Here is a 72,089-nt window from a genome sequence, read left to right on the forward strand (position 1 = left end):
TGCAGCTGAGTTGGAACCTTTACTCATAATCTTCCAAGGATTCATCATGTCCCAAGGTCATTCTAAAGATTTCTTCTTTTGTGTCCTTGGACCTACAGTAGTCCCTATACTTTTCATTGAAGGATTGTTGCATCTGAGCCCAGGTAGTGATGTTGTCCCTAGGTAAACCCATGAACCATCACAGGGTTGCATCCTTAAGGATGGATGGGAACAATTTCAGCTTCTAGTCATCCGACATATAGTCATAGGTTCAGCAGATGACAAGAAACTCAAACAAAAAGGTATCAGGGTCTTCTCAGGTTAAGCCATGGAAGTGAGGAAGAGTAGAGGGAAAGTGAAATAGACTGGAGTTAGAGGGAAAAATATCTACAAACTTGAGGAGGAAGCAGAAAATGTGCAGATTCGAGATGTTGGAGAACTCTGGCATAGGTGCAAGGGACACTTACACCATGGGGCCTTAAAAATCATGCAACAGATTACCATCGGTCTCCCGAAGTGCACCCTTGACCAGCATGATGTCTATAAGGGATGCACATTGGGGAAATAATTCAAATCCACCTTCCAGGGCCAAGATATCAGAGCTAGAGCAATCTTGGAGCGAATCCACTCTGATGTATGTGGGTCATTTTCTACAGCCTCTACAACAAAACACAAGTATTATGTGATTTTTGTTGATGACTTTTCTAGAAAATGTTGGATCTTCTTCATGCGAAAGAAGGATTAAGTTTTCTCAAAATTTGTAGAATTCAAACCACTGGTTGAGAAGAAGACTAACCATAAATTGAAATCCCTTAGAAGTGATAATGGAGTATAATTTGTTTCTAACACCTTCAAGGACTTGTGTGCCAAAGAGGGTATTAGAAGAGAACTGATAGCACTCCATAACCCACTACAAAATGGGGTGGCTAAGAGGAAGAGTAGAATCATAGTGGGAACAACAAGAGCCATGTTGCATGATCAAGGGTTGTCATTACACCTATGGGCAGAAGCATGCAAGATCACAGTTTATTTGCAGAATAGGAGCTCTCATATAACACTTTCCATGTTCACACCCGAAGAATCTTTCTCTAGGAGGAAGCTTGTTATGCTTTTGACCTGCGAGAAATTCCAGAATACCAAATATGCAAAGAAATACAACCCAGAACACATAATAAAATGAGAAAAATAGCAAGTATTTTATTATTCAAAGATAAAATCAATGTTCACATGCCTCTTTGAGGGGGCAACCTCCAATAGAGTAGAGCTCGATTACAAATAAGACTCAATGACCTTTCCCTTCTAACTACGACTATTTATAGCTAAAGGACCTTCAACAACCTAACGACTAGTGGTCCTTTGCATAACATGGGTTAACCATTTTATTTATTAATTATGGCCCATTTGCAACTAACTGTGGTCCCTTTCTTAAATGTGGGTCAACCACATACAATTATTAATATGACCTTTATTGACTCTTTAACTAACTATGACTATGGATCGACCCTATTGGGTTTATTACATAAATAAAGGGGTTAGGGTTGGACCCTAACATGCCCTCCCCCATCAAAAGCAAACTTATCCTCAAGGCTGAAGCTGTAGAAACTGCTGAAGAATAGTGGATGGTTCCCAAGTCGCATCTTCTGGAGAGGTGTCTTTCCACTTGAAGAGGACTTCCTTGATCATGCAGCCGTGCAGATGTCTTTCATGAGTATCGAGGACCTGTTCAAGTTGGAGCTAGAGTGAACCTTATTCATCTAATTCGAGTAGACTGGTTTGAATTCTGCAATTGTTCCCCACCACTTTCTTGAGGCATGATACATGGAAGACTGGATGGATTTTTGAATTTGGTGGCAAGGCCAGCTTGTAGGCTACTGCTCCAATGCGCTGAAGTATTTGATAAGGTCCATAGAATTTTGCAACTAGTTTCTGGCAACCCTTTTCTTTTAGCTATCTTTGGTTATATGGTTACTGCCGCAGGAATACCTGATCCCCTTCTTGAAAATGTGTGCTCTGAACGATGTTGGTTTGCATTCGATTCTGAGCTTAATGGAGATTATCTTTGAGACAGGCTAGCATGGCGACACAATTCTGTAGGAGTTGATCAACTGCTTGCACCTTAGAGCATCCAGGGATATAAGAAATAGGTGAAGGTGGGAGTTGGCCATACACTGCTTCGTATGGATTCATCTTGGTGGCTTCATGATAGTTAGTATTATACCATCATTCAGCTAAAGGTAGCCACTGTGCCCATTGATGTTGCTTTTCTAAAGTGAAGCACCTTAGGTATGTCTCCAAACATTTGTTGACTGCTTCAGTTTGACCATTAGTTTGGGGATGATATGAAGTACTCAGTTGGAGTTGGGTGCCTTGTAGCTTGAAAATTTCTTGCCAAAAGTTGTTAGTGAAAGTTGGGTCACAATCAGACACAATGGAAGTTGGCATGCCATGCAGTTTGAAGATCTGGTCCATGAAAGCTTGAGGCAGCAAAGTGGTGGTAAATGAGTGGGTTAGAGCGCAAAAATGAGCATATTTAGAAAGTTTGTCCACAACCACCATGATGACAGATTTGTTGCCCGACTTTGGGAGACCAGTAATGAAATCCATAGAAACATCCATCCAGATGGAGGTAGGGATTGGCAATGGTTGTAAGGTTCCTGGTAACTTGATTGTTTCCCCTTTGTGGAGTTGACACACATCACATTCAGCTACAAGAGTAAGAATATCAGTTTTCATGCCCATCCAAAATAAAGAAAAAGGAGTGCGAGCATAAGTCTTTTGAAAGCATGCATGCCCTGCAGTGGGAGAGGAGTGCAACTCTACCAAAATGTGAGTTTTGAGGGTGGATTTTGGTGATATAGCTACTCGATCCTTGTAGCGAAGAATCTCATCCTTCCAAGAGTATCCAACTAAGGAATTAGGATTTGATCTCAAGTTATTAATGAGTTGGGAGAGTGAGGGGTGTGAAAACCATTCCTTGCGGGCTTCTTCAATCCAATCTGGTATGGGAAGAGAGATTGATAGCAGGGTGCTTTCATCCTCAAATTGGCATGATAAAGCATCTGCTACTACATTGTCACACCCTTTCTTGTAAATTATCTCATAATCATATCCCAACATTTTGGCCAGCCATTTATTTTGTTATGGTGAGGATATACGTTGCTCCAAAAAATATTTGAGGCTTTGATGGTCTGTACAAATTTGGAAACGCCACCCCAATAAGTATGGTCGCCAGGTATCTATTGCATGTAAGATGGCCATCATCTCTTTCTCATAGGTAGATTGTCTCAAATGTTTCCCACTCAGTCGTTGGTTGGTGAAAGCCAAGGGTCGACCTTCCTGCATTAAGACAACACCAATACTAGTACTTGAAGCATCACATTCAATCACAAAATATTTTGTGAAGTCGGGTAGTGCCAATACTGAAGTGGAACACATGGCATGTTTGAGAGCCATAAATGCCTATTGTGTTGCATCAGTCCATAGGAATGAATTTTTCTTGAGAAGGTAAGTGAGGGGTCTAGCAATGTGACCATAGTTGCAGACAAATTTGTGATAGTAATCAGTGAGACCCAATAATCCCCTCAAACTCTTCAAGGTTTTTGATTGGGGACATTCTTACATTACCTATATCTTTTTAGGATCAACCCTGACACCTTCACGACCCACAATGTGTCCCAAATACTTGAATTCTTCCACTCCAAAAGAGCACTTGAACAATTTGACAAATAATTTGTGATTCTGGAGCAATTGCAAGATAAGGTCTACATGTTGAAGATGTTTTTCCTAGGTGAGGTTGTAGATGAGAATGTCATCAAAGAAAATGAGGACTATTTTTCGAAGATATGGTTTCAGTAGGTGATTCATGAGGCTTTGAAAAGTAGATGGGGCATTACAGAGACCAAATGGCATGACCAAGAATTCATACTGACCTTCATGAGTTTGGAAAGAAGTCTTGGGAATGTATACTTCTTTCATGCTATTTGGTGATAGCCAGAGCAAAGATCTAGCTTAGTAAAGAATTGAGCACCATGTAGTTCATCAAGATCATCAACAACCGGAATAGGGATTTTTGTCTTTGGTAGTGAGCTTGTTGAGGGCCCGAAAGTCTGGACACATGCACCATTCCCATATTTCTTGAGCACCATGACCACTGGTGATGAATAAGGACTGATGCTAGGATGAATAACACTGGCTTCAAGGAGTTCCTTGATGATTTTTTCAATTTCATTCTTTTGGGCAAAAGGATAACTATATGGGCACACATTCAGCGGTTGTGCCCCAAGGACCAAAGGGATGTTATGATCATGTTCCCCTCTAGAGGGTGGAATCTCTTTAGGTTTGTCAAATACCTGCTAGTGGCAGTTTAAGACCTATTGCATCTTAGGATGAATATGAAGAGTAGTGGATTCTATGGCCTGGATGGCATTAAACTGTGTAATGACTCCATGATGGCCCTTTTTCAGCAACTTTTCCATTCGATGTGAGCTGAGATAGAAGGATCACCTGCCTGGAGTCCACGGAATGTATAAATGTGGTCATTCTACTTAAATTTCATATATAACTCCTGGAAATCCATTGTGATTGGTCCTAGTGTGCGAAGCCATTCAACACCCAAGACAATGTCACAACCACCCATGTTAATCGCAAACATGTGGGTCTTTAGGTGGTAGTCTCCCATTTGAAGTTTAATATTTTCACAACGGCCTTCACATTTCATTGTCCCCCCATCAGCAATAAGGACTTGGAAATTAGAGACTGCCCTTACAAAACAATGAACAACTTCGACGACTCACTTATGGATAAAGTTATGAGTGTTGCCACTATCAATCAATACTACTACAGGGCGATGTTTAAGAAAACCTCTGATTTTTTAGAGTTTGGGGCGCAAAAATGCATGCCAAAGCATGTAGTGAGATAACTGGTTCATCTCGCATAGTTGTGAGATCATTGTCCTGATGGGTTTCCTCAACTTCATCCTCTGGCCCCCCAAGGGGTGCGGCTTCCTTCGATGACCTGTGATCAGTAAGATCAATTTGAAAGAATTTTGGTTCCTTGCATTTATGCCCCGGGGAGTGTTTGTCATCATAGTAGTAGCACAATCCTTGTTTTCTTCATTCAGCCATTTTTGCTGGAGACACCTTTTGAACCTTAAGTGTTTGGGTAGGGCCCTGAGCATATATGGAACTAGCCTTGGCTATGAAATTTGGATGAGTAGACTGGGCAGCTAAAACACGTTCCACTTCGACAACCTTTGTGAAACCGTTTATCCATGTAGGTGGGTGGTGCATCCAGACATGTGCTTGGATGGCTTCTTTGAGACCACATATGAAATATTCCAAGTAGAATTCATCTCCTAGACCTTCTATTCGAATGGCCAATGTCTCAAAGGCTGCAATGTAGTCTTTTACTATGCATGTCTATCGGAGCTTAGTAAGACGACCCAAAAAATTAGATTCTCTATCAAAGTGGTCACAAAGGGATTTTGAGAACACCTGCCAAGTTATGTTCCCAGGATAGCATTTCACATGCCACTACCACCATTGCCATCTCTCTTGGTCCAAGTAAAGGGCTCTCACATGTAGTTTAGTTGGATCATCACGGATATCATTTAGAATGAAATATTGTTCCATTTGTGCCACCCAAACTGCTGGATTAGAGCCATCAAATTTATACATGTCTAGCTTGGGTGGCCGAGGGTGGGAATGTTGATGATTTCCATGGAAGTGAATGTGATGGCTAGGTTCTCCTTTAAGGTGTTCATCAATACTATGTGCCTCCTGATGCAACCCCAGCGTGCTCTCAGTGACGTGTTAAATGAATTGTGTAATTTTTTGTAGTTCTTCCTAGAAAGTATCCAACCTTGTTTCAAGGCGCTCGATCTTCTCATTGGCCATGAATTGAGCTCTGGTTTCTACCATACACAGATCGCGGTCACTTGATGTCACCTCGAAAAAATTTGGGACCACCATAAAATTGAAGCTAACAAGTGAATGGTACCACTGCGATCAGCTCGTCATCCTGAATCTTATGGGCTAAGTCTCTTGTAAGCGTCTGAATGTATTTTTACTCCCCGCTGATCTATACTACAGTGGCAAAATTCCTAAAAACTTGATCCTGCGCAATGTCCTGTGAAAATCAAGCCTAGACTATAGCAGCAACAAGCATCACTGTGCAGAGGGTCAGATCTGCCTGCGAAACCCCAATGGTTGAATGTGAATTGGACTGCGGTGGCAGAACCCCAACTGGTATACTGGATTGGTGCGGCGGCGACAGAACCCCAATTTCTAGATCTAAAATTGTACTGCGGTGGTTGAACCCCAACTGGTGGATCTAATTGTTGCAGCGACAACAAAACCCCAACTACTAGATCTGAATCGTACTGCGGCGGTAGAACCCCAACTAGTGGATCTAATATGGAAAATAAGATAATGGGTGATCTTCATAGAGTCGAGGGAACTATGGTCACAAAGGAGTTTTAGGTGCTACAAATTGCAATATACATAAGGGTTCAACAATAGTACTCGACCCAATCTTTCAGGGCACTAACTAAGGAGGATCAACCATACCCTTAGCTGTACTACCCGAATACCCTATCATAAACGTGATTTATCTCCCTGAGTGCTATTCTCAGTGTACTATAGTAGCAAGACGGACAACGGCTTATCTAAGACAAGGTTTCAAGTGAGCCTAGGGGGCTTCTGATATACCCAGAGGGTACGTGGAAGTGTAGTCCATGTGCAGTTCTGTTTAATGTGCTACTACTCGAAGGGGTACGCATAGGGGTTAGGAGGGAATCCAACAAGCGTGACCCCTCTTGTATTTCCTGCGTGCATGCCTCCCCAAATCCGCAGGTTTATGCGCTTTACAACGGATCTTGTGGTTTAAAGACGTCGGAACACGTCTCTAGCCTAAATTTTTTTTTGCCAAAAATGGAGGTACCACCGGCCCTGGAAAGTGCTCTGACACCACTTGTTATGCTCTTGACCTGCGAGAAATTCCAGAATACTAAATATGCGAAGAAATACAACCTAGAACACAGAATAAAATGAGAAAAACGACAAGTATTTTATTATTCATAGATAAAAGAAATGTTCACTTGTATCTTTGAGGGGGCAACCTCCAGTAGAGCAGAGCTCGATTACAGATAAGACTCGATGATCTTTCCCTTCTAACTATGACTATTTATAGCCAAATGACCTTCAACAACTTAATGACTAGTGGTCCTTTGCATAACATGGGTTAACAACTTTATTTATTAATTATGGCTCATTTTCAACTAGCTGTGGTCCCTTTCTTAAATCCGGATCAACCACTTACAATTATTAATACGAGATTTATTGACTCTTTAACTAACTATGACTATGACTCGACCCTATTGGGTTTGTTACATAAATAAAGGGGTTAGAGTTGGACCCTAACAAAAGCAGATGTATCTCATTTTCGAATTTTTGGAGTTATTGTGTATTGTCATGTCTCCAAGGATAGACAAAATAAACTTGAGCCTACAGTTGAGATGGGAGTCATTGTAGGATACACAGAGACACCACATAACTATAGGGTGTATTTTCCCTCACTCAGGGTGATAGTAGTGAGGAGAGATGTCAAATTTGATGAGGATAAGGCTATGAGATGCTCTCTAGAGTGAGAGCTAAGTATCCCACTAGAGGAGGAGCTTCTAGTTCCTAAGGAGGAGCCTCAGACAAAACTTCAGGATGTTTTGGAGAAACCACAAATGGAGGAGAAGAAAGGAGGTTGAGTGGAGGAACCCACTCAACCAAAATCTTCCATAGAGGGGATGAAGAGTACCATAGAAGATGACAGATTGGTGCAAGATGCACGGGAGCATGTGGGAGCTCCTACATCTCAGCGTAGGAAAAGGAGGTCACCATATAGGTACACTAGTTATATGGCTCTCATGACATAACTCATTGAGACAAAGCCTTCTTCATTTGAGGAAGTAGTTTATCAACTAGTGTGGGTTTATGCCATGGTGGAGGAGTATGACTTCGTTATGAAGAAATGTGTATGGGAGGTAGTGCTGAGACCAGAGAACAAGTCAATGGCTGGTTCCAGATGGATCTACAAAGTGAAGCATGCAACTGACGAGAGCATCGATAAGTACAAGGCCAAATTTGTGGCCAAAGGCTTCTCTCAAGTAGAGGGAGTGGAGTATGAGGAAATTTTTCCCCGGTGCCAAGATATTCCTTGATCATAACCATTCTAACATTAGTTGCATAAATGGTGTGGAAGATCCATCAAATGGATATGAAGACCGCCTTCCTTAATGGTGTTGTTGAGGAATAAATTTACATAGATAAGCTAGAGGGATTTGAGACTTATGATAGGAATACACGTGTGTAGACTCAAGAGATCCCTATATGGTCTCAAGTAGGCACCCCAAGCATGGTACACTTAGATTGACACATATATTAGTGGATTGGGCTTCACTAAAAGTGAATTAGATTCCACTCTCCATCACATTGTGGTATATGGAAAGTTTCTTATCTTGGTATTGTATGTTGATGACTTGATACTTACAGGGGATGGTAATTTGATAAACTCTTGCAAAGAGGACCTTGCAAGAGACTTTGAGATGAAATACATGAGCTTGATGCATTACTTCCTTGGGCTGGAAGTATGGTAGGGTGATTCAGGGGAAGTATTCCTCTGAAATACTTAAGAGATTTCATATGGAGAATTGCAAACCTATGGACACACCTCTAGCTACCAACTGGAGGAAGGAGAATGCTTCTTCTGGAGAGGAAGTAGATACCAACATCTACAGACAGCTTATGGGATCCTTGATGTATCTGGTGAACACAAGGGCGGACATATGCTATGCAGTTAATCAATTGATTCAAGCCATGGTGAATCCTACCAAGTTGTATTGGAAGGCAACAAAGCATGTGTTAATATACCTCAGAGAAAAAACCAAGTATGGGTTATGGTACAGGAGGACAAAGGGAGTGAAGCTCCAAGGCTTTAATGATGTAGATTGGGCAGGGAGTCCATTAGAGGTGAAAATTACTTCAAGATCTTTAGTGTTGGGTCTGCAACTATTTCCTGGTATAGCAAGAAACAAAGGTATGTGGCACTCAACTCAGCAGATGCTAAATACATGGTTTCAAGTCAAGCAGAATGTGAGACCATATAAATGGGGAAAATACTTGTGGGTCTTTTCAGTCAGGATATGGATCCGATAGTGATTTATTGTGATAACCAAAGTTGTATTAAACTCTTTGAGAATCCAATATTTAGTGACATGTCCAAGCACATTGATATCAAGTACCATTGATATGCAAATGAGAATTATGATGCTACAATACATTCCAGCTGAGGAGCAGGATGAAAATATCTTGACAAAGGCATTATCAAGAGGAAAATTTGAATTCCACAAGTGTTGGATAGGGGTGGTGCAAAATCCCTTTCTTGCTAAGAGGTTATGTTAGAAATTGTAGTAAGAAAGGCTCAATTTGACTTGTGCCTTAGTCAAATTGAGTAATTTGATTTTCCACATCAACATGATGACTTGGATTCCAGTTAGCTAGAGTGACATGTCCTTGTATATTAAACTCAATAAATTCGAGTTATAGGCTTGGAGTAGAGTTGTGTATGTAGTGATTGCTAAAATTTAGTAATCTAGTTCATTTATTTTCAATTAAACTGAGTTAACTGAGTTCAAATCATTAATTAAGTCAGTTGAAGGTGAGTTGAGTAGTTTAATTTTTGTTAACTCAGTGATCTCTCAGTTAAAAATAGCCCAGACATGCATGGAATTCAAATTGCGTAGCTGGAGTGGAGGGAAAGGCACATTGTAATTATTAATTGTATATTAGTTGAGTGTGCAAGCTTGGTATTGATGCAGGTGATAAATTCCTTGGGATTTTCCCAAGGAAATAGGGTATTCCCATATTATTTAGGACCCTAATTTATCCTAAATTGAGAAAGGAAATAGGAGGAAGTTGGGGCCTTGAATTAGCTAAGTATTGGCCAGAGCATGACAATCAGTAGGAGAACAAGTTTACAGTGTAGGGTGTGCTTTAGGATCGAAGCAAGACATTGTAATAGTTTCTCATTCTCATATGATTAATGAAAAGTAGCGGAGGGGTTTTTCCTAGTTGGGTTCCCCTGTAAAATCATTATGGTATTGTGGCTTTGATGGTTGCATGTCATTTAATGTGTTTCTAAATTGTGATTTCCATTCTGAATAATTGTAGAGGAAATTTGTAATCTCTTGTTTTCAATTCGAATTCATCAGTAGTAGAAAATTTCCATTAATTTCTATAAAATATTTCAAAATTTAATTCTTCATCATAGCATGGAGCGTTAAATCACAAGAAATGAAAAAACATTTGATAACAAAGACACTCTTCCATTCAAACGTGCATCCCAAAATCTAAATATCATAAATATTTTCCCTCAGTTCTCATCTATCCTTTACTATGATTGGATTTCTAACTTGATTATTAACACCTAGACCTGTTAATCCTTTTTTGATGGAGCATCCCAAGGATATCTACTTAAGGAGAAGGAAAGGGAATAATCTTCCTCTCTCAAAATCATATTCTTAGGTTCAAAAATGGAATTAATTAATCGTAAAACAATTAAAGTGAGATTATAGACCTAAAATTGGTCTTATTACTTGATACGAATAAGGAATCATTCATCTCCAAGTCCTATGAGATTTTTTCTTTGTGATCCAATGGGTGCGTAGATGCCAAAATGAGAAGTTTATTCTTACAACGCATATATTGAGAAGTCAAACATCTACATTATTCCTTCCCTCACATCACTTTTTATCATGTTTGTGGGGAAAGTAACAAGGAATTTGATATGCTTTCTAAAGATTTCCTTCGTGTATAGGAAGGGAATTATGAGATCGAAGAGTCCCAATAGAGACATACTTTAGTTTGGTTAAATAAGGTATTCCATATAATAAAAATTCCTTCAATAACCACTCAAAAAACCATATGAAGATCACAACACCAATATTTTTACATGGTTAAAACCCTTTGAGAGGGAAACAATCCATAGCCCTAGCCAACAAAAACACTTTAGGCAATTTTATTAATGAACAATAAAATATTACATGAGAGGGTTCTCACAATCAATCATCGGCCATGACCCTCCATGTCCTTTAAATAGAGATCATGGACCAATTGGGTGTGAAGCCACAGTGCAATAGTCATTAGTATTGAGAAGTATATGAGTTGATAGATCACTCTATGTCTAAAACATATTGTGGCCATCGAATTACAATGAAACTAATATATAATAAACAAACATAATAAGAAACACACTTTTACCTAATAGACATATTAGACTAAGTTGAACTTAACTAACTTCTAAGTGTTTAAATATCCTAACAGTTAGGATCCTATAATCTAGGAATCAAAGTGTGTTTTCCTCTTACTATTCATCTAGGAGGTATGTAGGCATTGGAAAAACTACTTCAAGAGTTATACACCATCACACAGAAATTTCAAGCCTACCCATTTGATCCATTTTTACATAGGAGGTGTGCAAACATACAGAGCATGGAGGGCTACTTGGACTTGCTATGAATTTGTTGTGAAATTGAATGTTTTTGTCATCATTTTCAAAAGTTGTTTCTGACTAAATGGAGCTGAATTTTGGAAAACCAAAAGAATTTGTCAATCATGGAACAAAGAACAAAAACCTTCTTAAGTTTTTGTACATGTGTCATATATTGGAAGATTCAAATGCATCGTTATAGTCTATTGTTCAGGTTTTCGCATTTCATGTTTTAGTTATGATTTTTGGGTGGATATTGTGAGGCACTGGAGAGGAATTTTTGGAAACTAAGAGAGGTTTCTCTCAAGGACACTCTCATCTAGAAAAACCTCTCTCCATTTTTCAACATCTATCCAGATTCAGGATATATGAGCTAGTTTTACAATTTCTACGAAAATGTATCAATCAATATTATTTTGAGAAATTTCAAATTTTGGAGCTTATAGAAATCATTTTAGTTATTGGATAAGCGTAGATAAGTTTAAAGTCATGTATTTTTAATTTTAAATTCATGTGTCGATAAGTACCAACTTGGTTGATGTTTCTAAAGTGTATTAGTCTTGATATAGCAGTTTTTGCTTTTTTTGCATAGCAAGTAAAGATGCATTGCATCTGGACCATTCAAATTTTATGAAGTGAATTCGACCACCTAGAGTGGTAATTCAAATTCCTATTTGTATATAATGATGTAAAGACATGGAAAATAGTTCTGGTTGGTCAGATTGGAGAGGAGAGAACATTGTGCATATTGTAATTTTTTCTAAGTTTTAATGAAATTGGTGGATCAGAAGTACCTGGATAAATGTTTTCAGAGATTCATGTGATTCAACGCTCTTATGTGAGTGTTTCATATTTTGTGTGTGTTATATTTCTTCCTATGATGTTTAAATGAAAACTTTTTTAGAATCATCTAGTTAATGGTGCTCTGTTGCAGTCATTTAAACATTTTATATGTATTTTCTACCATAATCATTTTAAGATTCATCCATTGTTTGATGCCTTGATATGGTTATATACTTTATATATTCTTCTCACATCTGCAACTCTTGGCATAAGGGAGTGTTTCTATATTTCCTTTGAACAACTTTTCCCAATTCACCGAGCATCCACCAAATCATTGATCTCAATTTTTTACTAACTCCATGCCCAATGGATTTCTCTATACCCTACCACCACACAAATAAACTTTGTTATTTTCCAAGATCTAGCCATTGTTATTCATCGAAACCAATCTTTAGTGATTGAGTTGAAAGAGAGAGCCCTCTCTATGGTTGGAAGGGCTAGTTTCCAATTCTGCAAGTGGTTTGTGGTTACCTCTGGGTTTCCTTCCTAAAGTCAAAGGAAATTACAGAGTGCTAACATATCGACATCGTTGCCGGGGAGAGAAAACTTTATCTTCCTCGAGAAAGAACGACAATGATCTAAATCTGATTATTGATGGGGAACAGTATTTGGACATCAAAAGGCTGAATCATTCAGTTGACGACTCCATTGTCAAAGAATCTAGGTTACAAAACACTCATGGCAACTCCACTAGCTGAAGAATTCAGAGCTTAAACTATTGACATGACTGCTTGTCAAATAAGATGGCAGGGTATGTGGAAGACCCTATTTCTATTGAAGGTTTCAAAGAATAATGAGATAATTTTGATGATGATCAAATTGATGATGCTTTCTCAAAATTTTTACCTATTTATTTAAAGTCATGCAAATGTAGCTTTGAAGCCAAGACCAACTTTTTAAAAGAGTTTGTTGAAAAACTTGAGAAAGATCTTTAAGCCTTAGAAGTTCAAATTCTGTCCCACAATTTCCAGTGTCAAAATAAATCCTTTGAGAACCTTTGTCAGTCGAAACAATAAGGGGTAGTGCTTCCTTTTGGTATTGATATTGAGGAGTGTTTTGAGAATGGGTTTGATAACTCACAACTGAAACTTTATGGTGGCAACGAAATCATATATGAATTGTCCAAGCATGATGATCAATTTGCAGAATACTTTGAAGATCAACGAATAAGTCATGTCTTTCATGATCCCATAGTTGTCTATATGGAAGAATTGTTTGCTACAAAGCTTTGGTCATGTTTCAGCTGTGAAGGTCAAACCTACAATTAGTTTCCATTGCCCATAGTTGTTCCAGTTTTGATTCTGATGAAGCACAATCAAGAAGCCACGACTGAGAAGTTATTGGACTGGTGGCATTGGAATTTTAGTATCACTTAATTCAGCTTTTCAGATATCAACTTAGAGTAGGTTTCTATGTATATAAATAAGCTCATAGGAATGAGCACGCTTCATTTTTCAATTGCAGTAGTGTCTTTCTAATGTGGATTTTATTTTTAGTGTATATATTGGTTACATTGCAATAGTTTGGCTTCAGTTGGAGAAGGTCACAGGTCAGAGCATATTGTAGTTAGACTCCATTTCCCAATGGATCAAGCTACTAGTCTACGGTGTTCTTGGCACCTCACAGGGAGGATGCCATCCCCATTGGAGCCAATGTTAGGATCCTATAATCTAGGAATCAAAGTGTGTTTGCCTCTTACTATTCATCTAGGAGGTCTGCAGGCATTGGAAAAACTACTTCAAGAGTTATACACCATCACACAGACATTTCAAGCCTACCCATTTGATCCATTTTTCTAGAGGAGGTGCGCAAACATATAGAGCATGGAGGGATACTTGGACTTGCTATGAATTTGTCGCGAAACTGATTGCTTTTGTCATCATTTTCAAAATTTGTTTCCAACCAAAAGGAGCTGCATTTTTTAAAACAAAAAGAGGTTTTTGTCAAGCACGAACTAAAAAACAAAAACCTCCTTAAGTTTTTGAACAACTTTTCCCAATTCACGGAGCATCCACCACGTCATTGATCTCAATTTTTTACTAACTACATGCCCAATGGATTTCTCTTTGCCCTGCCACCACACCTCTAAACTCTGTTATTTTCCAAATATCTAGCCATTGTTCTTTCTTGAAACCAATCTTAAGTGACTAAGTTGAAAGAAAGAGCCCTCTCTGGGGATGGAAGGGTTAGTTTCTAATTCTGCAAATGGTTTGTGGTTACCTTCGGGTTTTCTTCCTATAGCCAAAGGAAATTATGGAGTGCTAACACTAACAACTTTTACTTATTTTCATAAATCCTAAGTTTAGGATCTTATCTACTTTTTGACATAGACTTCTAAAAGACTTCTATAGTGATAATTATTGAATTTTTGGAATGCTCCAGGAAGTAAATTCTAGTTTATGAAATCTTTATATTGATAAATAGTGTGGTGGATAATCTTTTGGTCTTAGTGGTGGTGTGGAATCTCTCAAAATGTAGTCAATGCAATAATTTTTTCTGTAGCTTTTGACTCTTTTTTTATTAGCCACTCTTTCTTTTGACTTAGACCTCTATGTCTTTTCATTTTTTGACCCAACATGAATGATGAAAATACCCTTAGTGATATTATACTTATGTAATTTTATTAACCTTTAATAAAATTATTAGATTTTTTTCTTGGAAAAGAAAAAAGAATTTTTATAATATTAATGTAAATATTCATTTATAGAACCATTTTTATTAGTTATATATAATATATATATAAAAGTTCAAGATATCATTCATGGATATGGGAAGCATCGTATATTCCCATCAAATCAAAATATGAAAATAAAATAAATTAAATCCCTGAGATAATTAGGCTAACTATTTTTCCTTGTTATATTATCCTCCTAGACATGCAATGGTTCTACTCAAAATGCATAAGTTGTAGTTCACTTACTTAAGTATAGTCCAGTTCTACATGCACCCGTAGCACTCAACTTTGAAATGTTCATGGTTACTTAAGTCACATTGTTATAAATGCATGCTCTTTAGTCCATGAGATTTTAGCTTTTACATTACTAATTAACTAAAATTTGTTATGCAGGTCCACTTGTCATGCAATTTAGTCCACTTGTCGGTGGTTAGTCAATGGAGACTAACTTCATTGCATGGGTAATTAACGAGTTGCTTATTCATGTTTACATATTTCATGTAAGTATGGCTAGTTAATTGAGACTTAAGAATGGTTTACTAATTTCTCTTTTAAAAAAATAATTCTATATAAATAATGTATTTTATTCACTAATATAACTTAAATCTTTAATAATATTAATTTATACAATATTATTTATAATAAATTATATTAAATTTTAAATATCTGAATGTATATTATTAACTAATTTTGTATTTTATAATTTAATAACAAATTATTGAATACAAATAACCAGGTTTGAAGTTGCTATTCTATACCCAAAAATTATAACCTCGCCGCGCCTTTTTCCCAACCACTCAAAGCGAAGGATGGAGCATGATTTTCGATCACCGTCAGTTTGACGCTTAGTCTAAACAGGTAACATTTTCATTCGGAAAACCATAGAAATTTTGATGATTTTTTTTGAAAATCCAGCCATTAAACTTAAGGTTTTTGGCTCCTTAGAGGTTCTCTTCAATAATGCTGAATCCATTTCTGTATGATTTAAATACTTTTCACTAAATTGTAACTAGAAATTTACCATCCTAGCTAAATTGCAGCACCGTTTAGAGCTATGCATCCTGTACAATTACATTTAATACCGTACATGAATGTAGTAAATGTTATAGGAATTGCAGTATGTTTAAATCTAAATGGATATGAGAAAAGTTAAATAATTAATTTAGTTTTAATTAATTAATTTTTTTTTTAATTTAAAAAAAATGGCTTAAAAAATTATTTGTTTATAAAAAAATATTGAATTAAATTAAAAAATAGATAAATTGTTTTAAAAAATAAATTTTTTAAATGGTAAATGGTATAAAATATTATTAAATTCATTCATTTTAATATTATTTAGTGGAATTGTTTTTTTTCATCCTTATTATTTTTTTATATCAAAATTTACTTTTTTTTTATATCAAAATTTACTTATATCTTTGTTCATCTTTATCAAAATTTAATATTTTCTCCATTTCTATTTTTATTAAAATAGTTTATCATATTTCTAGATTAAGATATTTTTATATTTCTTTCTATTAATATCAATGTTTCATTTTTGTTAATTATATAAAATTAGATATGAGAAAAGATTATAATATTTTATAATATTTTTCAACACTATTACTTACATATTTTCTTAAGTAATCATAAAAAATATTAAATTTTCCTTCATATTTCTTCTCACATTCATATCTCAAAAAAAAGGAAAATTCGAAGATCCCCACCACACCTCTTATCAAGGTAGGAATTTTATAGTTTAGAGAACCTGACGTTCATTTCAATTCTTTTAAGAAAGAAAGTTGAAAATAAATTTTTAGCCATATTTAACAAATAAATTGTTAATTAATCCATCTTCACCTTCATCCTAATTTCTTACATATTTAATTTTAAAAAAAATTAATACATTATTCACAAGTATATGTATTTTTAGATATCTATTGATTGGGTTAGCTTGGATGTTTATGCAAAATAGTTGTTATCTTTCACATGGGTTCAAACCTCTTTTAGTAACATGATGAGTTGTGATAATTATTGTTGTAATGGCTTCTTGTCTATTTATTTTTAGATATCTTTCAATTGGGGTTAGCTTGGGGGGTTATGCAAAATGGATGTTATTTTTCCCATGGGTTCAAAGCCCTTTTAGTGACATGATTAGTTGTGAAAATTATTGTTGTAATGTCTTCTTGTCTATGAATATTGTTGTATTAGTTTCCACTGGGCTAGTACTACCAATCTCATTGTCTTCTTGATGCTAGTGTTTCTTATATGGTCTTATTCTTTGGCTTTCTAGGTTTTTTCCAACTAGGCCTATTGGCACTTTATTTTCAAATTTTATATTTAGGTTTGTTAGCTTGTCCAATTATGTGGAATTCAAATGTCACCTTAGACTCTTTATTCTTCTGTCTCTAGTGCGGTTTCTTAGTATGGAAAGCCAAATGTTTTATTCATTAAATTAACCTTCCATATTTTTTTCCTTTTTAATGAAGAAGCAATTCTTATCCTAATTCTTGGCTCCACCTAAAGCATCGACTTAATTAACATACACCTCTTCATTTCTATATTTTAGATACAAATTTTTATGGTTTAATTTTGCAAGACATGATTTATCAAACCATTTTTTAATATTGAAGGCCATCTTTGGTGGTTGTTACAGAGTATTTTTTATTCTCTTTCACATAAAATAAGGAAATCAAATGCTAAAATAGGGATTGTTCATATAAAAATTCATTTTTGAACTTACAACTGGAAGCATGCTCCCTCTCTCTATATATAGGTGTGTGTAATTTTATTTACATCAAATACAATTATTTCATAAATGTTACAAATGAGGTAGTTAGAACATGTCTCTAGAGACTTGAAAAACTTGAAGCATGCTATGGGCTTATGTGTGTGTATTTAATTTTATTTACACCAAATACAACTATTTCATAAATGTTACAAATGAGTCATTTACAACATGCCTCTAGAGACTTTAACAACTTTAAGAATGTTATGGGTGTGTGTGTGTTATATATGTGTGTGTAATTATATTTACACCAAATACAATTATTTCATAAATGCTACAAATGAGCCAAATACAACATGTTTGTAGAGGCTTGAACCCAGAGAATTGGAAAAACAAACTGTTCACCAAGCCACTAACAAAATTATTAAATTTTTTTAATTGAAAATTTCTAAAATCTACTTATCTTATTTTCATTAATTTAAAATACACTTATATTCTATTACAATTACATTTTATATACTTAGAATTCATATAATAATTTTATGTTCATACCATTATTTTATTTTATGTTAATGGTGCATACTAAAATTGAAAAAAATCTAAAATTTAATATATTTATATTTATTTTACTTGGCATTATAATAACATAATTAATATAATTCTTTTTGAAATTTTTTGAAAGAACACATTTCTATAAATTTAATGTATTAAAAAATGGAATAAAAATCCAAATGCTAGCATTTTATTTTATTATTAAATTCAATTAACATATTTTAAAAATTAATAAAAAATATTTTTTTTAAGTTAGTTTATAAAGACATATATACTCTATCTTTTTTTATTTTGATATTGTAATTTCTTAACAGAAAACACATACTCTTAACTATTAAATTTCTATATAAAACATACAATAAATTATATATTTATTTTTAAAATTTCTTTAAAAATCCTAAACCTTTCCAATAATGACATGTTACTCGTTCTACCTGAGATAAAATACCATTGTCCCAAAAATAATATGTTTGCAGAAATCTATACGCGTGAAGATTAACAAAATAGTGTATTGGTATTGAGATAATTTAAAATATTGTTGCCATGATATGATATGCCATGTCCGTAAAATTAAAAGGACAATATTACACTCAAATCCAATTCACTGCAGTGGATGTATTAGAAAAGATTATATTTAATTGCTGAACAAAATTGTCTCCAGGACTACATAAATAGAAAAAATTTGAGTCAAGAACCAGCTGTAAGTTAAGTTAAAGTGAACTAATACAAAAGGTTCACATAGTTCCGCGCTCCTTGGAGAATGACTTACACTTTAGCATAAAATAGTTAAACGCTTGAAGTATTCGTGGACTCCAGATCCCAGAACGTTAGAGCAGAGTAACAGTGATTCAAAACCACTCCTAATCCTTGGAGGGGTTGGTCGATGGAGAAACCCTTGGAACACTGGAAGTATTTCTCTAAGATTGGTTAGAGGGTTGGATGGGATTGGGATGGTGCAAGGCCGATGCTGAAACTGCAGGAATGAACCTTTGTGGGGGCCAAGAAAGAGCAGTAGTAGAAACATTTTGTTGCAATGAAGCGTTATGGAGCAACATTGCTAGACTCTGCTGGATAAAAGGCAGCGAAGAGAGACCTGGATTCTGCAACAGCTGAGCATAGAGATGAAAACCTGGAAACTGCTGCGAGATCGAGTCCATGATTGTATTCGAATGTCCGACTGCACCAAAATCCTGGGATTACTTAGATGTATAAAACTTTTATTTGTAAAATCACAGCAGCAGTTTGATATATTGATAATAATAATCCAGGCGACAGTTAGTAAAGACCAAATTAATGTATAAAACGTTTTCTTGTTTTTGCAAAATAACAATTATTTGATATATTGATTCTAATTTTTTTACAAAATCACAATTGTTTGATATATTGATTCTAGTTTTAGATTAGTGAACACTCTGAGTTTCGATCGCAGATTCCCTGAATATTTGGAATCGGGCAAACATGGTGGCGGTCAAAAAATTGACAGTGCCTATGTCCCTGAGATTCCAGAATATTGGAGGAATCTGCAATAAACTTAAAGATGCCCAATAAACCTATATAACCCTTGCACATTAATAAGTCAATAACACCATAAATATGGATTGCAATACCTAATGTTAAAAAGACTCACCTTGCACGGAAGCAGGAACATGTTGACTTCTGTGTGTTACCTGCGCAAAGCCCATCTCCGCCTCTTTGTTTGTGTCTCCCTGCATGGCATGACCTCTCACTGAACAACCACTGGCGCCGGCGCCCGTGCTGGGAAGCACCACCTTCCTAGGTCTGCCCCTCGCTCTCTTCTGCTGCGGCGGACCCGCGGGAGATCTCGTAGGCGGGAGAACCACCACCTTCCTAGGTCTGCCCCTCCCTCTCTTCTGCTGCGGCGGACCCGCAGGAGATCTCGTGGGCCGGGGAAGCACCACCTTCCTAGGTCTGCCCCTCGCTCTCTTCTGCTGCGGACCCGCGGGAGATGTGGTGGTGGGATCCACCACCTTCCTAGGTCTGCCCCTCCCTCTCTTCTGCTGCGCACCCGCGGGAGATCCCATGGTGTGGTGCTGCCATGAACCAGAAGACACCATGACGTTGGACAAACGCTATATATCGACGGCTGTTGCTGTTTGGACTCACACACAGAGTAAGAAAGCAGCGCACTCAAAATCAAAATCATATGAGATTATCTTTGTGATATGAAAACCTATCTCCTATGTATAAACGTCGTCTTAGCTTTATGGGCAATCTTAATTACCTAATTGTTAAGTTTGACTAGTTCTTTCTTTTTATTTTAATATATGAAATGCTAGTTAATTTTCTATCTGTCAGTCTCATTTAAATATGCTGTAATTAATATTCCTTCTAAGGTATCGCGATTTTGCACCCTTTTATTTTTATTTATTTTTTAATTTTAATATATTATAATTTAAATTTTATTTTTTTTAATGTGGAGTTAATGAAAAGTGGACAAATTTCAATCCCACTTAACTGATTTATCTGTGTTTTAAATTAAGTCTTTTTTTACATTTTTTTCAAATTTTAGAAAAGATGCCCGAAACTTTTAAATCCAAAGTTTTATGTAATTTCCAACATCTTTTTATTTTAACATTAATTTTCTAAGTGGACTAATTTTCTTTGAATTATCATCTGATTTTTTCAAAAATAAGTTTAATTATTTTTTTTCAATAAGTTAAAGTTTCTTGTGGAAACTCCTTATTATTTTAATATTTGAATATATTTTTAAGAAGTAAATGCTAGACCAAGGGTATTTTAATCAATGATCTCTCCAATTTGAAAGCCAAACTGAAAGAACCCATTAAGGATTTCAATTCTCGCTTCAATAAATTATTGAAAAAGATACCAACGGTTTCTAAGCCTAGCGATGAGGTCCAAAATGAGTGGTATATTTCTGCTCTACTGTCAAACACAAATATCTTCGTTGATAGAGCTGCCAAACCAACTTTAGCCGAAAATATGAAAGAGGCAATAGATGTGGAAAAACACATTCTAGATGTGGAAAAGAGAAATGCATTAGAAGAACGAAATCTAAGAAAGTAACCTTTAGGGACGACTCTAAGAAGAAACCACCAAAAGATCCTTTTGATCTTGAAGGGTTATAGAAAGTCCTCAAGACCATGTCTAACGAAATGGTTGATATTAAAAAACAGGTAGCAGAGACTTCCTCTAAGAAACCTTTTAGACCATTTAAAAGGAATTACCCTGCTGATCCTAAACCTCCAAATGCTATATCAAATGTCGAATCAGATGGAGAGGAGGACGAAGTTTCAACAAACGAAGAAAAAACGGACAATGAAGTGGCAGAATTACAAGGAATGTGGGATTTTATCCTTCCCAATGAAGAAACTCAAGAAGAATTACCTGTCACTACCCGAAGTAAAAACCCTGTTGAATTGTCACAAACAAATTCAAAGCAGAAGGCTTCAATGCCACCTCCTAGGGACAAAGCAACAGGTAATAAATCTACACCAAAATCCACTCAAACTACACCTACTCAATTGGATTCTTCACCTTCATCTAAAACTTTGATAGTTTCTGATGAAATGGAATATAATATTATTGATGATATGAAGAAAACTAGGGAAAACATCACCTTTCATGAGCTTAGTAAATTGAAGCATCAGCAGAAGCTACTTCTTAAAGAACTCAAAGCAGTACCTACTGCACCGCTTCTTGCCGCTGTGATCTCACATGCTGCCCAAGAAATGGGAAGGCCCCCTAGCACCTGTTCGAACAATATTGATCCAAGCGACATCGCTCTAATAGGGGGAATAGCCAAATCCCAGACTCCGCCATTTCGCCTTACTTTTGAAGTCTTTAATAAGAACTTACACAATTGTTTAATTGATTCTGGAGCTTCATCTAACATCTTACCTAGAACAGTTTGTGCAAAGTTGAATGTTCAGCCTCAGAAATATGTTGTACAAATAGTACAGCTAGATCGATCTCAAGTCGAAGTTGTTGGGGAACTTAACCAAGTAACCATCGGACTTTCATCAAACCCTAAATTTTACCAAGTCATTGACATACTTGTAGCTGATATTCCTGAGTTTTATGGCTTAATCCTTAGTAGAGACTAGTTAGAAAAACTTCATGGTTATTTTGCAACTGACTAGTCTCACATGTCGCTTCCCTATAATGGCAAGCCAAATCAAATAAAGGTGGATCACAAGAAACATCAAAAGTACATAGTAACATAACTAGAAGGAGAAAATGAACCACTTGCGTATAGCAACAATATCATCGGAAACTATTCTGTAGAATCATTTCTAGGGAATTTCAATGCTCACACTTCACATTTATTAGAAAACTCTGTTGTATATCAAATCGAAAATTATTCCCAAACAGACACTTCTAAATGTGTAAATTTTTTAGATAAACCTGTAGTTAGATCTTTATTTTGAAAATTATTTTTTGATGGATCTAAATCCAATGATGGAGTAGGAGCAGGTTGCATCTTAGTTAGCCCAGAGGGGGGAAATACTATCTTAGCATGCAGACTTGAATTTGATTGCACAAACAACACCACTGAATATGAAGCACTAGTTCAAGGTTTGTATAAGGCAATTGGCCTTGAAGTCAAATACCTCCAAGTATTCAGAGATTCAGAGATTGTCATAAAATAGGTGAGAAATACTATACACTTTTTGTCAGGACATTTGAAACACTATCAGTCTTTAGTCCAAGACCTGGCCTTTCACTTTACAGCATTTAATATTTCCCTTATTCCAAGACTCCAGAATGGTAGTGCCAATATTCTAGCCAATGTCACTTCCAAGCTTATCCCACCATAGGATTATAGCCCAGATCGATTTTCCATTGAATTAATTTTTAGGCCTTCTATTCCTAATAATATCACGAACTGGAGATTATTTAATAACGATCTGAATATCATAAGCTTCCTGACTTCAGAAGGCTTTTACGATGACCAAATAGTTGATGAATACCAGCATGATAACCAACTTAAACAAGAAATAGTCAATAATGATATACCAAAATCTGTAGTTAAGTTGGAAGATTTATATGACCTTAAAGACATATTTAAATGATCCACCAATTCAAAACTTCAGAGTTCAACTCTGAGGTTTGAATTGATCAATCTTGGGACTGACCTAAAACCTCAAAATATTAATCTAGGTCTCGGACTTACGTCAGACGAAAAAGCAACCTTTATAGGTTTGTTGAAAAGATACAAGAATGTCTTCGCATGGAACTATGAAGACCTTAAGACATATGACACCTCTATTATTCAACATATTATTCCCATGACATCTGATGAAAGACCTATTCAACAGAAATTGAGGAAGATTCATCCTAATTTAGAAAGTCAAATTAAATCTGAGTTGAATAAACTACTAAAAGCCAAAATTATTTTTCCTGTCAGACATTCCCGATGGGTTTCCAATCTTGTCCCAGTCAGAAAAAAGAATGGCGATATTCGGATATGTATAGACTTCCGCAACCTCAATAAAGCTTGCCAAAAGGACAATTTCCCATTACCCCCTATGGAACAGATTTTGCAATCAGTAGCAGGCTCAGAACTAATGTCTTTCCTGGATGGATTCTCAGGTTATAATCAAATCTTAGTACGTCCAGATGACCAGTTGAAAACTACATTTAGGAAAAAATGGGGCACTTATGCTTATCAGAAGATGCCATTTGGACTAATTAATGTTAGTGCCACTTTCCAGAGAGCTATGGACATAGCTTTCAAAGGTTTAGTAAACAAATTAGTAATAATCTACTTAGATGATATAATTGTTCACTCCAGAAAACACAGTAATCATTAAGGGATTTAAAGCCAATCTTTGAACATTGCCAAAGATATGGAATTTCTCTTAACCCCAAAAAGTTATTTTTCGCATTAAGTGAAGGAAAGCTCCTTAGATTCATTGTATCCAAAGCAGGAATTCATATTGGCCCTGACAGAATTAGAGAAATTTATGAAATACCTTCACTGCATAACAAAAAACCAATGCAATCTTTTCTAGGTCAAATAAATTTTGTTAAAATATTTGTCCCCCACTTCTCAAGAATTTTTTAACCTCTTTAATCCATGATAAAGAAAAAATTTTGTTTAAATGGGGACATTCGGAACATGAAGATTTTAGCTTGATAAAACAAGTAATCATAAACACCCCATATTTAGCAACGTCGGATTTTTCGAATCATTTCATTTTATACACTTTCGCTTCCGAGAAATCATATGCATCCATATTCACACAAGTAAATCAAGAAAAATTTGAAGCCCCAATCTCTTTCTTTAGCTCCAATTTGTAGGGAGATAAATAAATTACTCAGATGTTGAAAAACAAGCTTTTACTGTTTTCAAATCAATAAAACACTTCAGACCTTTTCTCCTCAAAACCCACACCAAAGTAATAGTACCATTTTCAACATTGAGAAATCTTTTAATACAAAGGGATGTAGGTGAAAAGAGAGTGAATTGGGTTACAGCTCTACAAGAATATGACATAGAAATCAAACCAGCAAAAATTATAAAAGGTCAAAGTTTTTGTAGGATGTTGGCAGGAGCATCAAATCTATCATAATTGCAGCATTCAGGGGACGATGTACAAATCTATGAGGTAAGCCTTAACGACAGTGAATCAAGATATGTTGATATCATATTTTACTTGATAAAGGATATGCCCCAACCCAATTAAATTATACAAAGAAAAGAGCCTTGAGATTAAAAGCTAGGCAATATCAAATTGTCAATGGTGTGTTGTTTAGAATAAATTATGATTATGTTTCACTTAGATGTCTTGAAAAAACTAAGGCAGATAAGGTGTTGCGGGAACTTCATGATGGACAAGCTGGTGGTCACTTTGGAGGGGATACTACAGCACATAAAATCCTGCATGTCGGCTATTATTAGCCAACACTATTCAAAGATGCACACAGTTATGTAAGGAAATGTAAGATTTGTCAAATAGTTGTTGGAAGACAGAGGAAACCCGCGTTACCATTACAGCCAGTCAACATTGACCAACCATTCGAAAAATGGGGATTGGACGTAATAGGTGACATCGTTCCTCATTCTTCTAAGAAGCATAGATATATCATTACAGCCACTGATTATTTCACCAAATGGGTAGAAGAAATTCCACTCAAGGTAGCCAACTCAGAAAACATTATTGAATTTATAGATCAATTTATCATTACCAGGTTTGGCCTACCATCTGCCTTGATGTTTGATAATGCATCTTATTTTTCAATCAATGTTATGACAAAGTTTTCTCTTAAAAGAGGTTTTAAGCTTAAGTATTTTGCTAATTATTATCCACAAGGAAATGGGCTAGCCAAATCCACAAACAAAAATATCATCGGGATTATTAAATGAATTTTTGACCAAAGCCAAAAGAACTGGCATAAGTCTTTAGTGTTTGCTCTATGGGTAGGTCGAATAACTCAGAAAGCCTCCATTAGCACTTCTTTTAATTTGGTCTATGGAAAAGAAGTCATCTTGCCAACAAACGTGGCTATTCCCTCCTTAGCCTTAGTTCAATTCATTGAAGAAACTCCTTCCTCATCTATGCAGGTTAGACAATTACAAATCCTTAAGCTCGAAGAGGAAAGAGAAAAGGCCAGGACCACACATGCACATCATTAGCATTTAGTCAAAGCCTCCTTTGATTCAAATTCTGTAACTTCAAAATCTTTTCAACTCGGATACCTAGTATTGAAATGGAATAAAGCCCACGAAGAGAAAGGTAAGCATACCAAGTTCCAACAAATGTGGCTTGGCCCATTTCAGATTGTGGAACAAATAGGCCCATCAACTTTTCTGTTACAAGATTTATCAGGTAAGAGAGAATCTCTACCTGTTAATGGGTAGGTTTTAAAGAAATACTTTCCATAGAAGATGATCTCTTCTGTTCACTGTATATTATTTCCTTTAGTTCATTTTCTTTTAGAAAGAATAATACAAGTTGAAGAGCATTTACTTTTGGTTTTACAAAGGATAGTCTCTTTTTAATTTTGACCTTTCGCTTGTGTAAGTAAAGATTGTTATGGAAGTAATCTTCACATATGAAATATATAGTTAAGTTCTATCACTCTTAAACTAACTGTTTTCTGCCTAAATTATCTGAGTTTTTATGAAACTTAGCTTTAGAAAGAAAAAAAATTCCTTTACATCAGTCAAGAAAAGTATCAAGAACAAAGAAAAGTCCCTCTGCAGAAAAGCATCTTTAAAACTCTACAATTGTCATCCAGAATCTCTTAAGGAGCCAATGATTCTCCCCACTTAATTAGCTTCCATTTTTAGAGTGTAATTATAAAATATACTTAAACTTAAAGGATAAGAGGTCTCATCAAGAGTTGGCTTACCATGATCATAAGATTATAACTAACTGACATTACTAATGTTGCATATCAAAACAGGGTAATGGATTAAGATTATATTAATCAAAAGACAAGGGGTCTCATCAAGAGCCAGCTTGTTCAGTTAAGTTAAAAATCAAGTGAATGGCATTGTCAATTTTGGTCACCAAACCAAGGCATTTGTTGTAGGGAAAAGTATCCGATTCGGATGACCCTATCCCACTCTAAGGGTGATAGTACCTCAGCAACAACTGTAAAGAAAACTACTTAAGGTTTACTTCTTTATGAAAGCAAAAGAGAGTGAGGAAATGCACTAACCGTTGCCTTGTGCTTAATGTCGAATCCAAACTCTTCTCTTTTATCGCTTGCTCCCGACTCCTTGCTCTTTTGCTGGCCCAGCTACAATGAGATCCTGCAAAATGACAAAGAAGGAAGCTACAAGAAGCATGCAATCATAACTGATTCACGGATTAGCATAAATCAAATATACAATTATCACAAAACATCATTGAAACAACTGCATATAGAAGAACCTCAATAGCTTTTATTAATGAAGAAGTAAAGGTTCTGAGAGAGTTACAACCATTGAAGGCCTTAATCCAGCAACACCACCCAGCAGAAAGAATTTCTCCTCTTCACCTCCCTCAAGCAATCACCCAATAGCTCTATAGTGAAACCAACAACATATCATTACTTTGCACAAAATTCCAGCCTCCAGAGCTCATAGGAGAGAGCTCAATATATAGATGAATTGAGAAAGGATGAGTCAGCTTGCAACTGATGTGTAGCTGCCTTGTGTCCTCTCTCTCTTTAGTTGATCTTCAGTTCTTGAGTCCACTTGGAGAACCTTGCTTCCACTTGGAGAAACAGAGCCTCTGACTCATCACAAGGCGAAATCCCTGATCCAAGTGTCATTTTTGGAGCAATGACTCAGTGTGCCACTTGTCCAATCTTGCTCAACGCAGGTGGCCTTTGTTCTACCTGCTTTGCAACGCAGGTACACCATGGAGGAGTTGTGTTTCAGCGCAGAAGCCTAGTGGAGCACCTGCTTTGATTTCAGGATTGCTTGTTTTTGAGTGTTTTCAGGTGGAGAACTGATCTGAGAGTTTTTGGTTTGCTGACCTTGTTCCTCTAGGGGTAGGAACATCATGTTTAGGAACTTTGGATCCCTTGGATTATTGACAATTCATGCCTGATGCTGCAAGGCACAAAATTGTCTATAACAGATGCCCCCTAAAGTATGAGGTCGTTTATCGGGTGAAATGCTTTATTAGGAGGATCTGAAGTTCATTCAATCTGCTGAGAAGTGTCCTGTAATAAGATACAATACAATACATTATTTTTCATACTTTTTCATGATCTAGCTGAGGCGGGCATTCCCATGCTTAGCTTTATAAATACATTTTGGTACATAGAACAGACGATCGTCTGATGGTAGATTGATAATTCTCTGCTGAAATTATCATCCTTTGAGAAGGATGATCAGCTGTTGTAATGATGTACATATCAAATGTCTTTATATCTTGAATATATATCGCAGCCCGGATGGATGAAACTAGATCCGGGGTCTTCAATCTCTTCCGATCTTCACTCGATGTACAAGTCGATCCATGTGAGAATTTCTTGAAGTCGAACATGGAAAGACATCGCTTGATTACCGGTCAATGATGTAAACCGTTAACAAGCGCGAGAGGAATCACCGATAAAGATGATGACCCTCAAGGTACGGCAGTACAATTCACATGGTGGGAATAAAGGACTTGGCGTCGACCACCATGCAAAATCTTCTGGTCGAAGGTCATTGATGTATACCTGTCGCCGGAAGTGAGAAACTTGCCATTGAGGCATGCAAGCTTCAAAGTACTGAAGGGGGTGTTCCTAGATCAACTCCTTGGATAATGAGCTGATGTCGACAAGGAGCGATATGTCAAAGGAGGGCCTTAATGAATCCCACATCAGTGACACGGAACGGAGCTAGTGATTGTGATGAGGCGAAAACAAACTGTGATGTATGATTCAGGGTGGCGGTCATGAAATGGATGAAAGACAATGTATGGCAGTGGATGGGACACGGTTGACTCTTTGCAGAACCACATCTCTTGAACATATAACGACACTGATGTGATGGATTGGTAGCATTACCCCAAATGTGGATGGTGCGGCGAGGACCATGGTTATGAGACCGGTGAATGAGACAACCCAACCCGATGTGATACGGAGGACAAAGTGTCATGTTCAAGAGCGACTTGCTACCATTAAAGCTGTGAGGTTCTCCCAATTTTTCCCCAGTCATTGCTGACCAGTACCTCTTTATTTTTGTCAAGCTTGAGGAGGATAACATATGCTTGTTCTATAACCTGCCCTTCGGGCAAGCCCATCGCTATGTTTTAACGAGCCTAGCAATAGGGAAACTCGTTCTCGTCTAAAGACAAGTTTGTCGCTATTTAATGAATTTAACGAGTCTAACGACAAGGATAACTCAGTCCTTTTCATTTTTATAGAGTCTGAAAAGGTACATAAAGTCAACTCCAAAATTCCTTTTTCGTCATTTAATCCCTTAAGTCCAAAAAAGTATAAAACTATACAGAAGGGATGAATTTTCGATTTTCTTTAACGAGCCGAACAAAACAAGCGCTCGATCTTTTTTTGCAATAATCCCTCAGGTCCAAAAAGATTAAAATCTAGAGGAGGGATAGCTCTTCCGGTCCTTTTAACGAGCTGGAAGGCCAAAACTCGGCAAACTTTTCATATTTTACGAGTCAGTGAAAAGAGCTCAAAGAAGACTCGTCTTTTGAGGAACGAGTGATAAACAGGGATAGCAGCAGATTCCAGGTACAGGTTGGAATTTTCCAATCACGACAGTGTCACAAGGATGGCTAAGTGAAATCACTCTTCGCAGCTGTTCCTCAAAATGGGTAAACAAACATATGGAGATGAACGATTGGCCAAATGAATGGATGGAGGTGAGACTGCAAGAACACGACCAAGGGCTTTAATATGGCTGTCAAAGGTTACATTTCTCAAGTTTATTTACCGGTTCATTTTTTCTGGATGAGCTTGAACTCTAGGGGGAAGATTGCTCACAACTTATGTTTATTTTTTAATGAGCATGAACATTGCTAAAACTGCTTGAATCTTGCGTTTATTTTTTAACGAGCATGTCAAACTGTGTGCTAAAACTGCTCGATCTTTTGCATGCCCCCAGCATCATAATGACGCATGTCAAAGGAGGGTGCCCCCCAAGCTTCATTGCATTCAACTTGGTGGTTGGAATGAAGGTTTACCTTTGAATTTTGAAAAGGGGATTTGTTTCATTTTTTAATGAGGTTGACATAATAAAAGAACTATCCTCATGACTCCTTGTTTCATTTTTTAACGAGGTTGACACGAGATAAGAACCGTCCTCGGAACCCACTGTATTTACAGTATTTCCATTAGGGCGACGATCCATGCAGACAAAATATTTAGGAATCTTCTGAATCCATTGGATATAGAAGATTTCATATTGTAGGTTTCCACTGTGGCTACTTCCGCCAAATTACTTGCCTGCGGTAGGGCAAAAGTACCCATTAAGGCAGGGTCTTTTAGGAGACCTACTCCAATATTTTGGAGCGATTGATTACTTTCATGGATCATTGTGTTGCTTCCCGTAACTTGAGAACTGTTGGGGAGAAAAGTTTGTCGGTCGACGATTGTAATTCTTCCTTGAAAAGGAAATACAATCCTCCTGAAGTAGGTCGACACAACTGCGGCCATGGCATATATCCAAGGCCTTCCCAGTAGGATGTTGTAATCAAGATTTCCGTCGATTACTTCAACATCAACTTCTACTGTTTTTCCCCCCATTTCAACTTGCAAGTTAGTTAAAATCCCGTATGGAGTGTATGATCGTCCATCAAATGCTTTTAATGTCGTTGACGATTTCGACAAGGGTGGTGAGCCTAAATTTTTCCAGCAACTCATCGACATAAGACATGTAGATGCCCCCTCATCAATAATTGTTCGATGAACAGTCTTGTTGAGGGCTTTCACTTGAATAAGGAAAGCTAGTTGAGCTGGTAACTTAGGGTCATACCCTTTATGATCAATGGCCACAAGATTGGAATCCATTGGGCCAATCCCACCTATGGCTGATAATAAAGCTTGCTCTTGGGAGGTGCAATTTTGTGGTACCTCAAATGTTGACATAGCGGACGGCGATTGGGCCAGGTCCTTAGCTATATTATAATTCTGTGCTACTTTTGCACGAGGATTAAATGTCGATTTGTGTACTACTCCTTTTGGCGAGTTTATTATTGGCTTAGGAACGATGGGTGGCACAACTTCGTTCAAAGTTGTTGTCGAACTACTAGGTTGTTTATCAGCCTTGTTATTCGACCGCTGTGGATTCCGGTAACCTTTATTCCTTGTCAAAGCATTATTCTGCTGCTTCGAGGTGGACAACATAAGCACTTGGGATCGGGAAACATTTTGATTGGCAACCAGATTTTGTCTTGGATTAGGAAACGGATCAGTCAATACTGCTGGGGTTTTTGAACTCTTGAAGAGTTTCTTAACTTCAGCTATATGTGGACAATCTTTCGTCCAATGATCCTCATCACATATATGACACCCTGTCGGGGGTCTCCCTTTCCTTTTATTTTTCTTCTTGCCCCCTGGTTGCTTTAGTTGTTTGCCCTTGTCGGTCGACATGGCATTTACTTCTGAGGCAAGAAGTTCCTCATTTGCATTTTGACTAGAAATTTTGCGTTTGCCAGTCACGCCATTACGGGCGTGAGAGTTAGTATTCGATTCAGGAGGGGGAGGAATTGAAAATTCAGGTCTAGGGGTGTCAGGTATTTTGTCGTAGAGCGTGCCCGACTGAGTATATACTAAGTCTAAGTATTGAGCACGAGCAATGACTTGCTCCTCTGTTACGACTCCTCCCTTGGCCACATCTTCCGTTATAGCCGGAAGTAACGACTTTATAAACCATTCAGCTAACAGCTGATCGGGAACGTAAGTTTTCACCATCCTACGATGATGTCGCCACTCATGTATATGATCAGATATGTGAGTGGCCGTTGTCTGTTTGAAATTGGTAAGGAGTTCTGTTCCTGTTTCATACCTTATCGGTAATTGAAAATGGGTTAAGAAAGTCGTGGCTAAGGAGCTGAAATTGTCGAAAGAGGCTCTTGGCAATTCAATGTACCATTTAGCCGCTGGACCTGTCAATGTCCTCTGGAAGAGGCGAAGTCTTATCGAATCATCATTCAGGGTGTTTGATGAACACCATAGGTGGAATGTCATCACATGATTCGACGGATCTTCACCTGGATTTCCATTGAATTTAGGAATGTCCGATGGAAGTTTATGCGGAATCGCTGGCCACCAAGAGGCATAAGCAATTGGATCATTAGTCAGCCGGTTTAGATCTGGTAATTCTAGAGTTGCTATAAAGGGCAACTGTTGGTTCAGGTTAGGCGAAGCATATCCGGGATAAGATGGTATCGCCTGAGCAATGGGTCTTTGCAGACCAGCATAATGCTGACAACTTTGACAAGGTTGATGGGCATAACCATTATAGCATGGTTGCCCATTACTTACAAAGACTTGTTGCTCAGGTCCTTGATATGATCGCTGGAATGGCAGCTGTTGAGATTGAACCAGCTCTGGTTGTTGGACCATTTGCTGTTGACCAATACCGGATGATTGACCAAGATGAGGAGTCACAGTACTTGTTTGAGCCTGAGTCGCTCTAGATAAGGAGGCACTACCCTGAGGTTGTGATTGAGCCGCTGAGACAAGAGGTTGTTGTATTACAACAGGTAGCGCTTGTACTTGCGACGCATTCGCCATAGCAGGTGTGGTGGTCATACTCGACACAGGGTGTACTGGTTGCATTGAAGATACAACTCCTGGTTTTTGGGGTAGTATTGGTACCCAACCGCTGGATGTAATTCCAGTTTGACCTGAATTTTGTTGTAAACTCCCATATGGTTGTTCTCCAGGGGGGAACAATGAAAAAGCATACTGCCCTCCATATGGTGGCAATCCAGTACTTAAAGGGTAGATTGGCCTTTGAAGACACGTTGGATTGATTTGTTGAGTTTCAACATAAGAAATACCAGATGATAATCCGGACGAAGAAATAGGAACTAACCATGTCATCGTCCCTGATGGGACTCCGGCTTGTTGTTGACAATTTGCCGGGACAGATGGTATACCAGCGAACATCGTTGGAGTAGCAGCAGGAGGCTCTGCTGCTGCTGTGTCGGACGACACAGTCCTAGGTGTCAACGGTTGTTCAGACATATCTAGTCTATCCAAAAGATTTCTTAGCGATTCTACAGGAACTTCCACTTGTGGTGGACTAACTTTGAAGATCAACGAGGGAAGGGTGATGATTATTCCGCTTAAAATAAATTTTATAACGACGCTTTAGACACAACTTGCTTTTTCAGTTTTAAAGAGTCGAGAAAAAGCTAAAGATGACTCTAGTCTCCTTCGATGTTTTAACGAGCCCGAAGTGACAAATGCTCGGATGGACTTTTTCAGTTATAGAGTTTGAAAAAGGCCAAAAGAAACTGCTCTGGAGATCTAGGCAGAGGGTGTGCCAAACCTTTCGCAAAACCACAGAATACGTTTTACGGTACGGGTGGTCGATCTTCGTGAATGTTGTGTTCACTGCATTGCGATCAGTAGGGCGGCCGACACGGCTTCCTATGGATAAAAGATATATGCCTATAGGGGTCTCCCAATATATACGCGACGGTACGTGGGAGCACAAGTCCGTATTAGTGCCACCGACTCTCAGGAGGAATCACCCACCTTCGTCGAGATCGACAGTCACTATGTTTAACGACGCCGGAACACGTCTCTAACTTAGACCTCTATGTGTTGGCGTTATGTTTCAAAGCGTTGTTAGGTTCATTCAATATATTTTAAGTTGATCTTTTTTAAAGTTTGCCTTTCAAGGTTCACCACGAGATGTTTATGACAAATTCCTAAATGCAGCCTAAGATGAGAAGCAAGCTTTTTCAAATCTTTTTGACTGATGAAAATCTTAACTACTGAGGGAGAAGAAAGGCAAATCTTTTCACACAGTTCATACAGCACAAACTAATGCACTTTCTCGTAAATCATCATGCAAACTTTTTCAAATGCAAAATGCACAATGCATGTATTTTCTTTTCCCTTTCTTAATGTTGATGTATTACAAAAAGAAAGTTGTTATATAACTTTGATTTCGATTTAAAGCGAAAGTAAACAAGCTTGTCCAAAATCAAAAGACACCTTAAGATTTACTTGTTTAATCACTGGAAATACATGAAATCAAACCATAATGACGAAAGTAAAATGACTAATCAGCTATGGACAGCAAACAAGCTAACTCTTTAGACCAGCAAAATGCCTAACACAGGTTCAGATCTAAGAGGCCAAAGCAAGACTAGTTTACTCTTCGTTATGGGAAATTGTAAATGAAATAAGAAATACAAAAGAACAAGTACAATTTCGTTATATAACAGAGGCGGAATGATGGCAAGTAATGTTGGTTTCAGAACAGGTACAAGACTGGTAACTTGCTGCAAAAACTATAGTGAAAACAGGCAAGAAAAAGGGAGGAAACCCCAACTGCACAAGGCAAAATTGGGCCAACGCAGGTGTTGCACAGCCAGTCTGGCTCTCAGCGCAGGTAGCCCCTTCGGGACCTGCGTTGCAAAGCAGGTAGCCTGTGTACTACCTGCTTTGGAAAACGAAAGTTGCGTTTTCTCAGTTTCCGGGTCACAATTTTCTAAAAAATGCACAGTTTTTGCTCAAATCAGAAGCAATCAGTCAAGCACACAATAAGGGATGACAAGGAAGGTGAAAAGCTATCACTAAGAGCTTACAAGGATCCTTGTAGATCAGCTCTTCAAATCATGAACATGCTCAGAAATGAGCTAGAGTAGCTGCCCTCTACTTCGCTTTTGATATAGTCAAAAGCTTTTCGATTTGGTACTCTTTTGTTCAGGAAATGAATAGCAAAATACTACAAACAATCAAACAGATATGTTCCCCGGCGGAGTCGCCAGTTTGTTGTAGGGAAAAGTATCCGATTCGGATGACCCTATCCCACTCTAAGGGTGATAGTACCTCAGCAACAACTGTAAAGTAAACTACTTAAGGTTTACTTCTTTATGAAAGCAAAAGAGAGTGAGGAAATGCACTAACCGTTGCCTTGCGCTTAATGTCGAATCCAAACTCTTCTCTTTTATCGCTTGCTCCCGACTCCTTGCTCTTTTGCTGGCCCAGCTACAATGAGATCCTGCAAAATGACAAAGAAGGAAACAACAAGAAGCATGCAATCATAACTGATTCACGGATTAGCATAAATCAAATATACAATTATCACAAAACATCATTGAAACAACTGCATATAGAAGAACCTCAATAGCTTTTATTAATGAAGAAGTAAAGGTTCTGAGAGAGTTACAACCATTGAAGGCCTTAATCCAGCAACACCTCCCAGCAGAAAGAATTTCTCCTCTTCACCTCCCTCAAGCAATCACCCAATAGCTCTATAGTGAAACCAACAGCATATCATTACTTTGCACAAAATTCCAGCCTCCAGAGCTCATAGGAGAGAGCTCAATATATAGATGAATTGAGAAAGGATGAGTCAGCTTGCAACTGATGTGTAGCTGCCTTGTGTCCTCTCTCTCTTTAGTTGATCTTCAGTTCTTGAGTCCACTTGGAGAACCTTGCTTCCACTTGGAGAAACAGAGCCTCTGACTCATCACAAGGCGAAATCCCTGATCCAAGTGTCATTTTTGGAGCAATGACTCAGTGTGCCACTTGTCCAATCTCGCTCAACGCAGGTGGCCTTTGTTCTACCTGCTTTGCAACGTAGGTACACCATGGAGGAGTTGTGTTTCAGCGCAGAAGCCTAGTGGAGCACCTGCTTTGATTTCAGGATTGCTTGTTTTTGAGTGTTTTCAGGTGGAGAACTGATCTGAGAGCTGTTGGTTTGCTGACCTTGTTCCTCTAGGGGTAGGAACATCATGTTTAGGAACTTTGGATCCCTTGGATTATTGACAATTCATGCCTGATGCTGCAAGGCACAAAATTGTCTATAACAACATTGTCCTGTAAGAGATAAAATATGAAGAGTTGAAGGAAGAATGAATTACTTCAAAAAATAAAGAAAGAAATAAGCATACAAACGAGCTTATCTTTAAGATTGCATTCTGATTTAAGTGCTCTACCTACGACAACTGAGTATACCAAAAACTGATATGAGGAGAGTCTCCTTGATTTTATGTTTAAAAAACCAAGTAATGACTGATGTAGACAACGTGACTTTCTTATGAGAAAAGAATAATCAAAAGAACGATAGCTAAGTAGATGTTGTTTTATTGATAATGAGCAGTATTACTTACATTATATTCCATGTAACTTATTTTATTTTCAAAACTATCTTTATTTTGGAAGTCTTAGAAATTTAAAAAAACTCTCAAAGATAACTGGTTCTTCCAAGTGAATCGACAATTGTTGTGCTATTCAACAACCCCCCATTTATTAATGGTAGTATTAATATTACGTTAATAAATGGGGACCCTTTCAAAAATCCATCCAAAAAACAAACTTAGCATTTAGGCATTTCTTTTATTTTTGGAATAAATCAAGATATCAATCAAACCCCCTCTTTTCAAAAGAACTACTAAATGCTCTCCTTCCCACATATAGCATGATTAAGCATCATCAAAATACCTTTCTAACCCTCCAAATCAAGTAAAAAAACGATTGAAAGAGGACTCTATGCTCGAAACTATCATATTTCTGACATAAACTAGGTCCTTAAGCTTTTTCTTCAAAAGTTGAGTCATGCATCACATATTTCCATTTATAAAGGACCTGCCTTAAAAAGGTTATCTCAAAACATGTGAGATGTGAAATTGCGATGGCGCTATAACCTTTATCGCATCGCATTTCGAGCATTCAAAGGAACACCGCAAACTTACCATCAGCCGATATTGTGAAATGCAATCAAGACCTGGACCCACTCCTTAAATGTATCACGAACAAATGTTTAGGTCCACAACTCATTATAAAGGGTCTTTTACATAAAAAAAAAACCTGACAAGTAGCTACGTTTTGAAATGATAAACGAGCGGCTCACATCTCGCATCTCGCAGAAACACAAGAGAAGGTAAGAAAATCGAAAAGGAATAATGTGATATCGCAAATCGCAAAATCGCCATTATCGCAGTTCAAAGGCTCGCCACCCTAGAAGCTTTCTTCCTGATTTATGATGCAGGCATTTATGAGCTTTAAAGCTAAGGGATAGCGAAGCATTAGTGGGCATTTAGTAAGAGATAACTACATTTATGTGTGAAAAGCCATTTAGTGTGATCTGATATCTTCTTACATGCATTCGAATAAAACTCCTTTTATAACCTTTACAAGTTATCTTCATTATTTCATTTTATGTTCATTATCATCTTTTTGTATCCGATAGCTATTGTTCTTCACTTTCAGGGAAAATCCACAGAGCAAATCGTTGAAAGCAATGGTGAAGAAAGGCAAGCCAGTTGTCTCTGAGAAGTCAGAAATTACTCCTCTGTTTACAAATACTACATGCAACAAAGAGGGAGGAAACTCTACATGGGAGGCCATGTATAATATACTAGAGGAAGAGCAACCAAGGATTCTGGAAATGAATATTATAGTTGACGGATGTGATTCCTCATACACTTCCATGTTTGAGACATCATGCTCATTTTTGCACCGCATAGCTGCACACCCAAAGATAATCCCTTATACCGACATGGTTAAATGGGTTATTGATGAAGCTGACATCTCAGACAGAGAATTCAAGACAAGAAGTCAAGATGTTATGGGATCTTTTACCCCAGACAACCTACGGCTTATGTATCACCTACCAGAGCCACAAGTAATCTACAACAGGAAATTCGTCGAGAAGTTTTCCAAAGAGAATGACGACCCAGCAGACTACACTCAGACCTAGTCAAATAATGAGGACAAAATCAAGAAAGACAAAAGCGGTATGTACACTACTTCGTCTATTTGTCCCCCTTAGTTTTGCAGAGGCCATGCTATGTAGACTATTTGGCAAACCCGATAGTACTAAATTATCCCTAGAGTGGTTGCCATTAATAGATGCAGCCGATAACACAACTGTAATGAATTGGGCACAAATTTTATCTGACAATTTAGCAAGAACAATAATCGAGTATAGAAGGAAAAGAAGTGTTGCTTCGAGGGTTTAGCCTCCACTTTTTATGAGCGCCTATGTAATGGATGCAATTTGTTTCAGTTTGAAATTCCCTGTCATGGGATGGAAGTGGAGTGTTCAAAAGCCACTTCCCATTCACATATTATACCATAAAGACATGTGGGAATCCAACTTTCAACTACATTTTTTCAAGATTTTTCATGGAGTTATGCTCCCTATTCACAAGCAGCCTTATAACCGAGATGCCCCTAGGTTTTCCCAAGAAGCTGAAGTAGATATCCTCCCAATGGCCAGATGGTTTGGGGAGGAGACATTTATGTATATCAGGGTATTTGGCAACATCACCTCCCCCCATGTCCTCACATACCATGTTCCGGACAAATTTATGGCTAGAGAGATAGCCTATCAAACAGCTAGTGAGGGAGGGATGAGCAAGACATTAAAGGAATAAAAAAAGGCCATCTAGCCTACATTCCCTTTACAGTGTGGATCATTTGCATTACAGGACCTAGGGCATGCATTTAAAGAAGCAGAGAATAGGTTATTTCTACAATTACCTAAATTCCTTGGAAGGCAATATGACCCATTCGACACTGTCAAATATTTTACCACTATGGTGAAAATAAAAGTATTCAGTAATGAGGAAGATGCCTTTGATGACATCTTTTTGCAGAAAAACACCTTCACAAAGGTGAAGCATATGGCACAATTACTTTTTGACCGTGAAGATCTTGAAAAATTTTACAGCTACAGAGAAAGGAGACTATCAAAGGTCCCTTTGGACCAATTATTGATTGAACCAATAAGGGAGCCTACTCCCAGTGTAAGTATATAAGGTGACTCCAAAGAAAATTATAAAACCGATTCTAGAGCAGAATCCCAAGAGAAATCTACCAGGGAATCGGAGAAGTCATCACAAAATGGGAAAAGTAGAAGCAGGGAGTCGGTAAAGAATACAACCCAATCTACATAGAAGATAGCTGAAGAAACTTTAGCCAGCAAATGGGTTGAAATCCATGTCGCCTCCACACAACCAATAAAACCACTGGTAATTGATTTAGAGGAAGAATGGGACAATTTTAATAAAAGGCTCAACACACAGGAACAAACACCAGAGTTGCAAACTCCACAACAGAAAACAACTCAGGAAATTATAGCAAAGGAGACTATAAATATTCAAGAGGTAGAACACATCCCTGTTACCCCCACCTCTGAAACTTTTTTGAGAATAGAGGAGATTCCCCCTCTAGATGTGTTTTATAGCCCACAACATAAGGCCATTGTTAAAAGACAAAGGAAGAAAAGGAAGTTTGACTCTACTGCTGCTATTACCCCTGATAATGAACCAATGGATGTTCTCTGGAAAGACTCACCCATAGACCCGCCTGCCAATCTTACTAGACTCTCACAGTTTGCAGGTGCCTATGCTACAGTGACCATCGACAAAGAAACAGAGGTGCAAATGTTGCTTAAAGAAAAAGAACATAAAATTTTGTCGCTTGAACAACAATTACAGCAAGCAAAATGTGACTAGCAGGTAGAGATACAGTTAGCTAAACTACAACAGGGGTTTGAGCAGATGAAAATAAAATATCAAACTAGCATAGCAAAGAAGGAAGCCCAAATACAAGGAATAACTGATCTACACAAAGATGATCCAAAAATTGATCAGTTTATTATCAAAGTGCTCAGCCTTAACTCCCATCTAATGCACCAAAAATAACTATTATGCCAGAAGATTTAGCAATGGAACTCTTATTGCGAAACAAGCGACAAATTGACAATTCAAGTCGTGGAAATGAGACTTGAATATGATGAAATCTTTAAAAAGGTCTCTGACTTCATAACCTGGCAGAATACAGAAGAGGGGAGAAAAGCCGACTTGCCTAAACTAGAAGGGTCGCATAAAGAAATCTTATTTGCAAACTGGGATTCTCGGCTTAAAGAGGTAGAAAAGGCAACAACAGACGTGGCAGCAGCAGCAAACAATGTCATAGAAAATGTCAATGAAAATTTACATAGCGCCAACCTTGTGGCAGAATCCATTCCAGGTTTTCTTCCTAATGTGAAACAACTTGAACTACAGTGGAAACAGGAAACAGAAGAAAAAACAGAAGAAATAAGGCAAATGACCAGGTTAAACTGGGAAGCATATTGGCGACATTTGGTAAAACCTCACAGACAGTGGATGACCCTGCGATGTCTAACCACTTCTACAGAGAAAATGGCGCCAGCACTGACTGACGTCGTATTCACTAGACAGTTGAAAGCTGAAGTCGACCAACCAACACAGCTCAAGCACATGATGGACATGTGCAATCTGAAGAATCAAATGCAGGATAGCTAGTCACCATGTTCGTTTCTATTTTGATTTTATTTTGCATACTTTGAGGAAGGTCGTATAAACCTCCTCAACTATTTTTGTAATAATCTATTTTTAGTTCTATAGTTTAAGTATTTAAACCCCTCTCATGCATTTATAGAGGGGTCCAGAAATTTTATCAGAAACAATCTTCAAAACATGCACTTCTGTCCCTTTGAGGAAGTTATGGTGAAATTAATGGAACTATCTGATTTAGCATCTTCTACTGAAATTTCACTTTTTTACTCTTATATGGTGTTGAATGGACTGAAAGTAGATCAATATTGCTGAAGCACATGAGTAGGACATATTATAAATGGTACATGTATCTCGTAATTCTTTTTACTTATGTATCAAGCAATGATTTCTTTTCAAGTTGTTTATGTATGAAAGTTTGAATATTGGTTGTCATTATTGCACTTCTGTATGATGATGATCTATATTTTATGGTTTTTCTTTTTTTTCTTTTTTTTTCCTGGTGTGGTTCATGGACACCTTGGTCATTGGGCTTCCACTAAGTCCACAGAAATATCTGAGCTGATCAACCCCGAAGGGAATCGAGCCTCGCAGCCAATAACTAGGCCTAACCCCAAGGGCTTTGGGTAGAATTGACCCTGTGACCTCCCGATTGGTGAGGCACTGATTTGACCAGTTGAGCTAACCCTTGGGGATGATTTGTATTTTATGTTGAATACATGAATAATTCCTTATGTGATATATCTTTCACAATCGTTTCAGCTAACTTTTTATACGAAACGATTATTGTTAAAACAAATTCATTTCTCATCGCAATTGAATGATCTTTATTATCAATTTCTTTCAAACATCATTGTAGATTGCATACATCAATTTACTCTAGGGCATAGTTATAATTAGATATTGTTTAAATTAGGATAAAATGCATGTGATTATTAGTTTAGATTAGATTACTTCTAGCTTAAACATTACTCCAAAACATCATATATCACCCCATTAGCACAACCATTAAATAGATTGGGAAACTGGTCCCATTATGCCCAGTCAGAGCCACTACTCCAAACGAAAAAGGAGTTGCCAACCAAGGTCCAGACCAGGTGGTTTTCCCCCATGTTGAAGAAACGATTTTCGAGGCATCAACACTTCCTTCCTTTTTGTAAGTCTTTTCGCTTCACGTAGCTTCGAACATCAAGGTAGCTGTATAACCTGTTTTTCACACAATAACATCGTAATCTGGGTATTCAAAGACTTCAAGTACTTACCTCGCGAACCTTTGAAAAAACGGCGCTCTGCCTCGCTGTAGCTGACTGAGGTATCGACCGCGAATTCAGTCACAAATCCTCCTATGATGCAATCAAGCCAATGATTGACAACATAGGCGATCTTATCCTCAAATGCTTCCAATCTCTGCACTAACTCCGAGGTCCAAACAATCGGACTGTCAAGTCTCCACCTTCCTTGGCTATCTGCTAGCTTCGTGATCCACACGTATAGCTCAACCGGAAAGGAACAGAAAAGGATCTGGTGGATCTCTGTATATAGGTACTTATCTAGCCAATGTTCCTTTGTTAGTCGCGGGTTTCTATTCTCCTATGGCGTGAATTCGTGGATATTGTAGAAATTTCACCTGTAGAACAAACCGATATATGCAATGCCCTAAAGCATAATACTTGTTCTACTTCTACAAAAAATTAAGCAGAAGCATAATCGAATTCATGAGCACCATCAAGTAGAAACATGCATAACTGATCAAGAGAAATAATCACACATAACACAAGATATATCCAGGGGAAAGCACCAGCATAAAACCCCAACCATGTATTATCAATCAAGTGGAAATCCTCTTCAACATACAAAAAGAATCAGCTCAATAGCTATCCTACTCTCTCTGTACTCTGATGATCTTCAATCAGAAGATGAAAATCATGGACTACCTAGGCCTCAATATATAGGCCACAAGTCCTCCAATCTCCTATAATAGATCCTTCTCCATGCAAGGAATACTTACTAGAAATATCCAAGCATCTGATAGTACATTGTCCCACATTTGATCTCCACTGGGTCACTGACAAAACTGACATGCAATGGTTATCCATGAGTGAATCCTCAGTTATCTAAAATAATAGTTGTCACATGCATGCAAGCATTAACAAACTATATTTCATTATTTTAACAACTTGTTAAAATAATCTAACTGGACTTGACTAGTTAGAACTAAGTCAACTGATTCTCTCATTATAGAACTCATACTTATTCCCTCAATCAGTGGAGGAAATTAAGGATAAATTCCTCAATCAGTGGGACAACTCATGTGCATGCTCATAAAGACTTCAAATTCAAATTTCCTTAACTAATTAACTCAACTGAATTAATTAAATAATATTTCCAACTGCTGTTAAGACCAAAATTAATTTTACTTCCAATAGATAGACTAGGGATTGCTACAAATAGGAAGGGACCCAGAAATGCTATTTTTAGAACTTTCTATTTTTAGCAGTTTCACCTCTCACCCAATGTGGCCAATGACCTCACTGGCCAAACTGCTATTTTTAGACATGTTATTTTTAGCAGGTCTATTTTTAGCACATTCTAAATTTAACATTTCTTGTTGCACATTTTTCAACAGATATTCCTATCCAACTAGTCTCCGATCTCTTTCTTAGTTGGATTCCAGTGATATGACATTACACATCTCTTAAGCTAATTTTGGTCCCAGCAACGACATCATTTATTGGCTATGTGGGGCCTGACCCAGGTTCAACGTTAGTTAGCCAAACAAATCCCTACACTATTGGCCCTTTCGGCATTAGCCCGCGAAGCGAGGACCAAAGTATCACCCGAAGTAGTATGGGGGGATGTTGGAACCAAGTTTCCGCACTCTGAGATGGTCATGATGTCAATTTATTCCTTCTGTTCCTACTTTCACGCAGGTCGTTAAGTTCGAGGGCTCTATCCGTCTAGCCCTTTATTCCGCCCTTCAGTACCTCCGAGAAGGGGTACGATTGACCTTCGCACAGCCCTAATCTACGGTTCAAGTACTTTCGTGCTGCTAGGGCAGCGTATTGTGCAGATTCTCGAATTATCTTAAGTGTCTTACTTATCTTATTAAACGATCACGGTTAGCGTCGCGTAAATAGATATCCTTACTTGCGTTCGATTAACCAATGTAATTACATACATTCGCACATTACATAAGCATTGTAAATGAAATTCATACACAATATGACAAGATGCATTAACAGGAAACAAAGACAGAATTTGTAGAATACTTCTCTATATTGATATCTTCAGATGATTACATACTCTATCTACCCTGTGCACACAGCTGCAGGGATTCGCGAACTCAGTTGTGAACTTCCACCCTAGGCCTCTACACACTCAGCTGCAAAGCCTCTACCTACGTGAAGATCCGAAACTTAGACTTCTAAGGACTCCCTCCTTATCACTCAAGACTTCTTTCTTTTTTCAAAACTACTTAGAGCTTACTTACTTAGCTCTTTTATACAATCCCATGGTCCGCGGACCATGGGTAGATCTTTACAACTTTACACTTTACAAAATAAGGGCGACAATCCTTTATGACTCATGACACCTTCGCGCTCCGCGACCACAAAATGCGGAGACTATACAACTTTATTACAAAATTTGACCCAAAACATGGGCTTTTAGCCCCAAAACTATCCTTGGGGGATCCCATTCCCAACATTTTGGTTATTGGATAAGTGTAGATAAGTATAAATTCATGTAGTTTTAAGTTCAAAGTCATGTGTCGATAATTTCCAACTTGGTTGATGTTTCTAAACTGTATTAGTCTTCATATAGCAATTTCTGCTTTTTCTGCATAGCAAGTAAAGATGCATTGCATCTGGACCATTCAACTTTTATGAAGTGAATTCGACCACCTAGAGTGGTAATTCGAATTCCTATTTGTATATAATGATGTAAAGACATGGAAAATGGTTATGGTTGGTCAAATTGGAGAGGAAAGAACACTGTGCATATTGTAGTTTTTTATAAGTTTTAATGAAATTGGTGGATTAGAAGTACCTAGTTAAATATTTTCATAGATTCATGTGATTCAGCTCTCTTATGTGAGTGTTTCCTATTTTGTGTGTGTTATATTTCTTCCTATGATGTTTAAATGAAAACTTGTTTTAGAATTCATCTAGTTAATGGTGCTATGTTGCAATCATTTAGACATTCTATATGTCGTTTCTGCCATAATCATTTTAAGGTTCATCCATTGTTTGATGCCTTGAGATGGTTATCTACTTTATTTATTCTTCTCACATCTTCAACTATTAATTTGGATAAGGAAGTGTTTCTATCTTGCCTTTGAACAACTTTTTCCAATTCACGGAACATCCACCACGTCATTGATCTCAATTTTTTACTAACTCCATGCCCAATGGATTTCTCTCCGCCCTGCCACCACACCTATAAACTATGTTATCTGCCAAATATCTAGCCATTGTTCTTCCTTGAAACCAATCTTAAGTAACTAAGTTGAAAGAGAGAACCCTCTATGGGGTTGGAAGGGTTAGTTTCCAATTTTGCAAATGGTTTGTGGTTACCTTTAGGTTTTCTTCCTACAGCCGAAGGAAATTACATAGTGCTAACACTAACAACTTTTACTTATTTTCATGAATCTTAAGTTCAGGATCCTATCTATTTTTTGACATAAACTTCTAAAAGACTTCTATAGTGATACTTACTGAATTTTTGGAATGCTCCAGGAAGTAAATTCTAGTTTATGAAATTTTTCTATTGATAAATAGTGTGGTGGATAATCTTTTGGACTATGTTCCTATGAATGGTGGTGTGGAACCTCTCCAAATGTAGTCAATGCAATAAAAAAATTTGTAGCTTTTGACTCCTTTTTTATTAGCCACTCTTTCTTTTGACTTAGACCTCTATATCTTTTCGTTTTTTGACCCAACATGGATGATGAAAATACCCTTAGTGATATTATACTTATGTAATTTTATTAACTTTAATAAAATTCTTAAATTTTTTTCTTGAGAAAAGAAAAAAGAATTTTTATAAATATCAATGTAAATATTCATTTATAGAACCATTTTTATTAATTCTATAAAGAAAATAAACAAAAGAAATAAATATAAAAATATATATTAGTTCAAAATCTTATTCATAGATATAGGAAGAATCTTATATTCTCATCCAATTAAAATATGAAAATAAAATAAAATAAATCCACGAGATAATTAAACTTATATATGGCTAACTATTTTTCCTTATAAACTTATATATGGCTAACTATTTTTCCTTATAATATTATCCTCTAGACATGCAGTGCTCCTACTCAAAATGCATAGGTTGTAGTTCACTTACTTAAGTAGAGTCCAATTCTACATACATCCCTAGCACTCAACTTTGAAATGTTCATGGCTACTTAAGTAACGATTGTTATGCATGTATGCTCTTTAGTCCATGAGATTTTAGCTTTTACATTACTAATTAACTAAGATTTGCTATGCATGCAACTTAGTCCACTTCACTTGTGGCTGGTTAATTAATCGAGACTAACTTTATTGCATGGTTAGTTAATTGAGACTAACAAATTGCTTATTCGTGTTTACATATTTCATAGCTAATTAGCTAGTTAATTGAAACTTAAGAGTTATTTACTAGTATTTAGCTATTTGTATATAAGTCAAAACCTGGTAGACATTAATTTTTTCAAAAAAATAATTTTATACCGGTAATTTTATTTAATTCACTAATATAACTTAAATTTTTAATAATATTAATTTATATAATATTATTAAAAATAAACTATATTAAATTTTAAACATCTAAATGTATATTATTAACTAATTTTATATATTATAATTTTAATAACAAATTATTGATTATTAACTAATTTTATATATTATAATTTTAATAACAAATTATTGAATACAAATAACCAGGTTTGAAGTTGCTATTCTATACCCAAAAAAATTATAACCTCACCGCGCCTTTTTCCCAACCACTCAAAGCGAAGGATGGAGCATGATTTTCGATCACCGGCAGTTTGACGCTTAGAACAGGTAACATTTTCCTTCGGAAAACCATAGAAATTTTGATGATTTTTTTTTTTTTAAATCTAGCTATTAAACTTCAGGTTTTTGGGTAATCAGACGTTCCAGAAGCTTTTGGGTACTCAGAGATTCTTTTAAATAGTGCTGAATCCATTTCTGTATAATTTAAATATTTTTCACTAAAAATTTATCATCTTAGCTAAATTGGAGCACCATTTAGGGCTATGCATCCTGTACAATTACATTTAATACCGTACATGTAATAAATGTTATAGGAAGTGCAATGAGTTTAATTTCATTTTAAATTTAAATGGATAGGAGAAAAGTTAAATAATTGATTTAGTTTTAATTAATTATTTTTTTTTAATAAAAAATTTCAAAATTTTGTTTAAAAAATTAATTGTTTATCAAAAATTATTAATTAAAAAAAAACTTATTTATTAAAATGGTAAATGATATAAATTATTATTAAATTTATTAATTTTAATATTATTTAGTGGAATTGTTTTTTTTGTTCATTTCTATTATTTTTTATATCAAGATTTATTTATATTTAAGACCAATTTTTAGTCTCAGTGGACGTTAACCATCATCATCATCATCATCATTTTTTTTTAATTATATAAAATTAAATATGAGAAAAGATAATAATATTTTTTAATATTCTTTAACACTATTACTTATATATTTTATTAGGTGATCATAAAAAAATATTGAATTTTTCTTCATAGTAAAAGTAAAAAACTGAAAATTCGAATATCTCCATCACAACTTTGCGTTATCAAGCTAGGAATTTTCTAGTTTAGAGACCCTGACGTTCATTCCAATTCTTTTAAGAAAGAAAGTTGAAGAGAATTTTTTTAGTCATATTTAATAAATAAATGGTTAGTTTATCAATCTTCACTTTCATCTTAATTTCTTATCTATATAATTTTTAAAAAAATAATACATTATTCACACCTATATGTATTTTTAGATATGTATTAATTGGGGTTAGTTTGGGTAGTTATGCAAAATAGTTGTTATCTTTTACATGGGTTCAAATATCCTTTAGTAACATGATGAGTTCTGATAATTATTGTTGTAATGGTTTCTTGTCTATTTATTTTTAGATATCTTTCAATTGGGGTTAGATTGAGGGTTATACAAAATGGTTGTTATCTTTCACATGGGTTCAAAGCCCCTTTAATGACATGATCAACTATGATAATTATTGTTGTAATGTCTTCTTGTCGATGAATATTGTTGTATTAGTTTCCACTGGGCTAGTACTACCAACCTCATTGCCTTCTTGATGCTAATGTTTCGTATATGGTTTTATTCTTTGGCTTTCCATGTTTTTTCCGATTAGGCTTATTGGCACTTTATTTTCAGATTTTATATTTAATTTTGTTAGCTTGTCCAATTCTGTGGAATTCAAATGTCACTGTAGACTCTCTATTCTTCTATCTCTAGTCTAGTTTCTTAGTATGGAAAGCCAAATGTTTTATTCATTAAATTAACCTTCAATATTTTTTCTTCTTTTTAATGAAGAAGCAATTCTTATCATCATTCTTGGCTCCACCGAAAGCATCATCTTAATTAACATACACCTCTTCATTTCTATATTTTAGATACAAATCTTTATGGATTAATTTTGCAAGACATGATCTATCAAACCATTTTTTAATATTGAAGGTCATCTTTGGTGGTTGTTACAGAGTATTTTTTATTCTCTTTCACATAAAATAAGGAAATCAAACACTAAAATAGGGATTGTTCATATAAAAATTCATTTTTGGACTACAACTTAAAGCATGTTATGGGCATATATATAACTATTTCATAAATATTACAAATGTATCAATTAGAATATGTCTCTAGTGACTTGAGTAACCTAAGCATTCTCTCTCTCTCTCTCTCTCTCTCTCTCTCTCTCTATATATATATATATATATATAGGTGTGTGTAATTTTATTTACATCAAATACAACTATTTGATAAATGTTACAAATGTCTCTAGACTTGAAAAACTTGAAGCATGCTATGGGCTTATGCCTGTGTATTTAATTTTATTTACACCAAATACAACTATTTCATAAATGTTACAAATTAGCCAATTACAACATGTCTGTAAAGGCTTGAACCCAGACAATTGGAAAAACAAAATGTTCACCAAACCACTAACAAAATTATTAAATTTTTTTAATTGAAAATTTCTAAAATCTACTTATCTTATTTTCATTAATTTAAATTACACTTATATTCTATTAAAGTTACCTTTTATAATTCATATAATAATTTTATGTTCATACCATTATTTTATTTTATATTAATGGTTAAAAAAAATCTAAAATTTAATATATTTATATTTATTTTACTTGGCATTATAATAATATAATTAAGATAATTCTTTTTGAAAAGTTTTAAAAGAACACATTTCTATAAATTTAATGTATTAAAAAAATGGAATAAAAATCTAAATGCTAGCACTTTATTTTATTATTAAATTCAATTAACATATTTTAAAAATTAATAAAAAATAAATTTTTTAATTAAATCTACAAGACAAATACTCTATTTCTTTCTTTTTAATCTTGTGATCTCTTAAAAAAACACATACTCTTAACCATTAAATTCCTATGTAAAACATACAATAAATTATATATTTATTTTTAAAATTTCTTTAAAAATCCTAAACCTTTATATATTTCAATAATGACATGTTACTAGTTCTACCTGATCTATAAAATACCATTGTCCCAAAAATAATATGTTTGCATAAATCTATACCCGTGAAGATTAGCAAAATAGTGTATTGGTATTGAGATAATTTAAAAATATTGTTGCCATGATATGATATGCCATGTCCGTAAAAGTAAAAGGACAATATTACACTCAAATCCAATTCACTGGATGTATTAGAAAAGATTATATTTAATTGCTGAACAAAACTGTCTCCAGGACTACATAAATAGAAAAATTTGAGTCAAGAACCAGCTGTAAGTTAAGTTAAAGTGAACTAATACAAAAGGTTCACATAAGATAGTTCCGCGCTCCTTGGAGAATGACTTACACTTTTAGCATAAAATAGTTAAACGCTTGAAGTATTCGTGGAGTCCAGATCCCAGAAGGTTAGAGCAGAGTAACAGTGATTCAAAACCACTCCTAATCCTTGGAGGGGTTGGTCGATGGAGAAACCCTTGGAACACTGGAAGTATTTCTCTAAGATTGGTTAGAGGGTTGGATGGGATTAGGATGGTGCAAGGCCGATGCTGAAACTGCAGGAATGAACCTTTGTGTGGGCCAAGAAAGAGCAGTAGTAGAAACATTTTGTTGCAATGAAGCGTTATGGAGCAACATTGCTAGACTCTGCTGGATAAAAGGCAGCGAAGAGAGACCTGGATTCTGCAACAGCTGAGCATAGAGATGAAAACCTGGAAACTGCTGCGAGATTGAGTCCATGATTGTATTCGAATGTCCGACTGCACCAAAATCCTGGGATTACTTAGATGTATAAAACTTTTATTTGTAAAATCACAGCAGCAGTTTGATATATTGATAATAATAATCCAGGCGACAGTTAGTAAAGACCAAATTAATGTATAAAAGCTATCTCTTTTTTTTACTTCTTCTTTTCTTTTTTGCAAATCATAACTTTATTTGATATATTGATTCTAATTTTTTTACAAAATTAAAATTGTTTGATATTTTGATTCAATTTTGATATTCTGATTTTAATTTTACATTAGTGAATACTTTGAACTTAAGTGGATGGCAGATTTTCATATTTATCTGATTTTCAAATATTCCAAGAATCTACAATAAAATTTGCAGTGGACTTAAAGATGCCTTAATGAACATATATAACCATTAAACATTAATAAATCAATAACACCATAAATATTGATTGTAATACCTAATGTTAAAAAGACTCACCTTGCACGGAAGCAGGAACATGTTGATTTCTGTGTGTTACCTGCGCAAAGCCCATATCCGCCTCTTTGTTTGTGTCTCCCTGCACGGCATGACCTCTCACTGAACAACCACTGGCGCCGGCGCCCGTGCTGGGAAGCACCACCTTCCTAGGTCTGCCCCTCGCTCTCTTCTGCTGCGGCGGACCCGCGGGAGATCTCGTAGGCGGGAGAACCACCACCTTCCTAGGTCTGCCCCTCCCTCTCTTCTGCTGCGGCGGACCCACAGGAGATCTCGTGGGCCGGGGAAGCACCACCTTCCTAGGTCTGCCCCTCGCTCTCTTCTGCTGCTGACCCGCGGAAGATGTGGTGGTGGGATCCACCACCTTCCTAGGTCTGCCCCTCCCTCTCTTCTGCTGCGCACCCGCGGGAGATCCCATGGTGTGGTGCTGCCATGAACCAGAAGACACCATGACGTTGGACAAACGCTATATATCGACGGCTGTTGCTGTTTGGACTCACACACAGAGTAAGAAAGCAGCGCACTCAAAATCAAAATCATATGAGATTATCTTTGTGATATGAAAACCTATCTCCTATGTATAAACGTCGTCTTAGCTTTATGGGCAATCTTAATTACCTAATTGTTAAGTTTGACTAGTTCCTTCTTTTTATTTTAATATATGAAATGCTAGTTAATTTTCTATCTGTCAGTCTCATTTCAATATGCTGTAATTAATATTATAATTTATGCTGTCAGTATCGCGATTTTGCACCCTTTTATTTTTATTTATTTATTTATTTATTTTAATATATTATAATTTATTTTTTTTAATGTGAAGTTAACTAAAAGTGGACAAATTTCAATCCCACTTAACTGATTTATCTGTGTTTTAAATTAAGTCTTTGTTTACAGTTTTTTCAAATTTTAGAAAAAGATGCCCGAAACTTTTAAATCCAAAGTTTTATGTAATTTCCAACATCTTTTTATTTTAACATTAATTTTCTTTTCTTTATTTTAACATTAATTTTCTTTTCTGAAAAAGGGTTAAAAAGTGGACTAATTTTCTTTGAATTATCATTTGATTTTTTCAAAAATAAGTTTAATTATTTTTTCTCAATAAGTTAAAGTTTCTTCTGGAAACTCCTTATTATTTTAATATTTTAATATATTTTTAAGAAACAAATGCTAGACCAAGGGTAAAAGGATGAATGACAACAAAAAATAGGGCAATAATCTCCACCTATATCATCTTAATAACAAAACTCAAGATCCTTGTCTTCATAATTGGCGCTTAAACTAAGTATTGAGTAAAATATGGCTTAACAAAAGAAATTGAGACAATGCCATTAAGTGTGATGGACATATTGACTACTTCCAATTCAAAAATGAACCACACTTCCCATTGTAGTATTGAATCATATGATTTCTAAGAAGACGTTAGGAAAACATTACCCTTTCTATCAATTAAAGTGGATACATTATCTGCTCTATTCTCATTGTCCAAGCAAAAAGCCTCCAACATTTGGAATGCTCATTTTACGTTTATGCTATAAACTCCTTTTTCTTGGGCTTGTCATAAGTAACCATAAAAACATTCTCCAATATTTCATGATGAATAACAACCTTGAAATTAAAGAAACTAATGGTGGATCCTTTGGTTTCCTATTTGTCGACAATATTTTGCTCCAAAACACTTATCATAGATTTGAAATGCTTTGGACGTCATTTACTAAATATAATGGAATGGATGGTGCATTTATTGAGTGAACTAGTTTTGTTGTGTACTTGGCATCTATGTGGTTGTTTGAAGGGATCTCACTAGAATTGTACCACTTGTATATTGTTGATAGGTGTGAAATGAGCTTCCCTGCAAGTGTTTTAAATTGTTCATCCCTCCTCTTTGTTGATAATTGCTTGCAATTCATTCTTATGCTTAGGGAGTGTGGTTTGGAAATCACTATCTTCATTACTATATAAGCCAAGATCAAACTTCATAGAAAGTTTCAATAGAAAAAATATGATAGTACTCATTGCAAAAATGATAGCAGTGGATATGATTGGGGAACGATGATGAGAAGGAACATATTTGTGTGGTTTAATGGAAAAGATGGGAGGTAGGGAGGTTAGATGTTGTCTGTGATGATCATTAGTGGTTTAAGAGAAAACACAAAGGTAGAGGCACTTATGGAAGGGTACTTATCATATATCATCCTTAGCTAAGATGGATTCAATCTATAGTTTGGCCAAGGAATAAAAATGAGAGTAGCATTGCTTTTTGGTGGGGATATAAAAGTTCAAGTAAGGGTCATATTTGGTGAAGTGTGCAAACTAGTAAGAAATACTTAGAATCAAGTCAGCACAATTGAGAAGTGTTACATCACATAGAATGGTGTCTCAAAAGTAGGGGCCAATAGCAAAGGTGACATTGTTGGGTGCAGTATAGGGTATATTAATGGACCAACATTTAACATCAATACAGATTCCACAGACTTCGAGACGCAACACTAGAAATGCAAAGAAAGACTTCAACAACCTACAAAAGAAAACCCTAGTTTTTCTAGAAACTGCTCACGCCTTTGGATTCCTACATTAGTTTATCATTGTTCTAATCCTACACTCAAAATAAATCTTTATAAATGAAACCACAAACATTAATCTTGTAATCTATGATTTTTTTTTTAGAAAACCCTGATTATTGGAAATTGAAAAAGTAAACCATAGAAAAAACTCATATATTAATCAATCTAGAAAACATGAGCATCAATCAAGTGAATGTAAAGACTACCTTGTCAACTACATAACACATATATGTATATACTAGAAAATCCAAGCTATGTTAATGCCAAACAAGACTCTCAACTCAAAATAAATCCTATATTCGAGTTCCCGCGGTAAATTATATTCTCACTCAATTCTAAGTGTGAGCAAAAGATCACAATCTACTCAACCCTGTGTGCAAACTAGTAGTATGATTCAATATTTCTTTAGTGCTATTAATGCAATCACATGTATCAACAGAGTAAACAAATATTGTGTGCACCAAAATCAACCTCACTATATCTATTGCCTTCTCAACTTTAGAACCTACTTTACAAGTAATATATTCAAATCACACTTGAAAAAGTGAAGTCTCCAATAACCATACTCATGAAAAAATAAATAAGAACAAAGCTTCCAATGTCTTTTGAAATGTAAGTCAATAAAATATCTTTACATAAGACTATAGGTGTCGCCCTTAAATACAAATTCTATTCTTGGAGACTATTCCTGCATTCAATGCTTATCATAATTGCATGATCTCACAATGTTGTTCAAAGAACAAAGTACATGGGTTTCATTGCCTACAAGGATAAAAGGTAAAAGTAATAATGAATCAGATAATCAAATGGAATGAAATAAACATACCCTTTGTTATAATGATCAACTATGAACCAAAGGACGACTCACATTCACAATTGTCTAAAAAAAGTTCTCCAATAAATTTCTAATATCTTAAATGATTAGGGTTTTCAATACTAGAATCAAGGCTTCAATTATGAATCAAATTTCAACACAGATCTAAGTAATCAACTCACATCGAAATTTAGAAAGTATTGTTATATCTTTTCTAAACCCTGATTGCAATCCAAAATCTAATAGGTTCGCAAGGTAATATGTTTAAGTGGTGACATAGTGTCTATATGGCCGTATGAAACTTCCCCTCTACTGTCCTCAGTAGTCACAACTCTTAAACACACAACCTCACAAGTTCAAGTATACATTTTCTACCTTATATCAGTCCACCACACACCAAAGGAGATCATAAAGATATATATTATGCCCAAGCAACATTTGTGGGACTCTTTCTTGGTAATTATTAAATTTTTGATAGTTTTAAAAAGCTTCAAGTAGATTCAGACCAAGTCTTAAACACTAGCCAAATGACAGGGCCATCAACTCTTTAAGATTTGAAGGTTCTTATTATACTCTTTGCCACTCCAAGTTACAATGTAACAATACAATCCTAAAGGTCTATGAAAAAAATAATGTTATATATGTGTTGGGACGAGGGATCTCCAAGTTTTCAAAGTTTCCTTCACTCTCCGGCGAACAATGGCTTAAGGATTACAGGTCGAAGCTCTCTCAAAGATGCTTCAGTAACTACATTACATTGTACTAGATCTATATGAAATTAAAACCCCAAGGTGACCAATATCATAATGAAATAAAAAAAGAAAATGTGTGTGCGACAACGTATGATTGCAATATAATAGTTATTTGGTTGTACAATTAACAAGATACAATGCTTTAAAAAGAGTCTCACGCCTTTGATCTAGATCTTCCTAGATATCAATACTTAATCAACTGTAGATCAAAGTACTAGAATTAATGGAGAAAACAGAACATAAAAGAGGCATCGATAGATCCAACAAACCCACAAATAAATTTTATTATTGACACACCAATATTATAACAAAATACATGCCATAAATAGATCTGCAAACCCACACAAGTATTATACAAATAGAGGGATGTTGAACTGCTCTGGTGGGCCCTACTAGTCTAGCTCATGCCCTCGTTTAAGAACTTAAATCATAGAGAAAAAATGATCATAATATGCACAAGAAGTGAGGAGAAAAACTTGACATTAGAAGCTTTTAAAGTAAATCATATCAGTCTTTTACATGAACAACCATATGCTCAAGGTCCAAACCAACAAAATTAAATTAGAATAATATCATCCCCCTAGCACAGGTCAAGGATGGTCTTCTTATACATGTCTCATTACAAATTTAAGTTGTAACAACTCATTTTCTACACATATGTGGATGATTTGGAATTCTGGAAATTTGTGCATTTTTAACAAATTGGTCCCAAAAAATCTTTCATATCTTCCTAACCATGATGAATTTTGGAATGTTGTTCATATGGACCCTAATATTCCATATTTTTTACAAGTACTGTGTCCTGAAATTTTTTGATTCAACTCTATTGCTTCAGAAATTGCACATGAAATTGACTATTTGGATACTTTTACAAATCTATGTTTTATGTAATTTTTTACAAATTTGCCTCAAAGAACCCTTCGTATATCCCAAACCATGGCAACTTTTGGAATATAGCATGCACCTTACTCAATTTCCTATACTAGGATAAAAACCCATGTCCTATAGCTTTTGAGTTTCACCTTCATATGCACGAAAATCAAAGAGGAAGTTGAAAGTTTGAAAACTATGCAAATTTGGGGCTGAAGTATTAATTATTTTCTAAAAATCCATCCGTACAAACTGGGTGCATTCTAACTCATGGGAGCATGAAAATATCATTAGGAAAAAAAACCAGGTCTCGATTTTCTTCCAGAAGTGTGCTAATAGGTCATGCCCGAAATTAGTGCAAGAATTGTACTTGGTGCAGAAACTGAACTTGGTGCAAGAACAGGTTAGTGAAAGATAAGTGTGCCTTTGACTATCATATAAGCTCCAAAATAGTCTCAAACAAGTACTCATAATTCCATCTAGCATTGGCCTATGTGGAAAGCTTAAATGATAAAGTGATTGATACATACTTTAACTTTGGTGTAAGAACTACATAACTCATATAGAGACTCATAAAAATCATAAACTCTTTGAAATCATACATAAACGAAGAAATGTTGATTAAAATAACACATTAAACCCAATTCTTCATTACTGCATCGAAAATATGAGGGAGTGCATGTTAAAAGGGTCAAGATTGGTAAAACAAGGGGGTAAAATAAGGTATCATGGAGGCAAAAATATAACAATTCTAGGGCCTAACATCTCCCCCATGTCAATCAACTTGCATGTCCTCGTGCAAGAGAGTTATTTGTTGTATTGTTGCTTCCTTACAAAAATCAAAGTTGAAACACCTCCTTGTTCATTAGTATAGTGTTATAAAAAAATGCAGTTTTAATGACAACAAAATAGTCTGGACCTTATAGGTGATCTTTAACACACAATAATGTTCTTGCAACTCATGTAAACAAAATTTCCTTTGCTATATCTTTTTGTTTAGAAAGAAAAATGGATTGTTTTTTTTGTTTTGTATTCTTTATTCATTAAGGCTAATCCAAAAGAAAATCAGATGTCAGAGTTGCCATAAGAATGCTAACAATGTTGTCACTTGCAAGGATAGTGACAACATTGAACTACTTGAACTACAGTAGAAACATGCAACAGAAGAAAAATCAGAAGCAATAAGGCAAATGACCAGGTTAAACTGGGAAGCATATTGGCGACATTTGGTAAAACCTCACAGCCAGTGGATGACCCTGCAATGCTTAACCACTTCTATGGCGAAAATGGTGCCAGCACTGACCGATGTCATATGCACTGGACAGTTGAAAGCTGAAGTCAGCCAACCAACACAGCTCAAGCCCATGATGGACATGTGTGATCTGAAGAATCAAATGTAGGATAGCTAGTCATCATGTTCATTTCTATTTTGATTTTATTTTGCATAGTTTGAGGAAGGTTGTTTAAACCTCCTCAAATATTTTTGTAATAATCCATTTTTAGTTCTATAGTTTAAGTATTTAAACCCCTCTCATGCATTTAGAGAGGGGTCCAGAAATTTTATCAGAAAAAATCTTCAAAACATGCACTTCTGTCCCTTTGAGGAATTTCTGGTGAAATTAATGGAACAAGATTTATTTTTATCTTATTTAGCATCTTCTGCTAAAATTTCACTTTTTTACTCTTAGATGGTGTTGAATGCACTGAAATTAGATCAATATTGTTGAATCACATGAGTAGGAAGTATTATAAATGGTACTTTTATCTCGTAATCCTTTTACTTATGTATTAAGCAATGATTTCTTTTCAAGTTCTTTACGTATGAAAGTTCGAATCTTGGTTGCTATTATTTCACTTCTGTATGATGATGATCTATATTTTATGCTGAATACATGAATAATTCCTTATGTGATATATCTTTCACAATCGTTTCGGCTAACTTTTTATATGAAATGATTATTGTTAAAACGAATTCATTTCTTAGCGCAATTGAATGATCTTTATTATCAATTGCTTTCAGACATCATTGTAGATCGCATACATCAATTTACCCCTGTGCATAGTTATAATTATATATTGTTTAAATTAGGATAAAATGCATGTGATTATTAGTTTAGATTAGATTACTTCTAGCTTAAATGTTACTCCAAAACATCACATATCACCCCATTAGGACAATCATTAAATAGATTGGGAAATTGGTCCCGTTATCCCCAGTTGGAGCCACTACTCCAAATGGAAAAAGAGCTGCCAACCAAGGTCTAGACCGGGTGGTTTTCCCCATGTTGAAGCAACAATTTTCGAGGCTTCAACATTTTGGTGCTAGAAGGAGGGCCTGATTGTGAATGGCAAGTAAATCCAAATCAACAGGCCATTCTAAGAGTAAAACTCCCTCACCATCACCTCCAACTTCTCGAAAGCCTTCCAAATCCCCTGATCCTAAGCAAGAAGCTGCACAGAAAATTACACAACCCGTTGTTGAAATCCCAAAAAAACCAGATCATTCTTCTTCCACCGAAGCCCCTAAAGTTCAATCTTTGATTCATAAATTACATGGATTTTGCTATCTCAAGAAGAATCTAAGTTATCCCAAGATAGTGTTACCTCTCAGTTTACCCCATCTCGACGGTTAACTAGAGCACAGAGTGAAAATCTCAGAATCCCTTTATTCAAATTTCCTTTGCCAAGCCGTAAGAAAGCTAAGAAAACACCATCCGAATCTCACAATGAGGTTCTTTCATAATCTTCATTCTTTCCATCTATACCATCACAAGATCAATCATCCACCTTGCCACTCCAGATCGTGATTCACACAAGTACAGGAACTACATCTTCCTCTACCTAATCACCTTCAACCACTACTACACCCTCCTCTACTCACATATCAACAATGGTACAAAATCCTCCAAGGCCATGGATAAACCCAAGAGTTGTTAGGATGGTTGGGCCTTTACATTAATTGTGAGCACATCTAGAGAAATTGTTGCCCAAATTCAATCTTGATAATGGCCTATTAGCTGAGGAACGTATAAACAATTTCATGTTGTCCATTAACTTGAATGAAGTAGTGGTAGAAGACATAGTTGTAAGATTATTCCCATATACTTTACAGGGGGCAGCAGGATCATGGTACTTGTCTAAAAAATCTTCGGCAAAATCACATAATCAATCATTTGTCGACGCGTTTCGAACCAACCAGTGTGGTTCATCATGGTACTTTTTATTACCATCAGGTTCTATTAATAGTTGGGATGCTTTCCAAGAGAAATTTTTAACTAAATTTGGAGATGATAGATCTACAACTACTCTAATCAATGATCTCTCCAATTTGAAAGCCAAACTGAAAGAACCCATTAAGGACTTCAACTCTCGCTTCAATAAATTATTGAATAAGATACCAACGGCATCTAAGCCTAGTGATGAGGTCCAAAATGAGTGGTATATTTCTGCTCTACTGTCAAACACAACTATCTTCGTTGATAGAGCTACCAAACCAACTTTAGCCGAAAATATGAAAGAGGCAATAGATGTGGAAAAACACATTCTAGATGTGGAAAAGAGAAACACATTAGAAGAATGAAATCTAAGAAAGTAACCTTTAGGGACGACTCTAAGAAGAAACCACCAAAAGATCCTTTTGATCTTGAAGGGTTATAGAAAGTCCTCAAGACCATGTCTAACGAAATGGTTGATATTAAAAAACAGGTAGCAGAGACTTCCTCTAAGAAACCTTTTAGACCATTTAAAAGGAATTCCCCTGCTGATCCTAAACCTCCAAATGCTATATCAAATGTCGAATCAGATGGAGAGGAGGACGAAGTTTCAACAAATGAAGAACAAACGGACGATGAAGAAGTGGCAAAATTACAAGGAATGTGGGATTTTATCCTTCCCAATGAAGAAACTCAAGAAGCATTACCTGTCACTACCCGAAGTAAAAACCCTGTTGAATTGTCACAAACAAATTCAAAGCAGAAGGCTTCAATGCCACCTCCTAGGGACAAAGCAACAGGTAATAAATCTGCACCAAAATCCACTCAAAATATCCCTACTCAATTGCATTATTCACCTTCATCTAAAACTTTGATAGTTTCTGATGAAGTGGAATATAATATTATCTATGATATGAAGAAAACTAGGGCAAACATCACCTTTCATGAGCTTAGTAAATTGAAGCATCAGTAGAAGTTGCTTCTTAAAGAACTCAAAGCAGTACCTACTGCACCGCTTCCTGCCGCCGTGATCTCACATGCTACCCAAGAAATGGGAAGGCCCCCTAGCACCTCTTTGAACAAGATTGATCCAAGCGACATCGCTCTAATAGGGGGAATAGCCAAATCCCAGACTCCGCCATTTCTCCTTACTTTTGAATTCTTTAATAAGAACTTACACAATTGTTTAATTGATTCCGGAGCTTCATCTAACATCTTACCTAGAACAGTTTGTGCAAATTTGAATGTTCAGCCTTAGAAATATGTTTTACAAATAGTATTGTTATATCGATCTCAAGTTGAAGTTGTTGGGGAACTTAACCAAGTAACCATCGGACTTTCATCAAACCCTAAATTTTTACAAGTCATTGACATACTTGTAGCTGATATTCCTGAGTTTTATGGCTTAATCCTTAGTAGAGACTGGTCAGAAAAACTTCATGGTTATTTTGCAACTAACTGGTCTCACATGTGGCTTCCCTATAATGGCAAGCCAAATCAAATAAGGGTTGATCGCGAGAAACATCAAAAGTACATAGTAACAGAATTAGAAGGAGAAAATGAACCAGTCGCGTATAGCAACAATATCATCGGAAACTATTCTGTAGAATCATTTCTAGGGAATTTCAATGCTCACACTTCACCTTTCTTAGAAAACTCTGTTGTATCTCAAGTCGAAAATTATTCCCAAACAGACACTTCTAAATGTGTAAATTTTGTAGATAAACCTGTAGTTAGATCTTTATTTTGGAAATTATTTTTTGATGGATCTAAATCCAATGATGGAGCAGGAGCAGGTTGCATCTTAGTCAGCCCAGAGGGGGAAAATACTATGTTAGCATGCAGACTTGAATTTGATTGCACAAACAACACCACTGAATATGAAGCACTAGTTCAAGGTTTGTATAAGGCAATTGGCCTTGAAGTCAAATACCTCCAAGTATTCAGAGATTTAGAGATTGTCATAAAATAGGTGAGAAATACTATACACTTTTTGTCAGGACATTTGAAACACTATCAGTCGTTAGTCCAAGACCCAGCCTTTCACTTTACAGCATTTAATATTTCCCTTACTCCAAGACTCCAGAATGCTAGTGCCAATCTTCTAGCCAATGTCACTTCCAAGCTTATCCCACCATAGGATTATAGTCCAGATCGATTTTCCATTGAATTAATTTTTAGACCTTCTATTCCTGATAATATCACCAACTGGAGATTATTTAATAATGATCTGTATATCATAAGCTTCCTGACTTCAAAAGGCTTTTACGATGACCAGATAGTTGATGAATACCAGCATGATAACCAACTTAAACAAGAAACAGTCAATAATGATATACCAAAATATGTAGTTAAGTTGGAAGATTTATATGACCTTAAAGACATATTTAAATGATCCACCAGTTCAAAACTTCAGAGTTCAACTCTGAGGTTTGAATTGATCAATCTTGGGACTGACCTAAAACCTCAAAATATTAATCTAGGTCTCGGACTTACGTCAGACGAAAAAGCGACCTTTATAGGTTTGTTGAAAAGATACAAGAATGTCTTCGCATGGAACTATGAAGACCTTAAGACATATGACACATCCATTATTCAACATACTATTCCCATGACATCTGATGAAAGACCTATTCAATAGAAATTGAAGAAGATTTATCCTAATTTAGAAAGTCAAATTAAATCTGAGTTGAATAAACTGCTGAAAGCCAAAATTATTTTTCCAGTCAGACATTCCCGATTGGTTTCCAATCTTGTCCCAGTCAGAAAAAAGAATGGCGATATTCAGATATGTATAGACTTCCACAACCTCAATAAAGCTTGCAAAAGGACAATTTTCCATTAGCCCCTATGGAACAGATTTTGCAATCAATAGCAGGCTTAGAACTAATGTCTTTCCTGGATGGATTCTCAGGTTATAATCAAATATTAGTACATGCAGATGACCAGTTGAAAACTACATTTGGGACAAAATGGGGCACTTATGCTTATCAGAAGATGTCATTTGGACTAATTAATGTTAGTGCCACTTTCCAGAGAGCTATGGACATAGCTTTCAAAGGTTTAGTAAACAAATTAGTAATAATCTACTTACATGATATTTGTTCACTCCAGAAAACACAGTAATCATCTAAGGGATTTAAAGCCAATCTTTGAACATTGCCAAAGATATGGAATTTCTCTTAACCCCAAAAAGTTATTTTTCGCATTAAGTGAAGGAAAGCTCCTTAGATTCATTGTATCCAAAGCATGAATTCATATTGGCCCTGACACAATTAGAGAAATTTATGAAATACCTTTACTGCAAAACAAAAAACCAATGCAATCTTTTCTAGGTCAAATAAATTTTGTTAAAATATTTGCCCCCACTTCTCAAGATTTTTTTAACCTCTTTAATCCATGATAAAGAAAAATTTTGTGTTTAAATGGGGACATTCGGAACATGAAGATTTTAGCTTGATAAAACAAGCAATCATAAACACCCCATCTTTAGCAATGCCAGATTTCTCGAATCGTTTCATTTTATACACTTTCACTTCTGAGAAATCATATGCATCCATATTAACACAAGTAAATCAAGAAAAAGTTGAAGCCCCAATCTCTTTCTTTAGCTCCAATTTGTAGGGAGATAAATTAAAATACTCGGATGTTGAAAAACAAGCCTTTTCTGTTTTCAAATCAATAAAACACTTCAGACCTTTTCTCCTCAAAACCCACACCAAAGTAATAGTACCATTTTCAACATTGAGAAATATTTTAATACAAAGGGATGTAGGTGAAAAGAGAGTGAATTGGGTTACAGCTCTATAAGAATATGACATAGAAATCAAACCAGCAAAAATTATAAAAGGTCAAAGTTTTTGCAGGATGTTGGCAGGAGCATCAAATCTATCAGAATTGCAGCATTCAAGTGACGATGTACAAATCTATGAGGTAAGCCTTAATGACAGTGAATCAAGATATGTTGATATCATATTTTACTTGAGAAAGGATATGCCCCAACCCAATTAAATTATACAATGAAAAGAGCCTTGAGATTAAAAGCTAGGCAATATCAAATTGTCAATGGTGTGTTGTTTAGAATAAATTATGATTATGTTTTACTTAGATGTCTTGAAAAAACTGAGGCAGATAAGGTGTTGCAGGAACTTCATGATGGACAAGCTGGTGGTCACTTTAGAGGGGATACTACAGCACATAAAATCCTGCATGCCGGATATTATTAGCCAACACTATTCAAAGATGCACACAGTTATGTAAGGAAATGTAAGATTTGTCAAATAGTTGTTGGAAGACAGAGGAAACCTGCGTTACCATTACAGCCAGTCAACATTGACCAACCATTCAAACAATGGGGATTGGACGTAATAGGTGAGATCGTTCCTCATTCTTCTAAGAAGCGTAGATATATCCTTACAACCACTGATTATTTCACCAAATGGGTAGAAGCAATTCTACTCAAGGTAGCCAACTCAAAAAACATTATTGAATTTATAGATCAATTTATCATTACCAGCTTTGGCCTACCATCTGCCTTGATGTTTGATAATGCATATTATTTTTCAATCAATGTTATGACAAAGTTTGCTCTTAAAAGAGGTTTTAAGCTTAAGTATTTTGCTAATTATTATCTGCAAGGAAATGGGTTAGCCGAATCCACAAACAAAAATATCATCAGGATTATTAAATGAATTTTTGACCAAAGCCAAAAGAACTAGCATAAGTCTTTAGTGTTTGCTCTATGGGTAGGTCGAATAACTCAGAAAGCCTCCATTAGCACTTCTTTTAATTTGGTCTATGGAAAAGAATTCATCTTGCCAACAAACGTGGCTATTCCCTCCTTAGCCTTAGTTCAATTCATTGAAGAAACTCCTTCCTCATCTATGTAGGTTAGACAGTTACAAATCCTTAAGCTCGAAGAGGAAAGAGAAAAGGCCAGGACCAGAGATGCACATCATCAGCATTTAGTCAAAGCCTCCTTTAATTCAAATTCTGTAACTTAAAAATCTTTTCAACTCAGATACCTAGTATTGAAATGGGATAAAGCCCACGAAGAGAAAGGTAAGCATACCAAGTTCCAACAAATGTGGCTTGGCCCATTTCAGATTGTGGAACAAATAGGCCCATCAACTTTTCTGTTACAAGATTTATCAGGTAAGAGAGAATCTCTACCTGTTAATGGGCAGGTTTTAAAGAAATACTTTTCATAGAAGATGATCTCTTCTGTTCACTGTATATTATTTCCTTTAGTTCATTTTCTTTTAGAAAGAATAATACAAGTTGAAGAGCATTTACTTTTGATTTTACAAAGGATAGTCTCTTTTTAATTTTGACCTTTCACTTGTGTAAGTAAAGATTGTTATGGAAGTAATCTTCACATATGAAATATATAGTTAAGTTATATCGCTCTTAAACTAACTGTTTTCTGCCTAAATTATCTGATTTTTTATGAAACTTATCTTTAGAAAGAAAAAAAATTCCTTTACATCAGTCAAGACAAGTATCAATAACAAAGCAAAGTCCCTCTGCAAAAAAGCATCTTTAAAACTATCCAATTGTCATCCAGAAGCTCTTAAGGAGCCAATGATTCTCCCCACTTAATTAGCTTCCATTTTTAGAGTGTAATTCTAAAATATACTTAAACTTAAAGGATAAGAGGTCTCATCAAGAGTCAGCTTACCATGATCATAAGATTATAACTAACTGACAGTACTAATGTTTCATATCAAAACAGGGTAATGGATTAAGATTATATTAATCAAAAGACAAGGGGTCTCATCAAGAGCTTGTTCAGTTAAGTTACAAATCAAGTGAATGGCATTGTCAATTTTGGTCACCAAACCAAGGCATTGTCCTGTAAGAGATAAAATATGAAGAGTTGAAGGAAGAATGAATTACTTCAAAAAATAAAGAAAGCAATAAGTATGCAAACGAGCTTATGTTTAAGATTGCATTCTGATTTAAGTGCTCTACCTACGACAACTGAGTATACCAAAAACTGATATGAGGAGAGTCTCCTTGCTTTTATCTTTAAAAAACCAAGTAATGACTGATGTAGACAAAGTGACTTTATTATGAGAAAAGAATAATCAAAAGACCGATAGTTAAGTAGATGTTGTTTTATTGATAATGAGTAGTATTACTTACATTATATTCCATGTAACTTATTTTATTTTCAAAACTATCTTTATTTTGAAAGTCTTAGAAATTTCAAAAAACTCTCAAAGATAACTAGTTCTTCCAAGTGAATCGACAATTGTTGTGCTATTCAACAACCCCCCATTTATTAATGGTAGTATTTAATATTACGTTAATAAATGGGGACCCTTTAAAAAATCCATCCAAAAAATAAACTTAGCATTTAGGCATTTCTTTTATTTTTGGAATAAAGCAAGATATCAATCAAACCCCCTCTTTTCAAAAGAACTACTAAATTCTCGCCTTCCCACATATAGCATGATTAAGCATCATCAAAATACCTTTCTAACCCTCCAAATCAAGTAAAAAAACGATTGAAAGAGGACTCTATGCTCGAAACTATCATATTTCTGACATAAATTAGGTCCTTAAGCTTTTTCTTCAAAAGCTGAGTCCCGCATCACATATTTCCATTTATAAAGGACCCACCTTAAAAAGGTTATCTCAAAACATGTGAGATGGGAAATTGCGATGGAATTATAACCTTTATCGCATCACATTTCGAGCATTCAAAGGAACACCGCAAACTTACCATCAGCCGATATTGCGAAACGCAATCAAGACCTGGACCCACTCCTTAAATGTATCACGAACAAATGTTTAGGTCCACCACTCATTAAAAAGGGTTTTTTACATTAAAAAAACCTAACAAGTAGCTACATTTTGAAATGATAAACGAGCGGCTCGCATCTCGCATCTCGCAAAAACACAAGAGAAGGTAAGAAAAGTGAAAATGAATAATGTGATATCACAAATTGCAAAATTGCCATTATCGCAGTTCAAAGGCTCGCCACCCTAGAAGCTTTCTTCCCAATTTACGATGTAGGCATTTATGAGCATTAAAGCTAAGGGATAGCGAAGCATTAGTGGGAATTTAGTAAGAGATAACTACATTTATGTGTGAAAAGCCATTTAGCGTGATCTGATATCTTCTTACATGCATTCGAATAAAACTCCTTTTATAACCTTTACAAGTTATCTTCATTATTTCATTTTACGTTCATTATCATCTTTGTGTATCTGATAGTTGTTGTTCTTCACTTTCAGGGAAAATCCACAGAGCAAATCGTTGAAAGAAATGGTGAAGAAAGGCAAGCCAGTTGTCTCTGAGAAGTCAGAAATTACTCCTCTCTTTACGGATACTACATGCAACAGAGAGGGAGGAACCTCTACATGGGAGTCCATGTATAATATACTAGAGGAAGAGCAACCAAGGATTCTAGAAATGAATATTACAGTTGACGGGCGTGATTCCTCATACACTTCCATGTTTGAGACATCATGCTCATTTTTGCACCGCATAGCTGCACACCCAAAGATAATCCCTTATACTGACATGGTTAAATGGGTTATTGATGAAGTTGACATCTCAGACAGAGAAGTCAAGAGGTTATGGGATCTTTTACCCCAGACAACCTACGGCTTATGTATCACCTACCAGAGCCACAAGTCATCTACAACAGGCAATTCGTCAAGAAGTTTGCCAAAGAGAACGACAACCCAGCAAACTGCACCCAGACCTGGTCAAATAATGAGGACAAAATCAAGAAAGACAAAAACAGTATGTACACTACTTCCTCTATTTGTCCCCCTCAGTTTTGCAAAGGCCATGCTATGTAGACTATTTGGCAAACCCGATAGTACTAAATTATCCCTAGAGTGGTTGCCATTAATATATGCAGCCGATAACGCAACTGTAATGAATTTGGCACAAATTTTATCTGACAATTTAGCAAGAACAATAATCGAGTATAGAAGGAAAAGAAGTGTTGCTTCGAGGGTTTACCCTCCACTTTTTATGAGCGCCTATGTAATGGATGCAATTTGTTTCAGTTCGAAATTCCCTGTCATGGGATGGAAGTGGAGTGTTCAAAATCCACTTCCCATTCACATATACCATAAATACATGTGGGAATCCAACTTTCAACCACATTTTTTCAAGATTTTTCATGGAGTTATGCTCCCTATTCACAAGCAACCTTATAATCGAGATGCCCCCAGGTTTTCCCAAGAAGCTGAAGTAGATATCCTCCCAGTGGCCAGATGGTTTGGGGAGGAGACATTTACATATATCAGGGTATTTGGCAACATCACCTCCCCCCATGTCCTCCCATACTATGTTCCAGACAAATTGATGGCTAGAGAGATAGCCTATCAAACAACTAGTGAGGGAGGGATGAGCAAGACATTAAAGGAATCAAAAAAGGCCATCTAGCCTACATTCCCTTTATAGTGTGGATCATTTGCATTACATGACCTAGGCATGCATTTAAAGAAGCAGAGAATATGCTATTTCTACAATTACTTAAATTCCCTGGAAGGCAATATGACCCGTTCGGCACTGTCAAATATTTTACCACTATGGTGAAAATAAAAGTATTCAGTAATGAGGAAGATGCCTTTGATGACATCTTTTTGCAGAAAAACACCTTCACAGAGGTGAAGCATATGGCACAATTAATTTTTGACCATGAAGATCTTGAAAACTTTTATAGCTACAGAGAAAGGAAGCTATCAAAGGTCCCATTGGACCAATTATTGATTGAACCAATAAGGGAGCCTACTCCTAGTGTAAGTATATAAGGTCACTCCAAAGAAAATTATAAAACCGATTCTAGAGCAAAATCCCAAGAGAAATCTACCAGGGAATCGAAGAAGTCATCACAAAATGGGAAAAGTAGAAGCAAGGAGTCGGTAAAGGATACAACCCAATCTACATCCGAGATAGCTAAAGAAACTTCAACCAGCAAACGGGTTGAAATCCATGTCACCTCCACACAACCAATAAAACCACTGGTAATTGATTTAGAGGAAGAATGGGACAATTTTAATAAAAGGCTCAACACAGAGGAACAAACGCCAAAGTTGCAAACTCCACAATAGAAAACAACTCAGGAAATTACAACAAAGGAGACTATAAATATTCAAGAGGTAGAACACATCCCTGTTACCCCCACCTCTGAAATTGTTTTGAGAATAGAGGAAATTCCCCCTCTAGATGCGTTTTATAGCCCACAACATAAGGCCATTGTTAAAAGACAAATGAAGAAAATGAAGTTTGACTCTACTGCTGCTATTACCCCTGATAATGAACCAATGGATGTTCTCTGGAAAGACTCACCCATAGACCCACCTGCCAATCTTACTAGACTCTCACAGTTTGTAGGTGCCTACGCTACAACGACCATCGAAAAAGAAATAGAGGTGCAAATGTTGCTTAAAGAAAAATAACATAAAATTTTGTTGCTTGAACAACAATTACAAGAGGAAAAATCTGACCAGCAGGTAGAGATACAGTTAGCTAAACTACAACAGGGGTTTGAGCAGATGCAAATAAAACATCAAACTAGCATAGCAGAGAAGGAAGCCCAAATACAAGGAATAACTGATCTACACAAAGATGATCCAAAAATTGATCAGTTTATTATCGAAGTGCTCGGCCTTAACTCCCATCTAATGCACCAAAAAGAACTATTATGCCAGAAGATTTCGCAATGGAACTCTTATTGCGAAACAAGCGACAAATTGACAATTCAAGTCGTGGAAATGAGACTTGAATATGATGAAATCTTTAAAAAGGTCTCTGACTTCATCACCTGGCAGAATACAGAAGATGGGAGAAAAGTTGACTTGCCTAAACTAGAAGAGTCGCATAAAGAAATCTTATTTGCAAACTGGGATTCTCGGCTTAAAGAGGTAGAAAAGGCAACAACAGACGTGGCAACAGCAGCAAACAATGTCATAGAAAATGTCAATGAAAATTTACATAGCGCCAACCTTGTGGCAGAATCCATTCCAGGTTTTCTTCCTAATGTGAAACAGCTTGAACTATAGTGGAAACAAGAAACAGAAGAAAAAGCAGAAGTAATAAGGCAAATGACCAGGTTAAACTGGGAAGCATATTGGCGACATTTGGTAAAACCTCACAGCCAGTGGATGACCCTGTGATGCCTAACCACTTCTACAGAGAAAATGGCACGAGCACTGACTGACGTCGTATTCACTAGACAGTTGAAAGCTGAAGTCGACCAACTAACACAGCTCAAGCCCATGATGGACATGTGCAATTTGAAGAATCAAATGCAAGATAGCTAGTCACCATGTTCGTTTCTATTTTGATTTTATTTTGCATACTTTGAGGAAGGTCGTATAAACCTCCCCAACTATTTTTGTAATAATCTATTTTTAGTTCTATAGTTTAAGTATTTAAAGCCCTCTCATGCATTTAGAGAGGGGTCCGGATATTTTATCAGAAACAATCTTCAAAACATGCACTTCTGTCCCTTTGAGGAAATTATGGTGAAATTAATGGAACTATCTGATTTAGCATCTTCTACTGAAATTGCACTTTTGTACTCTTACATGGTGTTGAATGGACTAAAAGTAGATCAATATTGCTGAAGCACATGAGTAGGACGTATTATAAATGGTACATGTATCTCGTAATTCTTTTTACTTATGTATCATGCAATGATTTCTTTTCAAGTTGTTTATGTATGAAAGTTTGAATATTGGTTGTCATTATTGCACTTTTGTATGATGATGATCTATATTTTGTGGTTTTTTTTTTTTTTTTCTGTTGTGGTTCATGGACACCCTAGTCATTGGGCGGCCGCTACGTCCATGGAAATATCTGAGCTGATCAACCCCGAAGGGAATTGAGCCCCGCAGCCAATAACTAGGCCTAACCCCAAGGGCTTCGGTAGAATTGACCCTGTGACCTCTCGATTGGCGAGGCACTGATTTGACCAGTTGAGCTAACCCTTAGGGCTGATCTGTATTTTATGTTGAATACATGAATAATTCCTTATGCGATATATCTTTCACAATTGTTTCAGCTAACTTTTTATACGAAACGATTATTGTTAAAACGAATTCATTTCTCATCGCAATTGAATGATCTTTATTATCAATTTCTTTCAAACATCATTGTAGATTGCATACATCAATTTACTCTCGGGCATAGTTATAATTAGATATTGTTTAAATTAGGATAAAATGCATGTGATTATTAGTTTATATTAGATTACTTCTAGCTTAAACATTACTCCAAAACATCATATATCACCCCATTAGCACAATCATTAAATAGATTGGGAAACTAGTCCCATTATGCCTAGTCGGAGCCACTACTCCAAACGAAAAAGGAGTTTCCAACCAAGGTCCAGACCGGGTGGTTTTCCCCCATGTTGAAGCAATGATTTGCGAGGCATCAAAACTTCCTTCGTTTCTGTAAGTCTTTCCGCTTCACGTAGCTCCGAACATTAAGGTAGCTGTATAACTTGTTTTTGGCACAATAACATCGTAATCTAGGTATTCAAAGACTTCAAGTACTTACCTCATGAACCTTTAAAAAAGCGGCGCTCCACCTCGCTCTAGCTGACTGAGGTATCGACCATGAATTCAGTCACAAATCCTCCTATGATGCAATCAAGCCAATGATTGACAACATAGGTGATCTTATCCTCAGATGCTTCTAATCTCTGTACTAACTCTGAGGTCCAAACAATCGGACTGTCAAGTCTCCACCTTCCTTGGCTATCTGCTAGCTTCGTGATCCACACGTATAGCTCAACCGGAAAGGAACAGAAAAGGATCTCGTGGATCTCTGTATATAGGTACTTATCCAGCCAATGTTCCTTTGTCAGTCGCGGGTTTCTGTTCTCCTATGCTGCGAATTCGTGGGTATTGTAGAAATTTCACCTGTAGAACAAACCGATATATGCAATGTCCTAAAGCATAATACTTTTTCTACTTCTACAAAACATTAAGCGAAATGATAATTGAATTCATGAGCAACATCAAGTAGAAACATGCATAACTTATCAAGAGAAATAATCACAGATAACACAAGATATATCCAGGGGAAAGCACCAGCCTAAAACCCCAACCATGTATTATCAATCAAGTGGAAATCCTCTTCAACATACAAAAAGAATTAGCTCAATAGCTATCCTACTCTCTCTGTACTCTGATGATCTTCAATCAGAAGATAAAAATCATGGACTACCTAGGCCTCAATATATAGGCCACAAGTCCTCCAATCTCCTATAATAGATCCTTCTCCATCCAAGGAATACTTACTAGAAATATCCGAGCATCTGATAGTACACTGTCCGACATTTGATCTCCACTGGGTCACTTATAGAACTGACATGCAACGGTTATCCATGAGTGAATCCTCAGTTATCTAAAATAATAGTTGTCACATGCATGCAAGCATTAACAAACTATATTTCATTATTTTAACAACTTGTTAAAATAATCTAACTGGACTTGACTAGTTAGAACTAAGTCAACTGATTCTCTTATTATAGAACTCATACTTATTCCCTCAATCAGTGGAAGAAATTAAGGATAAATTCCTCAATCAGTGGGACAACTCATGTGCATGCTCATAAAGACTTCAAATTCAAATTTCCTTAACTAATTAACTCAACTGAATTAATTAAATAATATTTCCAACTGTTGTTAAGACCAAAATTAATTTTACTTCCAATAGATAGACTAGGGACTGCTACAAATAGGAAGGGACCCAGAAATGCTATTTTTAGAACTTTCTATTTTTAGCAGTTTCACCTCTCACCCAATGTGGCCAATGACCTCACTGGCCAAACTGCTATTTTTAGATATGCTATTTTTAGCAGGTCTATTTTTAGAACATTCTAAATTTAACATTTCTTGTTGCACATTTTTCAACAGATATTCCTATCCAACTAGTCTCCGATCTCTTTCTTAGTTGGATTCTAATGATACGACATCACACATCTCTTATGCTGATTCTGGTCCCAGCAACTACACCATTTATTGGCTATGTGGGGCCTGACCCAGGTTCAACGTTAGTTAGCCAAACAAATCCCTACACTACTAGCCCTTTCGACATCAGCCCGCGGAGCGCGGACCAAGGTCTCACCCGAAGTAGTATGGGGGGATGCTGGAACCAAGTTTCTGCACCCTGAGATGGTCGTGATGTCGGTTTATTCCTTCTATTCCTGCTTTCACGCAGGTCATTAAGTTCGAGGGCTCTATCCATCTAGCCCTTTATTTCGCCCTTCAGTACCTCCGGGAAGGGGTACGATTGACCTTCGCACATCCCTAATCTACGGTTCAAGTACTTTCGCGCTGCTAGGGCACCGTATTGTGCAAATTCTCGAATTATCTTAAGTGTCTTACTTATCTTATTAAACGATCACAGTTAGCGTCGCGTAAACAGATATCCTTACTTGCGTTCGATTAACCAATGTAATTACATACATTCGCACATTACATAAGCATTGTAAATGAAATTCATACACAATATGACAAGATGCATTAACAGGAAACAAAGACAGAATTTGTAGAATACTTCTCTTTATTGATATCTTCAGATGATTACATACTCTATCTACCCTACGCACACAGCTGCAGGGATTCGCGAACTTAGCTACGGACTTCCACCCTAGGCCTCTGCACACTCAGCTGCAAAGCCTCTACCTACATGAAGACCCGAAACTTAGACTTCTAAGGACTCCCTCCTTATCGCTCAAGACTTCTTTCTTTTTTC

Source organism: Pinus tabuliformis, chromosome 3_1 (assembly GCF_031772625.1).
Source record: "Pinus tabuliformis cultivar Carrire ecotype Pingquan chromosome 3_1, CPIR1, whole genome shotgun sequence".
NCBI classification, from domain to species: Eukaryota; Viridiplantae; Streptophyta; class Pinopsida; order Pinales; family Pinaceae; genus Pinus; species Pinus tabuliformis.